This window comes from Suillus subaureus (assembly GCF_016647635.1).
Source record: "Suillus subaureus strain MN1 chromosome Unknown BJ212scaffold_111, whole genome shotgun sequence".
Lineage (NCBI taxonomy): Eukaryota > Fungi > Basidiomycota > Agaricomycetes > Boletales > Suillaceae > Suillus > Suillus subaureus.
The window spans coordinates 1-52,750 of NW_024538667.1; the positions used below are offsets into that span (position 1 = coordinate 1).

The 52,750-nt window shown below is 45.1% G+C and overlaps 22 protein-coding genes across 22 annotated transcripts; 9 read left to right on the forward strand and 13 right to left on the reverse strand.

Annotated features, from left to right (window-relative positions):
• Positions 1–140: 140 nt before the first annotated feature.
• On the forward strand, positions 141–1,051 carry BJ212DRAFT_1287220 (uncharacterized protein; the record flags this gene model as incomplete). The annotated part of the gene is made up of 4 exons (XM_041331982.1): positions 141–354; positions 423–675; positions 735–834; positions 893–1,051. Coding segments are annotated over 4 exons (726 nt in total), but the record flags the coding sequence as incomplete, so codon positions are not given.
• Positions 1,052–3,781: 2,730 nt separating this feature from the next.
• Positions 3,782–4,109, reverse strand: BJ212DRAFT_1222370 (uncharacterized protein; the record flags this gene model as incomplete). The annotated part of the gene is made up of 3 exons (XM_041329405.1): positions 3,782–3,858; positions 3,912–4,009; positions 4,069–4,109. Coding segments are annotated over 3 exons (216 nt in total), but the record flags the coding sequence as incomplete, so codon positions are not given.
• Positions 4,110–5,208: 1,099 nt separating this feature from the next.
• On the reverse strand, positions 5,209–5,807 carry BJ212DRAFT_1198703 (uncharacterized protein; the record flags this gene model as incomplete). The annotated part of the gene is made up of 3 exons (XM_041329038.1): positions 5,209–5,484; positions 5,542–5,664; positions 5,724–5,807. Coding segments are annotated over 3 exons (483 nt in total), but the record flags the coding sequence as incomplete, so codon positions are not given.
• A 1,828-nt stretch (positions 5,808–7,635) lies between these two features.
• Positions 7,636–10,466, reverse strand: BJ212DRAFT_1450149 (uncharacterized protein; the record flags this gene model as incomplete). Its single annotated transcript, XM_041338797.1, has 12 exons — positions 7,636–7,801; positions 7,832–7,884; positions 7,937–8,272; positions 8,321–8,508; positions 8,753–8,901; positions 8,974–9,045; positions 9,073–9,116; positions 9,164–9,371; positions 9,432–9,628; positions 9,680–9,859; positions 9,914–9,994; positions 10,191–10,466. The coding sequence occupies 12 exons, from the start codon at positions 10,464–10,466 to the stop codon at positions 7,636–7,638; spliced, it is 1,950 nt and encodes a 649-aa protein (XP_041185908.1).
• A 2,375-nt stretch (positions 10,467–12,841) lies between these two features.
• BJ212DRAFT_1287203 (uncharacterized protein) lies at positions 12,842–13,153 on the reverse strand (the record flags this gene model as incomplete). Its single annotated transcript, XM_041331979.1, has 1 exon — positions 12,842–13,153. A coding segment is annotated over one exon (312 nt), but the record flags the coding sequence as incomplete, so codon positions are not given.
• Positions 13,154–15,892: 2,739 nt separating this feature from the next.
• Positions 15,893–16,621, forward strand: BJ212DRAFT_1287207 (uncharacterized protein; the record flags this gene model as incomplete). Its single annotated transcript, XM_041331980.1, has 3 exons — positions 15,893–16,123; positions 16,172–16,462; positions 16,511–16,621. Coding segments are annotated over 3 exons (633 nt in total), but the record flags the coding sequence as incomplete, so codon positions are not given.
• Positions 16,622–16,752: 131 nt separating this feature from the next.
• BJ212DRAFT_1450150 (uncharacterized protein) lies at positions 16,753–17,933 on the forward strand (the record flags this gene model as incomplete). The annotated part of the gene is made up of 5 exons (XM_041338798.1): positions 16,753–16,928; positions 16,982–17,198; positions 17,284–17,414; positions 17,484–17,752; positions 17,779–17,933. 5 exons carry the CDS (start codon positions 16,753–16,755, stop codon positions 17,931–17,933), a joined length of 948 nt encoding a protein of 315 aa, XP_041185911.1.
• Positions 17,934–18,879: 946 nt separating this feature from the next.
• Positions 18,880–19,143, forward strand: BJ212DRAFT_1202300 (uncharacterized protein; the record flags this gene model as incomplete). Its single annotated transcript, XM_041329092.1, has 1 exon — positions 18,880–19,143. A coding segment is annotated over one exon (264 nt), but the record flags the coding sequence as incomplete, so codon positions are not given.
• An 874-nt stretch (positions 19,144–20,017) lies between these two features.
• Positions 20,018–20,951, forward strand: BJ212DRAFT_1487935 (uncharacterized protein; the record flags this gene model as incomplete). The annotated part of the gene is made up of 3 exons (XM_041341327.1): positions 20,018–20,325; positions 20,437–20,650; positions 20,700–20,951. The coding sequence occupies 3 exons, from the start codon at positions 20,018–20,020 to the stop codon at positions 20,949–20,951; spliced, it is 774 nt and encodes a 257-aa protein (XP_041185913.1).
• A 1,046-nt stretch (positions 20,952–21,997) lies between these two features.
• BJ212DRAFT_1487936 (uncharacterized protein) lies at positions 21,998–22,669 on the forward strand (the record flags this gene model as incomplete). The annotated part of the gene is made up of 4 exons (XM_041341328.1): positions 21,998–22,045; positions 22,095–22,202; positions 22,251–22,510; positions 22,573–22,669. 4 exons carry the CDS (start codon positions 21,998–22,000, stop codon positions 22,667–22,669), a joined length of 513 nt encoding a protein of 170 aa, XP_041185914.1.
• A 924-nt stretch (positions 22,670–23,593) lies between these two features.
• BJ212DRAFT_1487937 (kinase-like domain-containing protein) lies at positions 23,594–24,910 on the reverse strand (the record flags this gene model as incomplete). The annotated part of the gene is made up of 4 exons (XM_041341329.1): positions 23,594–24,142; positions 24,200–24,348; positions 24,403–24,709; positions 24,767–24,910. The coding sequence occupies 4 exons, from the start codon at positions 24,908–24,910 to the stop codon at positions 23,594–23,596; spliced, it is 1,149 nt and encodes a 382-aa protein (XP_041185915.1).
• A 381-nt stretch (positions 24,911–25,291) lies between these two features.
• BJ212DRAFT_1487938 (uncharacterized protein) lies at positions 25,292–25,900 on the reverse strand (the record flags this gene model as incomplete). Its single annotated transcript, XM_041341330.1, has 1 exon — positions 25,292–25,900. The coding sequence occupies one exon, from the start codon at positions 25,898–25,900 to the stop codon at positions 25,292–25,294; it is 609 nt and encodes a 202-aa protein (XP_041185916.1).
• A 2,865-nt stretch (positions 25,901–28,765) lies between these two features.
• Positions 28,766–29,183, reverse strand: BJ212DRAFT_1287221 (uncharacterized protein; the record flags this gene model as incomplete). Its single annotated transcript, XM_041331983.1, has 2 exons — positions 28,766–28,959; positions 29,033–29,183. The coding sequence occupies 2 exons, from the start codon at positions 29,181–29,183 to the stop codon at positions 28,766–28,768; spliced, it is 345 nt and encodes a 114-aa protein (XP_041185917.1).
• Positions 29,184–29,746: 563 nt separating this feature from the next.
• On the reverse strand, positions 29,747–32,513 carry BJ212DRAFT_1487940 (uncharacterized protein; the record flags this gene model as incomplete). The annotated part of the gene is made up of 7 exons (XM_041341331.1): positions 29,747–29,796; positions 29,843–30,337; positions 30,392–30,796; positions 30,864–31,116; positions 31,570–32,195; positions 32,242–32,371; positions 32,421–32,513. 7 exons carry the CDS (start codon positions 32,511–32,513, stop codon positions 29,747–29,749), a joined length of 2,052 nt encoding a protein of 683 aa, XP_041185918.1.
• Positions 32,514–35,833: 3,320 nt separating this feature from the next.
• BJ212DRAFT_1450152 (uncharacterized protein) lies at positions 35,834–37,800 on the reverse strand (the record flags this gene model as incomplete). Its single annotated transcript, XM_041338799.1, has 7 exons — positions 35,834–35,896; positions 35,990–36,264; positions 36,317–36,425; positions 36,662–36,769; positions 36,832–37,151; positions 37,181–37,286; positions 37,798–37,800. 7 exons carry the CDS (start codon positions 37,798–37,800, stop codon positions 35,834–35,836), a joined length of 984 nt encoding a protein of 327 aa, XP_041185919.1.
• An 87-nt stretch (positions 37,801–37,887) lies between these two features.
• BJ212DRAFT_1287196 (uncharacterized protein) lies at positions 37,888–38,109 on the reverse strand (the record flags this gene model as incomplete). The annotated part of the gene is made up of 1 exon (XM_041331978.1): positions 37,888–38,109. A coding segment is annotated over one exon (222 nt), but the record flags the coding sequence as incomplete, so codon positions are not given.
• Positions 38,110–39,017: 908 nt separating this feature from the next.
• Positions 39,018–39,986, forward strand: BJ212DRAFT_1400204 (EAP30/Vps36 family-domain-containing protein). Its single transcript, XM_041337308.1, has one exon. The coding sequence runs from the start codon at positions 39,027–39,029 to the stop codon at positions 39,771–39,773; it is 747 nt and encodes a 248-aa protein (XP_041185921.1). The 5' UTR covers positions 39,018–39,026; the 3' UTR covers positions 39,774–39,986.
• An 869-nt stretch (positions 39,987–40,855) lies between these two features.
• BJ212DRAFT_1497997 (isoprenoid synthase domain-containing protein) lies at positions 40,856–42,176 on the reverse strand (the record flags this gene model as incomplete). Its single annotated transcript, XM_041341556.1, has 4 exons — positions 41,934–42,176; positions 41,393–41,878; positions 41,185–41,336; positions 40,856–41,129 (listed from the first exon to the last, which is right to left on the reverse strand). Exons 1-4 carry the CDS (start codon positions 42,021–42,023, stop codon positions 40,856–40,858), a joined length of 1,002 nt encoding a protein of 333 aa, XP_041185922.1. The 5' UTR covers positions 42,024–42,176.
• A 1,010-nt stretch (positions 42,177–43,186) lies between these two features.
• On the forward strand, positions 43,187–45,504 carry BJ212DRAFT_1497999 (cytochrome P450; the record flags this gene model as incomplete). The annotated part of the gene is made up of 13 exons (XM_041341557.1): positions 43,187–43,371; positions 43,434–43,530; positions 43,586–43,722; positions 43,782–43,907; positions 43,961–44,210; positions 44,260–44,385; positions 44,436–44,538; positions 44,594–44,680; positions 44,736–44,770; positions 44,822–44,868; positions 44,919–45,041; positions 45,093–45,122; positions 45,177–45,504. The coding sequence occupies 13 exons, from the start codon at positions 43,187–43,189 to the stop codon at positions 45,358–45,360; spliced, it is 1,530 nt and encodes a 509-aa protein (XP_041185923.1). The 3' UTR covers positions 45,361–45,504.
• Positions 45,505–45,746: 242 nt separating this feature from the next.
• BJ212DRAFT_1400214 (uncharacterized protein) lies at positions 45,747–46,945 on the reverse strand (the record flags this gene model as incomplete). The annotated part of the gene is made up of 3 exons (XM_041337309.1): positions 45,747–46,343; positions 46,395–46,757; positions 46,810–46,945. The coding sequence occupies 3 exons, from the start codon at positions 46,940–46,942 to the stop codon at positions 45,772–45,774; spliced, it is 1,068 nt and encodes a 355-aa protein (XP_041185924.1). The 3' UTR covers positions 45,747–45,771.
• An 829-nt stretch (positions 46,946–47,774) lies between these two features.
• BJ212DRAFT_109749 (uncharacterized protein) lies at positions 47,775–50,090 on the forward strand. Its single transcript, XM_041329015.1, has 15 exons — positions 47,775–48,024; positions 48,080–48,237; positions 48,297–48,314; positions 48,383–48,416; positions 48,470–48,524; positions 48,574–48,631; positions 48,687–48,714; positions 48,771–48,822; positions 48,880–48,939; positions 49,011–49,022; positions 49,078–49,133; positions 49,191–49,294; positions 49,345–49,432; positions 49,480–49,662; positions 49,714–50,090. The coding sequence occupies exons 2-15, from the start codon at positions 48,119–48,121 to the stop codon at positions 49,801–49,803; spliced, it is 957 nt and encodes a 318-aa protein (XP_041185925.1). The 5' UTR covers positions 47,775–48,024; positions 48,080–48,118; the 3' UTR covers positions 49,804–50,090.
• A 746-nt stretch (positions 50,091–50,836) lies between these two features.
• On the reverse strand, positions 50,837–51,777 carry BJ212DRAFT_1287219 (uncharacterized protein; the record flags this gene model as incomplete). Its single annotated transcript, XM_041331981.1, has 3 exons — positions 50,837–51,474; positions 51,536–51,666; positions 51,719–51,777. The coding sequence occupies 3 exons, from the start codon at positions 51,775–51,777 to the stop codon at positions 50,837–50,839; spliced, it is 828 nt and encodes a 275-aa protein (XP_041185926.1).
• Positions 51,778–52,750: the final 973 nt, after the last annotated feature.

Consider the following 52,750-nt stretch of genomic DNA (forward strand, 5'->3'; position numbering starts at 1 on the left):
TGAAAAGGGCATGTGTGTAGCCAGGTATAATCTGATGTTTCTTTTGCCAGGTCTGCAAATATTCTCTGATGCACATCTTCCACAGGACTGTAGTATGAGCATACTTTGCTACTTATGAGCCTGAACTTGTCCGGGAGTGGAAAGCACAATGTTTGAAAAGGAAACATTTTTGGGCTGCAGGTGTTAACGATTTATTTGCTGTAGATCAGCATGATATGTGGCTAAGATTTGGCCTTGCTCTTCATACTGGAATTGAACCTTTCTCAGGGCACATCATGTGGATCCATGTGTGGCATTCTAATAGGAACCCACAGCTCATTCTCAGCTACTACTTGGATACAATTCAGAATCTTGGTCATAAGTTGTTCTTGATCACATTTGATGCCTATCCTTGCTCACAATTCATGGCCATTACATTTTAGATATGCCGATGGTGACACAAAGTGACCCTGGTACCAAGAACTATGGCATTGTGAATGCCCACATGATGCTACAGCAGTGGCATGATCCTGCGCTGCAAGGCACACTCCAGCATTGTTGGATGCAGTCAAAGAAGAATGTGATGCCAGAAATTACATGGTCGCAGTTATGCCACCGCTTCACTCCCAGCTTCGAATCAATATTAGACCAGGGAGTCAATGAAGGTTGGTACAACACCAACAATACTCTACAAGTGTGAGTTACCTTTCGCAATGCTGCTGATATCTCAACACTACTAATCATCACCACTTCAGAATGGTATTCCATTGGGTCTTCATTCCTTGGTTGCAATGCAAACTCAATGCATACCAGGATCGCATTAATAACACAGCAAAGAGGTGTGATCGCAACAAGGTTTGTCAGTGTACTAGACTGCAAGCAAGACAATGCTAATTTCTGGTTTCACTGTCAGGTACTTCCGCATGGTGTTCCCAATCTCATCTATGAGTTGCCTGAAGATTTCGGTGCTCTGGACTTCAAGGTATGTCATACTAATGTGTCCTTCAAGTTTCAGACACTTACTCATAATTTTCAGATCACCATAGAACAAGCCACTATTGATCATGTTTGAGCACTCTACATCAAACCTGGCCACCCCATCTTCAACCTTGTGCCTCCCAATCTGGGTAATTACATTCAGCATTGCTATGAATGAATGGGCCATCCCATCATTGACCGTGACTCAGCATGGCCTGTATATCACGATTTGCTCCATATGCTCCAGTATGGCACTGATGATCTCACACTGCTTGAAGTCTCTGGTGACAATGAAGAGGAATTAGAAGATTTGCCCCTTCTCAATAACTACCAAGACCTGCCATTTAACGAGGACAGTTACTACATGGGGGGCATTGGTGGTGGGTTGGGGCTGGGTAAGAAGTCCAATCCTTTCAAGCCTCCTTTTCAACTGACCTCTCCATATTAGATGCAGTGCACCATCAACAGTTGGATAACCTCATGGAGGAGGATGAGCCTGATGTTTCCAAGTCTGTAGACAGAGATGCCAATCTTGTTGGGCTTGATCATGACAGTCTCATTGTTTGGAGTTTCTCTGATGATGAAGATGATGTTGAGACTGATCAGTGGTAACCTACATATATGATATATTTTCTTGTGTCTTGATATAGCTTTACAATATACAGTGATGACCTCCTCTGCACTTCCCATCATGACGTGACAAACAACAATTAATAAATTTTTCTAATGGTCATACAGGGTGTTTGGAGGCCAATGGAAGCACCTGCCTTAATAGGCAGGTTCTGAGAAGTTGCAAAAGTTGAGCACGGTGGTCTGGCTTTCCATAAAACAGAGATAGTGCCAAATTTTCAAGATGACATTAACATCTTAGGCCCTCCCACTCACTATGAATCGCCCAATGGATCATATCAAACTCACTCTGAAAATCCCAGGATCTGCAGGTTTGTGTGAGAGCACTGTATAGATGCTAATCACATCCTGCATAGACTAAAGCATGCTGGTCCCACAGTTTCAGCAAAGAAACTTTTCCTTTGCATACCTGAAGTCCTTGTTGTCGGGCATTTATGTAACTATGAAGGCCACATCCCAGACTCATCCAAAGTCTCCAAGATTTCCAATTGGCCCCCCTGTTCAACAAAAACTGAAGTTCACAGTTTTCTCAGTACTGTTACAGTGCCCCACTCTTTTTCCACCATCACTGCGGACACCTAATGGCTGTACTATTAAATGCTTCCTTTTCACCTTGCTGTTTCCTCATGGTCTTCCTTATCTCTGACTCATACTTTGTTTTCCCATGAACCTTCCTTTCTTAGTACTTGTTACCCTTTGCCCAGCTTGGTCTGTGCACAATTCCTTTGCATATATAAACCATAGTTACTGCTTGTATTTTCTCTAACTTGAATCTACTTGGTTCTCTTCAATAACTTGAACTCTAGATCCTGTGGGAGTCTAGACAATTGCTCCTGAGGGAGTCATTGACTTGATAAGGCTTTGTCCTTGATCGACCCTGATCTTGATTCCTTTATTGGAATGATGCTCTATCCGAGTTCATAACAAAAATTCAAGTTACCTTTGAACCCCTCCATCTGTAGGGGCTTTACCTTTTGAACCCATGAAAACTGATTGATTGCCAAAGTGGCACCCTCTCAGAAGAGCAAGAAAGCCTTCTCTGAAAGATCCAGACTTCCCTATAGTCCCTACCCACCTAGTACTCCTATGTCACAAATTCCTAATTTGGGTTTCAGTGCCTTGTAAATCATTTCAATATTCAAAGACTGAGCACACTTTGAAAGCGCTTACAATAATAGAGTCACCATTGCAATCACACTGTAATTTCAGTTGCAATTATCATGGCAATTGCCATTGGAATGCGTGGTAATCTACCTTAGCATTGTAATGAGTTATTTGTCCAGGAAACCACAACAGTCTTGAAACCACATTGCAATGTCAAGTAGCACATTGTAAGGACTTAAAAATCAATTTTTTTATTTGTAATTTTGATATTTAAATTTGATATTCATCTATTAATAATACATATTGTAAGAATGGCGCATTCAATGTTGCTCAGCACATCCAAACACCTGTAAAAATGTGACAGTTCTGGATTGTAAAAGCAACATGGTAGAAAGTAAGAACTAACCATTACAGACGGAATGTTCGGCGATGAGCAAGGGTGTGGTTATCGATGGATATACCTGTGCAAGAACAAAGAAATAAAAATGAACTGTGCGTTCATTGTTCATTGACGATTGCATATCTCTGAATCATCCATGGGATAAAGTGGCATAGGCTCTAAGGACAGGTTTAGGCTACTGGAACTGCTCATGGAGTTGATACAAGACTTATCTCAAACACATGCAGAGCATCGTCGGACACGAGAGCAAATTAAAGTGAGTGAAGGGTCTGGAGAATGAATGTTAGTGCACATTCCCAATCCTGAAAGCAGAATGCACCTTCAGCATGGAATGAGCTTACCTGTCTTGAGCTGTCTTGCTGAACAGACCAAGGTTCACCTCAAACACGGTCTTTAGAAGACCCATATTTGCACCCTGGTATAAGTCAACTTGGTGCTCCCAGAGGTTGATGAGAAGTACTTCTGACGAAGTAAGGGAGAAAAGAGTGGATTTGTGTTCAAAGTCCTGAGAATGGTTGAATGACAAAAACCACCATTAACTGAAATTCGTTCATACCTGGTCCTCTCCATGTTCCTGTCCATCCATGCCTTCCACATCCATGACCATGACACCCATGTCTTTCCCTCGGCACATCCAGATACCTCAAGCTGAGTTAGCACAAATATGAAAGTTGAGTAGTCCAAATATTTACCTTTCATAGTCTGCTGCCATCTTGTCTCATCCATGATGTCAAAGGTAGTACCAAATAGCCTATTTAACAGTGCACCTGCCAGTCCTCAGTGGACAGCACTTCCAGACATTGGCATTTCAGCAGCTTACTCTTCCCAGTAGACTGCGACCCGAAGACAGCTACTATGTTGTAATTGAAGTCAGCATCACGTAGACCCCATTGTCCTATTTGAGATGTCAAGTGGGTCCTGTTGGAAGTAGTGTAATTGAGGACTTGAGGAAAATTCATACATGTTAGCAGACCGACATGAAGTTCTTCTCATCATTAATGACTTGCAGATGCTCAGAGGTTGACGGACTCTCATTATCTTCTAATGCATGTCCATTCATTGTTGGCTTGGTGCCATTGAGCTGTGCAGTGAGTAATGATTCAGAAGAGTCAAGAATTGAATGAGGAATTTTAACGGATTGACCATCAAGCGACATGACTGCGAAATGAAATGGAGTAGAAATGAATGTCAATCAAATAAAAAAACATGAAGTGTGAGCATGCAGTCAAACTGACATTGACAACATTTTGAGCGGAATGTTCCAACACACCTTCTGAAGGGTCATAATCCCTGGAGACTTGAATATTCTTCCAACTGAACACATGCAGAGCATTGGACACAAGAGCAAGTGAGTGAAGGTTCTGGAGAATGATTAGTGTGCATTCCCATTGATCCTCAAAGCATTGACAGAAATCAAACACACCTTCTCATAATAATCTCTGGAGAGATATGAACATTCTTCCAACTCTCGACCTCTGGAAGTGTTGTGCCAGTTCATCAGCACTGTATATCATGTTGGTGGTGTTTGTCGACAAGTTTTTAGAGGCATTAGAGTCAGAAGGTAAAGTTTTGTATGGCAACAGACGATGTGGTTGTATGATAAGGCACATGAGAACTTTGCAATTGAGTTACAGTCAATTATTATGTAAGCATCGGTCATTGACGTGCATTGTAAGTCTGTTGGACTCAGTTGGAGGCACGTTTGAAGCCCTTGTAATGATATTGAAATTTGAATTGTGTGATTTAGAACAGATCGAACAGTAAGGGTAGCTAATATATGCGACTTTAACACCAGAACATCCATGATGAGTAGGACCCTGAGTTGTGGCCTTCTTCCCCCTAGTCTTGCCCCTCCCTTGTCCCCTTAAGCCTGACACCACATCAGTTTCCTCTCCATCATTGGGTGCAGCTGCCTCAACATTTGTATTCAATTGATTGTTAGCATGAACAGCAGCATGAGATGCTGATTCTTCCATATTTGTAGGCTGAATGTCAAGATTTGGACCTTCAGGCGCTGATAAGATTGGTGGTGCTGAGAAGACTTGTGGCACTGAGGGCGCTGAGGGCACCAATAAGACCTGCACTGCTGAGGGCGTCAATGAGAGTGGTGGAGCATCTTCTTTGCTATCAGTCTCCATGTTAAGTGCCAGCATGGCACGGTTAATTTCGTCAGAAAAATCTTCTGTGCCAGCAGATTCCAGGGTGGATGGTGACTTTGCACCACCGAAAACATGGTTGTTGATATTGGTGACAATAGTCTTGATCCATTTCATGCCCCACTTCACAATGAGTAACTTCTTGTACTGAAAGAAGAGGTCCTTATAGTTGAGAGTTGATGATTTTCCAACTCCTGAACCTGGAAACTCAGTGTCTGGTGAGAGCAGAAATATAGCCTGTGTTACAGTGTATGAGTAGAATCATTTGATGCAAGATAAACAACTTATGATAACTGCAGCCCATGCAATAGACCCTGGTGTGACTTGTTGGAAGCTCCACTTACGAGCATTAGTCTTCGATCCGCTGCAAGGCTCTTGATGGAGTGAGGTGACACCATGGAGCGAGGCCTGCAGAATCTAGATACATCATAGTAAGTACATAGATGACAGCACAATCATGTGAGACAATAGCACACCTTAGCAACAAGTATCCAATTGCCAAAGACAGTCTTGAGGGTCACGTCTTCTTGCAGACCTGGGAACAAGAGAGGTGGAAATATCTTGTAAGCCTGAGTCTTGCCAGAGACTCCAAGCATCTTCTGGATGTCGGCAATGCCAGCTCAGTCATAATTGGCATTGGCAAAGTACTTCCCTGGAAGGTTGAATATATCTCCAGCGATGCCATGCAGTTTTTTGATCTCATTAGAACGAGTGTCAGTGATACACTTATTGACCTATGACAACTGGAATAGATCAGATAATAACTAACAGCACAAAAAGTGAAGTATAACATACAAGGTCTTTGAAGTACATGCTTCCCATTACTGCGTTGTGGATACATTCAGGGAAATGAGTATAGAGTTTGTCCAGGAAGGCAGATTCTTGAGTTGCTGAGGTCTTGTAACGATCAATGCTGTTGAACAGTGTACACGAATCTGGGCACTTCTTCATGAGAAGTTCACTGTCTGGAAACATTTCCACCGTCATACCATATTTATGAGCATACAATGAAATAGTTTGCTCATGAGCAACAAGTGCATCTGGAGCATCTACACATCATTTCCATTTGGGCTTCTCAGTGACGAGAACCTTGTTGTTCTCCTTGAGGGTGCAATTGTCATCATGCAGTCACTGAATCTCAAGTTGCATTGCTTTGAGTGCCTGTATTGAGGAGAGCATAAGTTTCTTTTGAACATAATGAAGTTGGTTGCTACATATGTCCATGAGATCTCCCTTGGAGGCATTGGGCCCCAGGATGATAGAGATCGGATCGGCAACATTGCCCTCATCCCAGTCATCATCTGAATCATCGCCCAACATCTGCACTGACAGGTGAGACATGTTTTAGATGATTAGTGACAAGGTAAGGAAGGGAAAAAGACGGCATGATGCACCTAGTATATAAGTCGAGCTGTATATTAATACCTCATGTACCCTAGACATAAATCAATTAGTTGAAAACTGCTGTGAGGCACATAAAAAAGAGCACAACGGACTGCCGCATGTTGATGGATGATGGGCATAACTTGCTCTAGGACAGTAAACTCTTTGGCTCGTGAAGGGTGTGGTGGACGGTAAACTCTTCAGCTTGTGGAGGATCCTGGGTCTGGTAGGTGGTAAACTCTTTGGCTCATGGAATGTCTGGTTGATGACATTCCATGAACCATTTCGCAGTTGCTGCAGTAGGTTGAGAATAAAATCAGTGTGCCACATGCATTCTGGCATCCTGGACTTACCAATTTGGTGGAGGGCCTGGTGTGTGGTAAACTCTTTGGCTCATGGAATGTCTGGTTGATGACATTCCATGAACTGTTTCGTGGTTGCTGTAGTAGGTTGAGAATAAAATCAGTGCGCCGCATGCATTCTGGCGTCCTGGACTTACCAATTTGGTGGAGGGCCTGGTGTGTGGTGAACTCTTCAGCTCATGGAGGGTTTGGTGGGTGGTAAACTCTTCGGCTCATGGAGGGTGTGGCAGACGGTAAACTCTTCAGCTCATGGAATGTCTGGTTGATGACATTCCATGAACTGTTTCACGATTGCTGTCAGTGTCACCAGCAGCAAAGAATGATGGTGGTTGGGAATAGTGCTTCTAGTAGACCATTAACGAGACCAAGATGCCACAAGTGAAGAAAATGAGCAGGCATACCAGGTACAGTGGAAGAAAGACGACTTGAAGGTGTGTGATCAAACATGTATTGGATGTCCTGCCTTAAGATGTAGTTCCTTCACATGGAGGAACATATCGGTGTTGACAGTGTCGACAACAAGGTGATCAGTACTACCATCTGGCATGAGGAGGGCTCCACAAATGATTGATCATACCGAAAAAAACTCGGCTTGTGCCCAAGGTCTTGCTCAAACGCGATAGAAGTTAAGGTGTTTGTCCTTTCAGAGCTGCACACCCATGGGAGCATTGAACGGATGAATGAGAGCTAATGAGAGAGTGATATCTCCCACTACACATTCAAATAGAAAGAGCAAGTGACCGAATATCACTTTGTCAGTCATCTGAATGAACACACAATCAAAATGCGGATGACCATAGAACTTGGGACTGCATCGAAGATAGTCTGTATGTTGTCACCAATCCACCATAGACTTGTAGTTGACCTTCAAAAAATGGCACTTGGTAATAACCTGTTTGACCATATCAGTGTAGCAAAGCAGAGTCAGACTGAATATAACCAACCTTGTCACTTGCTTGGAGTTGGATGCGGTTTCCACCTGGTAAAGGGAGTTGAATAGCGAGTAGAAAGTTAGTCAGGAATTCATTGAGCTTGGTCCGAAAATTAGTGAATGCAATGTCCTCCTTGTGAGCATCCTCAATTGATTCAAAGGACTCCTCAACCTGCCTTGATCCAAGCTTTATGTGAGGCAAATCTGTATCATTTGATGGGACCAAGTCGTTGTCTGCATTGTCTGGATCCTCCAAGTCTTCACTGTCTTGGGACTTGTACTCATCAAGGTCTGATATGTGGCACCAAATGCTCTCAGCTGCCACTTGCCAGTGGTTTATGTGCAGTATCTGAAATGAAATCAATGCCAAATGATAGTTAAAGTAAAGAAATGTCACCTGTGGCGCCACATCCCTGAAATTCATGCGAAGTAAGTACGAGTCTTTCAGCAGCCCATGCATCTTCTCATTAGGCTTTGTATTGTAGTTGTGGGTTGCACCTTTCACTTCAACATTATCGAAGATGTGCAAGCTCATGTGCAGTTTGGGGAAATTCCAATTCTTATTGCTCTCATCGGCACTCTTGTCTATGTATTGCTATTGTAGGTTCAATGAATGAATGATTATATTTTGAGTGAATGCGAGAAGACGTACTTGTAGATAGGTCGAGAAAGCTTGTATTGTATGCTGGCTGGCACTGATGGTCTCAGTTGTGTGAACTTGCAGTGCTGCATACATGTTGAGTTTGAGAAAGAGGCGGATGCAATGAAGTAGAAGATAGCCAAGTGGACACTCATCCTCTGTTAAGATTGCATGTGTAGCATGTATCACCATCTGAAAAAGAGTCAGTGACAATCAAGGAGGATGTGAACCAAAAACAAACCTTAGAGATGTCTTTGTACATGCTGCCATCAGTGAATGAAATGCTCATTACCTGAGCGAGGTGCTTCAAGTTCCGCCAGCGAGGAAAGGCTTCATAACTAGTTTAACGAGTTAGTTCAAGATATATATTTACAATGCTCAAGCTGCAGACATACTTTTTGTCCACTTACACTACTTTTGTTCGTCCCAAACTGCCAATGATTTTCTGTAGTTCGACCCAGAGATGGTTGTGGTATAGACCACTGTTGAAGTGAAGTCAATCCCATGACAATGCATCGTGTACATCAGTACACATCACAGCCGCAAAGGCATTCTGTAGTTTTGTTTAATTAGAAATAGATTTACAAAATAAAATCTTACTATGAGATCACAAAGGACGTACTCTTTCAGTTTCTCCTCCTTCTCCTCAGCAGTTTGCTTGGACCGTGCGGCCTGCAAGACTTCCTGCGACTGAGCAGATGTTTGATAAGGATAACACTTCAATGTGTTCATAAGTTCGTCATGGGGCACAAGGCAGACTGGACATGGACAAAGGCATTTGATGCCTTGGATCAGCGACATAATGCATCTTAAGTATATTATTCATTAGCAATTCAGATTAAAATCGAAGCAGTCAGACATTACTCACTGTTCCTCATAATCAGCCGACAAAATGAGGATGAAAGGAAAAAACCAGTGTTGAACATTATCGAGGCACTCAAACCATTGTCCTGTGCGAGATTTTGATGTGAGTGAAGACAGGATCTTTATGAATGACTCATGCCAAATGGCATTCTTGAAGTTGACCCAGCTTGGCTTGCTGGCGTGGTCTCTGTCTTCCTTCACCTGTGGTAGAATATGAATCCTAACTATATTGAAAATATTGCCATGACATACAATCAGAAGCCATCCAACTACATAACTGCCACCTACACCCTGTCCATTACGAATGTCTGTAGGTAGATTTGCTAGATGTGCAATGACAGGATATCCTCTTGCAGTGCCGAATGACGACAACTGAGTTTTGTCAGCATACAAGATGAAAGCCAAGGGCTTGCCGCCTGGTGGGAGCTGAGACTACGAGGCAAAAAGAATGCGATCAAAATCGCCAAAGGTGATAGTAGTACATACTTGAACATTCCAAAAGGTGTTGGCAGTGAAAGGCTCATCTACAAAATGTACGAAAGTCTCGCCATTGAACTTTGAGAGGTGCTGTGCATCAAAAACTATATGTGGGAACAGTCAAGGATTGTGAAGGAGATCGGCTGCCCACTCCCAGAGATCCTGATAGTATAAATCGAATTGTCAAATTGTGTCATTGTACGATACAGAAATTATGTCCTGAGTAAACTAACAAAACCCAGGAGTTGTCAGACATTGAGTTTCAGAATGAATGAAAGAAAACAACCCCAGTGACGCGATGGGAGACAGCATCCCACATGTTGCAGATGTCTTTGTGATTCTGGAATGTGAATTTTTCCTGCCAGGAAGTGCACTGGTTACAGAACTTGATCAGACGATCAGTCTGTTTGTTATTCAGGCATGCCTCCAGAGCAAGCTCAGTGATCTCAAACTCCAGTCGCGATTTGAATGGAGCCCAAGGTTGTTTGTTGGGAGGTGTGGAAGATGTCGAGGGTGTTGGATGGCGTTTAAAATCGTTGAAAGCATGAACTTCTGATGCCATCCTGCTGCTGGGATGATATTCACGCTTGATATCGTCAACTTGGAATATGGGATCTATGCGTTCAGAGATGTCAGCATCAAGCAACAAGGGGTGTTCTAGCAAAGTGTTAAATGTGAATATAACAAACAAAATGGACGATATTCTGAGCTTACCATTGTACCCCATGTTGTCTAAATCATCCCAAGCGCCTGGAGAGATATCACATTGTCCTGTTGCAAATTGAATACAATCAGAAAACACACTAAAAGGACACTCACCTCTCTGTCCTAACACTGCATCAGCGCAATCTCCCCTCATTTGTTGCGGATTTGAGGGACCTGTGATTATTAGTATAATTAAATATTGTCAATAATGAGAGATTGCATTTACCTGCAGTTACAGCCTGAATGGAATCCACAAAGTGTTGATTTTGCTGTTGTTTTTCAGCTTTCTTCTCACAAGCCTTGCGGTGAGTAGTGTAACTGCATGGTTTAATGTCTTGGTGACACAAGTCACAGTATTTTGACCTCTCAGGGCCCATTTTGTTGACAGGGATGTACAAGTTATGTACTGGTATCAATATGTATGGAAAGAAGGGGGAGAAGGCTCAAGAACGCTGTAAATGGGAATTCAAGCAAGTCAGACACATCAATCACATTGCATACACATTGCAAGTGATTGAAACCCTGCCATCAATCTTACAGCATCGTTGTAAACATGATTGTAATGTGATGTAAATCGTTCCTGATTACAATTGTTTTAGGAAATTTGCAACATAGACAAACCTCTTCATCATGAGGATCCTTTGACATTCCCTGCACTCCTGTCCTCCCTATTCTTGCTGTCCCAGGCCCTTCATCCATCACACACTGCACAATTGTTTCTCACTTTGAAACAAGTGCACCAGCACCTGTAGAAGACAGAGATGAAGAAATCCCTGACACTCCACCCATTGAACCGGTAGCACCACCAAGATTCCCCTCCCCTGAACCAGAACCATCAGACACTGACTTGGACTCAGACTCCAACAATGACATGCCAAAACCTATTGAAAGAAAGATCTGTCAACCACCTGACTTTAGTGGTAACCGAGATGAAACCACAAGGTTTCTTCGTCTCATCACACTCTATCTACACTGCTAATCAGGATAAACCTGAACATAACATGCATAATCATACCTTTTGTTAAGAACCATGCTCAAAGGAGAGAGAGACTGACTCAGAGGGGCTTGGCCTCAGCTTGTACGCTGTGCCCCTTACCCGAGTATGTGCCCTTCATTTCAGAGGAAGTCTGATGATGGTCCAATGAAGTCCGGAGGACTTCCAGAGGCTGGCTACTCTGGTGGAGAGTGCGGGAGGACTTCCGGAGGAGCGTGGGAAACGTCCGGAAGAGCGCGGGAGAGTTCCGGAGGAATGCAGGAAATGCTCAGGAGAGTTCCCACTGCAAGGTAATACTTCTACAGGAAAACAGGATGGAAGGGTAGGAGGTCTGGAGGGCGGAACATCCAAAGGACAGGATACCCGGAGGTATGAGGGACAGGACGTCCAGAGGTCTGGAAGGAATAGGGGTATACTAGAGGCTATCTGAGAGGATCAGTAAGCAAAGGAGTAAGGCTATGTACGAGCATGTGGAAACACATTGGTAAGTAAGACAGAACATAAGTAAATGAACTCAGAGATGAAACTAGTAGAAGGATCAATCAGCAAGACGGAAACAGAGATAACCGAGAACCGGAAAGGTAGAGATGTCTAAATAGGGATAGGTGCAGGATCTCGGACAGAGGGTGGGAATAGGTCCAGAGATCTGGGGATCCAGAAGGCAGGGCAGAAACAGGACTGAGATATGTGAGGTGGTGGATGTAGTCCAGAATCTGAGAGGAGGTAAAGTCCAGATGTCTTGCTGGACAGAATGTGTGTAGGGTGGACAGGATAGGGGATCCAGGAATGAGTTGGATATGGGGTCCGGAAACAGGTCCGGAAAGCGTGGGAATATGATGGGATCTATGTCTGGCATACGGGATATGACACCTTTATGGGATCTGTGAGAACCCCAGTACTATCAATATATATATATTTACCAAAGGATTTCTGTCAATGTTGTAATGATGACATGAAGCAAACCATAATAGGATATTGGTTGCAAAGGTCAAGCAGAGATTGGGATCCTCTCTGATGAGCATGGTGTCAGGGATGGCACACTATCATATACTAACATTGTGATGGGGTCAAATGCTAAGTGCTGAGTGCTGAGGTCTGGTACTTACATTGTGCATTTGCAATAGATATTACTATATCTACTCAGAAGGTGCTTCACAATGTGATGAGGGCAGCTCAAGCATACATGTTGATTGACATAATTTACAAACAACAAGTATAATTTATATAAGAACAAAATGCTACAAGTACGAGGGGAAAGGAAAAATAAGCTGAAAATCATCCCATATACTTATGTGAATCTCATCTAGGATGTGCTGGCTGAGAGAGCTATCAGCTGGTATAGTCAGATTGTCCACCATCCAAGACTCAATAAATTTCCCTTCCAAACTGATCTTAGGGTTCCAGTTAGGCCAGGACCCCCAAGGAAAGTCTGGATTGGCAGCAATGAATGCCATCCAGAATGTGTCACAGCCCCAGGCCCACTCAGGTGCTCTAACATCTTGAATGGTGTCAACTAGCCAACTTTCCACCTGTCTGGTGAGCACAGACCAGTTGGCCTCACACAAGGGATTGAAAGATGGTGGAAGTGGCAAGAAGGGTATCTACAATGTAAGGTTCAATGCATGTCAGTGCTGTGCACCCTTTGAGACTCACCATGCACTGTAAGACAGACTGTGACTCAACATTTAAAACCAATTCTGTCCAGGAAATATGGTGGATTACAGGCACCACCTGCCCTTCAAATTCTCATGGTAGTTGAATTGTGACCTGTAGTGGCTAGTAGACAAGGTGAAGGGTGTCAAGGAATCTGAATAAAGAGTACTTACAATGGTACCAAGTTTCAACAGTGCTGACCATGCCATACTTCCCTGTAAAGATATGGAGAGAGAAATGGGCGTGAAGCTGACACCTTCATTAGCCAGGAGAGGCAAGGTGTGGATGATGCTGGTGACAACAGACATGGGTCTGTGCAGTAAGAGTTGTTCTATTGACTGTCAATATTCTTCAAAGTTGTGTTGATCAAAGACAAGGAAATATTCCCACAGATGATGGTTGTTGAAACTGTGGCATTGAAGCTTGAATGTTCAGAAGCTTCTAAGTTCTGAAGGTCCCCTGTGAATCGTGATCAATATTCAAGTGTGTTTGCAGCGTGTTGCCTGATTTTTTGACTCTGACCTTTACTTTGAGCACTCTGAAACATACCATGGCCAGGACAGGTTGTCAGTGGTCAATTCCCCTTGATCCCCAAGGTATGAATTCTTTTTATGCCAGTAACAGACTTACAATGATATTCTTCAGTATTTTCATTGCCGAAACTCGGTGGATGTGTGATATGCAAGGTCTGCCTGCAGCACAATGGGAGACTGTGAGCTATGTAGGCCTGCCATGTTGCTGACCACTGTGCTACAAAACTTCATAAAGACAGCTTTATTCTTAGTTTGTGCACTCAGGAGAAGAAAAATTGACCACTGCCTGCCCAGTCACTGTCACCTCACCTCACTCCCACTGCTCATTCCCATCTGGCCTATGATATACCACCACCAGAAGATCCAGAGAGACCAATAACACCTTCCCCCCCTTCAGTGATGAACATGGAGGATGACGACAATGACTGTGATCATGAACAATTACTGCAACTGTGGGATACTGTCATATCCCATATGCCAGACATAGATCCCATCATATTCCCACGCTTTCCGGACCTGTTTCCGGACCCCATATCCAACTCATTCCTGGATCCCCTATCCTGTCCACCCTATGCACATTCTGTCCAGCAAGACATCCAGACTTTACCTCCTCTCAGATTCCGGACTACATCCACCACCTCACATATCTCAGTCCTGTTTCCGCCCTGCCTTCCGGATCCCCAGATCTCTGGACCTCCGGATATTAACTGTTACTATCTCCAGACCTATTCCCACCCTCTGTCCGAGATCCTGCACCTATCCCCATTTAGGCATCTCCGCCTTTCTGGTTCTTGGTTATCTCTGTTTCCATCTTGCTGATTGATCCTTGTATGAGTCTTCATCTCCAAGTTCATTTAGTTATGTTCCATCTTACTTACTAATGTGTTTCCACATGCTCATACATAGCCTTACTCTGTTGCTTACTGATCCCCTCAGATATTCTCCAGTATATAACCCCTGTAGATACTCCTGTAGTTTCCTTAGTCTGAATATCATCTTAGATCCTGTTCATCACCTTAGATCTGCCCAATCATCTTCTGGACTTCAGTCTGTCTGAGTCTCATCCTTTTCCATAAGGCCTAGGGGAGGATTCCTTAGGCCAGAATCCTGGACCTTCGGATTTGTCCCCTATGTCTCTGTCCCAAGTCTAGGGATTGCTTCCCAGCTGGAGTCTTGCCTTTCCAGCACTTACCCTCTCTCCAGACTTTGGTCCACTTCCTGTCTCTCCAACTCTACCTAAGGGTAGTCTACCTCTGTTTGCTTCTACATCAGACTTCGTCTGATGTAGCCCCTATTCCTTCTAGACCTCTGGATGTCCTGTCCTTCAGATGTTCCATCCTCCTAACCCTCAGACATCCTGTCCTCCATACCTCCATGTCCTATCCTGTGTACCTCTGGACCTTCAGTCCTCCTGTCCTCCATACTTCTGGACATCCTGTCCTCCTGTCCCCCTGTCCTCTGGACCTCCTACCCTTCCATCCCATTTCCTGTAGAAGTATTACCTTGCAGTGGGAACTCTCCTGAGCACTTCCTGCATTCCTCCGGAACTCTCCCATGCTCCTCCAGAAGTCCTCTAGCACTCCACCAGAGTAGCCAGCCTCTGGAAGTCCTCTGGACTTCATCAGACCATCATCAGACTTCCTCTGAAATGAAGGGCACATACTTGGGTAAGGGGCACAGTGTACGAGCTGAGGCCAAGCCCCTCTGAGTCAGTCTCTCTCTCCCTTGAGCATGGTTCTTAACAGATACATCAACACAAATATTTGTGATTGAGGAACCTGACCTTTACAGTGAACTTATTGCTGCTCGAAAATGGGGAGATACACTCTTTACATGCTCTCTTCAGCCGCTTGCAGATGAACTTGGACTCGACGACGATGACATGCTGGACCCTCCTCCCGATGATAACGAATTTGGGTCGTCCTTGGAAGACGAAGGTATGTAGATACTGCATATATCATGCGAGAAATGACTCATTGTGCTGCAGAGGATCGCATCAACAATCAACTGTGCATGGATGATTCCACATATCCATGGCCTTCAAAAGCGGTATGTCTCATTTCATTTTGATCTATCAATGAATTTACAGAACCCTGCCAGACCTTTATCACAGACCTCCTCTTTGGTTCAACACACCTGCAATTTTCAGAGGCACAGAAAAAAGCTGTGCTTAGTTGGGCACATGAAATGGGCGCTCAAAATGTGCCTACCTTGTATGCGCTTCGCAAAGCTCAAGATCACATTTGTAGCTGCATTGGAAATCCAACTTGCAAGGTTACAGCATCTTCCGGTAACATTTTTTATATAAACTCAATCAGCTCTGCAATTGCTAAGGTACATCCATCTGCTTTGGTGTCAACACTGATTGATCTCCCTCACCAGGACTATTCCAATCCTCTCACTTGCTTCTGCATGCATGACTATCCTGAAGATGGGAGAGGGAATATGTCGCAAATGCACCATGGATTGAAGATGCTCCATGAGCTTCCCAAAGAACTACTTGTCCCATCCATTCGTGTCAATAACAATATCTACTTCCGGAATGAGCTGCTCCAGTTGACAACTGGATTTTTTATACCTACACATTTCTTTCAAGGCAAAATCTCCAGTCGCAATGCTGAGCAACCATCACTGCAGGTCCTTGCATTGGGACATCCAGTTGTATGGACAGAGGTACAATCACCATCCAAGTCTAAATTGCAATGTCTTACCCCTTTCCAGGCAGGTTTTGCAGTAGATCCTGAGTGCATCATATTGGAAGTTTCATTGTTTCAGCAGACCTACATAGACTTGCAGACTGATGTGCATTTGTGTGGCTTTACATGTGAGTAACTTCTACTTTCATTTAGGTGACTACTCATAGGCTTCTAGTGACATCACAGTCCTTTGCTGCAAAAATGCCTAACCCCTTGCATGGAAAGTCAAATGGTTGACTTGTCCTCACTGTTCCCCTCATAATCTTCATGGACGATGTCTCTGGGAATATGTCAAAGCAGTGGAACAAACACCACACAGTGTACATGTCTAATGCCTCCATGCCATGTGAGATGCTTGAAAAGGAATTCTGTGATCATTTTGTGTCATCCTTGCCACATGCTTCACCCATGGAGATCATCAAAGCTGTCAAAAAGTCAATCAGGTTTGTCTCTTTCAATTTCTTGAGTCAATTTGTCATGTTGATGTGTCCGTCAGGGCTGCTGCAGATGAGGGCACTGTTGCATATGACTGCAAATACAGAGATGAGGTTATGCTCATCCCTTATGGCCTATTCGAAGCAGGAGATAACCCCATGCAGGTGGAAGAGTGCAGCCATGGCAGTTTGCACTGCAATTACTTCTGTCACACATGCAAAGTAGGAGAGACAATATCTATGAAACAGTCTGATGAAGGATATCTTAAACTATTCGAAGTAAGCCTTTGTATTTGCTGGTGATCAATTTTCTGAAGTGCTGCATCAGATTGGAGAGCTTCATCGACCAGAAGAAATGATTCAGCAGATTCTTGAGCAGATTGAGCTTTTGAAGTTGTCTGGTGGAACTACAAAAGTCCAGAATGCTGTCTTGTCAACTGGCACCCATGACACTACCTCTGCATCAATTGTGAACCGCCTCCTGGAACTCGGGAAGTGTCTGCGAAAATGAGAACCTGGGAAACCAGCAATCAATGAATGAGAAGTCCAACAGACATTGGAGAGGGAGTTCGAGGAAATGCTGGGCGGTCTCTCTGTGGAAGATCATATTAACCCTTTGCTTAGCATGACAGGGCTCAACGTCCATCAAGACATGCCAACAGAGATTCTCCATACCATCCTCCTTGGTGTCATGAAGTACTTTTGGGGTCAGACTATCTGGATCCTCAACAAAGCACACCTCGTCAAGATATTTCAAACCAGATTGGACAATATCAACAAAGACAGCCTTAATTCACCCACTCTTGGCACAGAGTATATCTGTCAGTACAGTGGTAGCCTGATCAGCAAACACTTCAAGAGTCTTGCTCAGCTCATGCCTTTTCTATATACAATCTTGTTCCATCTACTGTCCTGAATGGATGGACCATCATTGGACAGCTGGTGGTCTTGCTGTGGCATATGAGAATTGATGATGTTGAGGAATATCTGGTATGCTACCTTCCCCAACCCTGATTCACGAATACAAACTAATTTCAAGTCTACAATACCAGGCTTGTCTCACATGCACTATTGACGATTTCCTTAATATCTCGGTTCAGTGTGTGCCTAGCATTATCCTCACCAAATCAAAATTTCATTTTTTACTCCATATTCTGGCCTATATCCAAAGGTGTGGGCCACCTATCTTGTTCTTGACTGAACACTTTGAGTCCTTCAACCATGTCTTCTGACTCAGCTGTGTTCATAGCAACCATCAAGCTCTGAGTCATGGCTCATGCAATGTGTTTGCGTATAATGATATTCTTAAGCATGTTGCTACTGGGGGTTTTTGGATGGAGTTGAAAAGCAAGCAGTGGGTGCATGCTGCTCCAGGTGTCCTCAACTATATCACCAATCACCCAGAGCAGTGGCACCTCTTGGGTGTTCCCACAGTGCACAAGAATCATCCAGGTGAGTTCATTGCAACATGTCCATTCTTAATTCTCATGTATATAATTTTTGAGGCATGGCAACAGTTCCAACTTCATCAAAGACCTCGCCTGTGCCATGGACATCAACACACTCGAGCATGCTCCAGCCAACTATGAAGTCAAACAATGCCGTATTTCAAGTGTCTTTGGTCATTGCTGTGAATGGGGACAAGGTCACCATTGAAAAATATGCCATTTTGTGTGGCAATGGACAGCTGCCTACTGAAGTGAGGATTTTACTTTTGCCATGCTGCTGTTATCTTATGCAATTTCAGGTGTCTATTGGAAAGATCATTGAAATTATTGTTTCAGAATCTAGCCCTTGTCTTGCAAGTCACATTATCGTCTGGCCTCTTCATTTTCTACCTGATATCCACCCCCAGTTGCAATTACCTCAGTTGCAACTTGCTGATGAAGAGCACTTGCTATTGCCCTCAGTAAGAGTGGCCCATTCTTCATTCTTTGCAAATAGCTAATTTAGACTTCAGAACATCTTATCTGCTGTAAACGTACAGCATAACTGTGTGTCATTGAGCTGTGGTGAGTTTGTATCTGTCAACATACAACAAGAATGCACTGAGATGACAAAGACCAAGACATTGCTTATGCATGAAAACACCAGCTGTTTTGTTTTAAATGCCCATTCACTGCACAATTACGCCCTCATATCCCAGGTCATCCCCCACCCCCTTCACATGGCAATGAGCCTCCCTTATTTGCCAAACTCACAGGAAGTACAATTAAAAGTGGCAAGGGCTGTCACAGCAAAGAAGGCTGGAACCACAGACCCAGCTGAATGTGCTGGTAGTGCCCCCCCAGTATTTGAACGTGAACGCACTACCCGTAAGCCCAAGCAAGGTGGGAAGAGTAAGAAGGCACAGCAAGTAGCTGCAGGTCCCTCCTCTCAACCACCTATGCATTCATCCTCAGCACCACAACCAGCACTCCACCCACTCGCACATCTGACATTCTCTATCCCCATGATACCAGTACATTTAACTGCTTCCCATCCTCCTCCAATGCCAGCATATGCAGGCGCCTACCATTACCCAATGTACCCATCACCATATGTATTCCCCTCAGGCCTCTTTATGTACCCACTTCCTTCCCCTGCAAACACTCACTTGCATGTGGGACCTTGAATATGATGGGGTCTACAGTACATACTTCTATAATACACCTGTTACATGTAGCCTCAGTCTAACAAAAATATTATTCATTGAAATGCACGATACAACTGATAAAACTGATACAACCTATTTATAGTATAGACAGTGGAAACAGACAATATCAGTTGGGTTGAGACCAGTGAACTTTGCCACCACTCACAACAGATTCACAAACCAAGATCAATTCCATTGCAACATGACTGCCAATATCAATATCCATGCATTCCATGTTGAAAAGGCTACTGCTGCCTCTTATCAGATTGGAGATTCAATAACCAATGTCGGCCAGCTGAAAGCCTGTCTCCAGTGCCACGCTGCACTCAAGTTTGACAGAGAATGGTTACAAGCTCCTGACATTCATCCTTGGATTCAATTCTGTCCTTCTAGCTACAAGTAAGCATGTTGCTGTTAGCATGAATATTCATTCATACCACCTCCAGATATACATGGTACCTCCATGCTTGAAGATAACTTGATCACCCTCGAGAGCGTGTATGGTTTGGCGGACCATATTCTCGCTAGCATTCCCTCCCAGCAGCTACAGCTCTCTGATTCTCCCTCACTCGCAGCAACCATGACCCAAACCTTGGCGAGTCCTGCCCATTTAAAGAATCAAGAGTTGATCAACCTGGTGCTATCAATGAACAATGCCCTCAAATTTAAGGACCAAGTGAGGGAAGAACAGCAGGCTGACTTTCACACAACACTGGAGAAGTTTCAACATGATCAGCTGTGGAGGGAGGAGGATGTGAAACAAGATTTCCAGTGATACACCAAGGATGTGGAGCGACAGTTGAAGGACACTGGGCATCAAAACAACATCCTCAAGCAAGAACACAACCTTGACCAATCATGAATCAAATTCTTAGAGGACAGGCAACAAGAGGACAGACTGTGGATTAAGGACCTGGAGGATAGCCAACAACAGAACAACTCACGGATTAAGGACCTGGAGGGATCACTTCTTGAGGAGAAGAAGATCTGGGTGGAGGAGAGGGAAGCTAGGGAGAAGGAGAAGACATCCATGCTAATGAGGATCCAGGAGATTGAAGATGAGCACATTGAAACCACTTGGTGGGTCAGCAGTGCAGTAAGTATCAAATATTTAATGCAATAATGATGCTTGAACCATTGGTTAGGATACCAAACTCTTGGATCGTGTTTTACTCCACCACTTACTCAATCTCGCACAAGTGAAGCTAGCCACCATGTCTGGACTTCCCAAGTGCGAGAATGCCTTTTGTATCATGCAGTCATTCCTCTGGAGGGAGGCACTGGCTTCCTCCCAGACAACCGCTGAGTGCTTGCAAACCACCCATACACTGTTGAATGTACCAGGGACATCCCTTGATGCTGCCACAAAAGATTCATCTCATCCACCACCGGGATGACTCTTGTGGTCCAAAAACCATCAGAGATCTGTGAAATGGGAGACAGTGTAGTGCACCCTAAGTATGTATCAAAGGACGCATATAAAAAATAATCGCGTGACACACTGTCACTGATAATCACTCCGGACTTCATGCTATCTTAGAGTATGTCAATCCTGTATCCTGGTCCAGCTGATTTCATATCATGTATACATTCACAACATCATATTTTTAGATTTTTTTCCTTCAGCACAAGTTAGGGGTACGAGTAGGCAGATTTTACCAATGTATGCATATGCCAATGGATTTTCAGTCACATGTCAATGCATCACATTTGGGCTGACTCAGGAGTTTCTTTGTTGTGTTCATTGCACAGTGCTTGCCTGGTGATTATGAGCTATCTCAGTCAATTCCAGCTCCAACAGGCACCTGTGCCTGTGTTACCTCAAGCTGCTACATCTAGCCCACTGTCATCCCCACTTACAGCTTGAACACCACTTCAGCCTGTAACCCAAGGCAAGGTCAGATGATGGATTGAATCCACAGAGTCACTGGAGGCTGAAATTAAGTGTCTCAAAACTTGTGCTACAGATGTTTGCAGGACTAATGGATTACCTGATGATACATTAGATCAATTTACTACAGTAAGTCATCAGGATGTACAGTATAAGCAGTTCTTAACTTCAATCATGCAGAAATCTGAAAAGGAGATGCTACCAAACATTATGGGACATCTCATTGCCCTAGACAAATGAAAGGCAAGAGATGATGCTCGTGAGCTTGTTAACTCGGTGGAATTCAAGGTACAGGTCTGACTCCTATGTTTACTATACTCTTACATTGCTTCAAGCAATCACTCACCAACAGGCTTTGTGCCTGCTTATTATCTCCAAATCTCTCAGGATATGTGACGCACTTGTCTCAGAACCTCTTCATGAGTTTTTTTATTCTTATCTGATGAATAAAAATGAACAATCTTTCAGGAATTTGTAAAGAAACACCCTTCTGTATTCAAGTTACCCCTTGTCACCCTGCAGGATCTCGAGCTCATGAATAAGTTGGACTCAATGATTAAGGAACTGCTTATGCAGCAGCATGGAAGCATGAAACAAAAGGTTTGTCAATTCCTGAGCTGCCATTATATTTTTAATGCTTCAAACACAGATTGTTACTTCCGCCAATAGAGGATCAAATATTCATGCACTTTGTCGGTCATTATTGTGTAACTGCACCAAGATTACTTCAGCACACTGGTCTCATGTGGCCTTTCTGGTAAGTCAATTCATGACTCCACCATGTTTTACACTCACACCAATCTAGTGTTCTTTGCTGATTCAATTCCAGACTGTTGTTGCAGAGAGTGCAAAGCTTCAAGAGGAAGTCACTTCAAACAGTGACCATGCACATGTGCCAGCAGATGCAGAAGGCAACGATGTTGATCCCAGTCCTCTGGCAACCACACAGTGCACTTGGACATTTAATCAATATTGGAGCTATATCAACATTCTTCTAGATGAGCTCAGGGACAATGCTAGGAAGAATACATCTACAACTCAGGCAGCCAGAGAATTCACTAAAAAGTGTGTTTCACTGCTTCTCCATTAATTTGATCTCATCATTGATTTGTATAGATTTTTCACAGAGGTCCTCCGAGTGGACTTATGAAAATACCCAAGTACAATGTCCCTTGCACCATCCCTCAACTCTGTGACTGTGGACTGGCAAAAGATGATTCATAGCAAACTTATTTGGTGATTGTTCTGTCATGTCCTACTATACTTTAGATACACTGTGATAATAACAATGAATTGCTCCCATATTTTGCGCCATCACTGCAAGTCTATCTACAACATATATAAGCATGAGATACTACCAGCGATGGTGTCCACCATGTCATGCTGATATTAGTTGAATTTTGTTGTCACCATGGTATACATGCAATGGTGATGAAGTGTCAATGGGAGCTGATGTTAACATTGCATACATGTTATGGCACTAATATTGTGGTATCATTTCACTTCCTTGGTTGCTTGTCCCTTGCACAGACCTTGTGTGAAGGTTGGCTCAGCTGTCAGCAGTACCCAGGAAGGTCAGCATCAAGGTTATATTTGGTTCATTGTCTACACAACATTTCTGGAAATCCTTCTGTTAACCATAACCCTATGTAGATGTGTCACAATCCTATTTTCGGGTCGTGACAACGTTTGTGATGATTTTTGGTGTACTCACTTGCAGGTCCACCCTTGGCACCACTTTTGTGGTCTTAGAGACCTGGTTTCTTTGTAGAGCACAACTAGTCTGTGAGACGTACCCTCCCATGTGAGTATGAGACCTCTCACCTCCTGTGGAGCTCTTGGTGCTCCTGTTACTCCTCTTGTCTCTGTGGTGCTCTTTTGTGCTCTACAAAGAAATGAGGTCTCTAAGATTGTGGGAATGGGAGAAAAGTGGTGCCTGCCTATGTACCTAGGACCTCTCCAGTGAAGGCACGGGTATCAAACATTCTGTCATTGATATTTGGATCAGGAAGGTATCTATCATATAACACATGGCATACTACACTGTATCATACTAAAATGCATTGCAATGAAAAACATACACAGAAAAGACATGCGAGAAGAGGGTTGTCTCATTTGGATGTGGGAAGAACAAGGAGGGTTTGTGGGCTATGACACTCTCTGTTGGATGCATGTAGAATGATGAGCACCCACAGATGATTGGACATCATCGTGTGGAGGATGTCCCAATCTTGATGATGATGCCATGGGCACCATAATTTCTGTGGGAGCATCCACAGGGAGCTGAGAGATCCATTTTTTCAGGAGTGCCATGAGCACTGCATGAGTTACGCCAACAGAGGGGTCGCTCAGGTCGCTGGCTGCTGCTAGAATTAGATGATGCCACTCCTGTATGATTTGACTGAATGGTGTGAAGAATGAAGTAGTTTTTTCCATCAATGATGAGTCATTGTGAGGTGCAAGCACATATCCCTGCTTTGCCAACCAGGGATCAGCACCTGAGGTCTCAAATTTATCAACCCACAAGGGCCTCCTGCCCTCATCTTTCATGAAGCTGCGTGGCCCATCAAAGGTGGTCACAAATTCAACAAAGATAAAAAACAATGACTCCAGGTCATCACTTGCTGTGTGTTGGATTGTTGCACCCTTTGCAATACCCTCCCGGAGAAGACAAATTGACATATAGGGCCTAGTACCCTTCAGATAACATGCTCAGCCATGTGCCATGCCGTGAAAATTGTAAGTATCACTCACCGTGCCCTCTGAAGGAACACTAACAGCGCCTTCTGCAATAATGCGAGCATGATCAAAGTCAATAAAATAACCTTGTCCATCATGGATGATAAAATTATTTGGACTCAAGTCTCCATGGAGGACGTGACTTGCGAGCATTAAACTATGAGCTAAACACTGATGGGTCAGTCTCAGGATTCAATTTCAACACACTTGAGACTCACCCGAGACAAAGTCATGGAAGGCTCTCAACAGCTCAAGCTTTGAGGAGTAGTACACAAGTGGTTCTCCACAGGGGGTCAACAGAAGGCACCAGTGGAATCTGCGAATAAACCCAGAGGTACAAACACCATGGGAAGCTCGAATATGATACATGCAGTCCGGCTCCCCATCGTAGAGGACATCCCAATGGGCCACGAGCTTGACTACATTCGGGATTCCTTCAACCATCTTGAGAATTGTCACCTCATGGTTTTTCTTGTCCTCAGCGATCCAACAGTCTTTGAGTGCATACTCCATCCCATCCGAGGTCTGAATGCGATAACAAATCATGCCACGAGAAAAGAAACCTTGGCTTCACCAAAGCACGCTCATGATTGATAGATGGGATTTATCATGGTTTTCTATCCAGCCTATGGCATTCTCCTGCAGATCAGCATGCAAGCCCTTGCAGGCAGGATTGCACATATGCATTGTGGGATCATACCCGAGGTTGTTGGTGTGTGCGAGCATTAAGGTGTTTAAAACCTTGAGAAGACACAGGATTTTCAAGGATATTGACAGGGCATGAAATGATCAGACCTGAGCGGTCAAAGTAGTGAAGGCGAAGCAGGTTATTGGTGATAGTAAAGATCAAGATGAACCGGCGCCAAGGTTGTTCTTGCATCACCAGGTACCCTTTAGTGCCGCTACCATAATACAAAGGTATGGAAGAGTCGAGTTCGCTTTCTGTGTGCTCCACACATGTGATAATATTGGACCATCACAATGAGAGGTTGCATAGATTGCAATCCACCAGAATAACATCTGGCTTCTGCGCATTGGTGTTGTCCAGGACAGGAGTATTACAGAATTGGGAGGACCAAATACACTTCAGTGGGCCACCAATAACGTTCATGGCACTAAAGGGGAATGCAGCAGAGGGATTGGGGAAAATTTTTTGTACATTGCATGCATGGCAGCTTGCACGACATTGAAGAGGAGGGTCCACTTGCCCTCTGTCATTGCTGATGCCCAAGGCCACTTCTTGCTGGGGTGCTTGTCATCGTATCCTTTGGCACTGAAGCTCTTGTCGGTTTCAGGTGTTGTGAAAGATGAATCCGGTATCCCCACTTCTGTATCGGTCAATGTGGCCGACACCATGCTCATCTGTGCGTGTGGTTGTGTCTTTTGTGCCCTGCCTGCATTTCGTCCCTGTCCCTTCTGTACCTGTGCCTTCTTCTTCTGTTTTCTGGAGTCTACCAACAACTTCAGCTGGACATTCCTGTTATCGAACAGCCATTCTGCTTTTGCGCCATGGCATGCAGCAGGTTGAAAGATAGACCCACTCTTAACCCTCTTCCCTCCTGGCCCAGACTTGAAATAGTAAATTTTGTTGAGAGATGCTGGAGTGAAATTAGTCTGTAAGATAAGGGTATCCATAACAGACTTGGCATCTTTGGGGAGTGATTTTTCTTCCCATAAGATGGTGCCGATGAATTCTTCCTCCAAGAGCTTATCCATAGCAATCTTGTTCCAAGGTTCAGGGAGTGCATTGCAGGTACTGACCAATCCATAGAGGCATTTATGATAAGAAGTTGTGCTCACTGGTTGTGGCAGTGGCATCATGGGAATGGTTGGTAGTCAAGTGGAGTAGTTGAACAGTTGAGAACATCTCACTAATTATGGAAACACTTCTGTGTGCCATGTATGGGTAGCATCATGTTATGAGTGACCTGGTTGAACACATCAACTAACCATACGTCATCTTGTATTCATATGCCAAAATGTAATTTTGCATGATTTTTTTCGATGATTATCCCACACACCAAATCGGACATGAATCATGGTGTATTTTCTACACACAGCAAGTGATCAGAACATTGTACAAAAGCATAGTATCAAGACAACAGACACCTTGGATTTACCTTGGAATGGCCCCTCCTTCAGATGATCCTGGCACTGCATTGGCAATGGGACTCCTGCTCCCGCGATGTCCATCTGTCCAAGCCTCGTGCTGATATGCATGCTAGTAGCCAACTTGACCTTCATGACCGGCTGGATGCATGTGTTCTCCATGGATGTCTGATGGGGGAGGTCCACATGAATGGTCATCCAGAAGTTCATGGTCTGTGTACCGCACATCACAATAATATGACTGTCTATTCCCACTGGCATCATGATAACCTGGGTTCTCATGGTAAGGAGCATAAGCATATCCTGGGTAAGGTTCACCACAGTCACCATAATACAAATATTCCCTCTGATAAGGGTACTCTCCTCCAGGTTGTGGTTGCCTGGCATATGCATGCCGGCCCAAGTCTTCATGGTACATGTATGCACCATGTGGTGCATCACTGGGGTGATAATCATCATCTGGGAGTGCGGGAGAGCTGTCTCGATGAGTGTGCAGGTCACCATGAAGGTATTGAGTGTCGTGAGGCTCACAGGAGTGATTGTTGTGTGCCCCACAAGGGTCAACATGGTGAGGTTCTGGTGCATCAAGGTTAGAAATGATGGGGCTAGGACAAATATCCTCAGATGGGGCACATGGTAGATTTTGTGGTAGTGGGGGAGGCACATCTTGGACATGGCCAGACTGTCCATTACCACCTGTGTGTTCAGCAGGAAGTTCAGTTTTACATGGGGAAGATGGTGCTGCTGGAAGAATGGGTGCTTCAGTGACTTGCACAGAGGTCGAATGATCAACTGATGTCTCAGGCTGCACAGCTCTGCTATTACTCTGCGAGTCTTCATCTTCTTGCAAGAGATGCATGGTCTTAGTGAGAGCAGATTGGCCCCCTTTAGTCACCAGGCGTGCATGTTGCACTGGGCTTATCTTAGTAAATCTTCGGACATTTATGTAGAGCATTTCGCAATGTCAGGACATCCATCATGCAGGCGCATTGCTGTGTTGTCTGTTTAATTATCAGTCAGGATCACTACTGAACTGAGATAACTGTCAAGACTTACCTATAGCAGGTTGTGGTTGCTGTTCTTCGTCTCCTGAGAACCCTACTGTGAGAGGAGACAAGCGCCCTCCTTTGGCATGAGCCTTGCCTGTGGCTTTTGCACCTGGCTTGTTCTCAATGGCCATCTCCTCCTCTAACCCAATTGGTCATACACGCTTCTTCATAGCTCATACAACTCCTGTATCAAGCTTCCATGAACGTGAACATGAAAAATCACCATAGTTGGCATTATCCTCACTATGGATTTCACCATTGGATGAGTCAAGAGGCTCCTCATCAGGCTTCTCGACACCATCTGTACTGGACAGAATTTCTATGGGAGCTGGCACTGGTTTAGTAGGGAGTCACTTTGCAAGCTTAAATGGATGTGATGGAGGAGGTATGAGTACCTCAGGATGCAAGTTGGTTTTCTGGATGGTTGTTGTGGTGTCTTTGGCCGCAATACCTGTAATATCATCCTGAGTGTGCACTGACACGGGGACCTTTGGTTTCTTCTTCCTGGTAATGGCAGAGCTGGCTTGAAGGCATGGAGGGCCACCATAATCAAATGTTCCGTTAACAAACATCTGCCTCACATTTGGGAAAATAGAGTCTGCTGGAGGGGCCTCGCCAATGATGACAGGCTCCTTGGAGGCTATCACTGTGCCTGTCAAATTATTATGAGCTAAAGTGGTCTAATAAGTGTATCAGCACATACCTCCTATGGTTTTGGTTACCTTAATAATGCACATCATCTTTGCCTTCAACAAATGAGCAAGCACATTGACTTCACGTTGTGTCAGTCCCGCGACACCTTTACTCTGTGAATTGATGTTATGAGATTCTCCTGGCTTCAAACTCAAGTGTGCAGGATACCCCTCAATGTGTAGATGGTTGTTAGCGAGGGAACTAGGCATCAGGATCCACAGGAAAGGTCTGTTGGCAAACTTCCCACCAAGGTCCACTGAGGAAAAAATGTCAGGACCTCATAAAACCACGGGACATGATGTGCTACATACCAACTTGCTTGATGAGACCAGCCTTCAGTGATTTCAACACATCCTTCTCCTTCTCTGACTCAGATGAGCTCACATCCAGGATCTCTATCAGCACCTGCTCTTGATCTCCTTCCATGCCCTTGAAAGCCTGCTCCACAGCAGACAGTGAGATGGTGTTGTACACATGTGCTTTGATATGCCCGATGATGGCATCATCACTAGCTTGGCAGTGCTTTTCGAAAAACTACAGAGGTGTTAATACATAAAATACTTTCAAGGAGGGTAACACTTACACTGCCAGTGCTGGGCATCATGTGAACATGGCCTAGTGATGCATCTTCATTGACAATGTTACCACACATGATGATGGTGGCCTCGAACCCTTGCCTAGTAGCAGCTCCATCAAGCTACAGGTAAGGTACTCAACTTATCAGAAAATATTACAGAATTGGAATGAGATTACTCACAATACTTCCTACCCTCTTATAAAGTTTCTGGAATGATTGAGTGCATTGCGCAATGGTTTGATTATCTGTCAGCATGTTGAGTGATCCGTAGATATTGAGGATGTCCTGATAAGTGTCTGGGTAGCTTCTCTTGAAGAGCTCATAGCACTGACAGCGAACACCAGTGCCTGTAAGATCAATATGTGGCACTGAGCAAAAAGCACACAGTATAAATGAATCACTTACTTGGTGTCATCAAACCATCCTGAGGAGGAGTGCCATCACCAAGCCTTACAAGTTCCTGGCACATCCGGTCCTTGAAGTACCCTGCATAAAGATTCCAGTAGTTGGTGCTATTGATCACTCGACCTTGACTCTTCATCCACAGGTTGATTACCTGGTAGGATGGCATATTCATTGTAGAGACTCGCGCCTCTGTATGCCTGTAGAGCCCGATATTGCGATGTATCTGCATGCAGTTCACAGCACAAACTCGTGGCATCATTCCCTATATCATTCCTTCACTCAGCCTATACATGTGTGATCTTCCCGCACATCACGCAACGCGCATGCTACTCTCCCACGATGCATTCCCGGGCGCGTCCCACACGCTTTCCCACGCCTCATCACCCATCATCCAGGAGCATCCATCCATTGTCCAGCAAGTCCTACTGGTACGTTTTTCGCATTTATTCTTATCATGACACCATATTCCACCATGGACCCTTACTTACATATACCTTCTTCATTCCCGTGCCTTACTTGTGTTGGCTCCGCATCATGGGAATGCGCTTAGTTGCCTTTTGCATGATAGTATTCACATTTTTTATGGGGGAGTTAGCTACCACTTAGTTTCCAGTTAGTATCCCTTAGCATCCCTCAGCATAGTGCATGCATTTTTGAGCCATAGTCAGTAGCATTTTTGACAATCACACTCTATCATCATTGCATTTGTCGTCCTCACACCCATCAGTATCAGTCATCATCTTCCTCTAGTTCCCATTGCATTCCTAGCCCTTTGCGCACTTTCACCTATTAGTGCGTGACTTTCCCATGCTTTGTGCATCCTACCACTCTCTGCGTGCACCTTCACCTTCGCACGCATGACTTTCCCACGCTTCGTGCGACCTGTGGATGTGTTGCACTTGCTTCCCCTTGGGTCAAATGCACTTGCCTTTGCAAAGTATAGCAGCCATAGGCAGAGCTGAGATGACCACACATATACTCTGACTTGGCATCCCTTGTAGTGCCATAGCTTAGTAGTTGATACCTTCATTGTATTCTTTGCAGTATCATTGACAATGGCATCCAAAGCAGCACACCCTTCTTCGAGTGCAGAGTTTGTCTCTGATGAACATTGACCAGCAATGGGAGCATTATCATCATCCATCATAACATCAGACCCAACTTGAGATATTCCAGTGGCTGATGGACTGAATGTGACTGCACGGTGACGTGGCACACCAGCAGAAGGCAGAGCCAAAAGCTCAAAAGGCTTGAGGGGAGTTGGTGGGATGATATGCATCATCAGAACAGCTCCTTGAGGTGGCAAAGAGTTTGCCGACACTACAGATGAAAAATTTCAGGGCCCATCTGACCCATGCATATCGGGCTGCAAACCTCCCTGAGAGCTTGGGCCTGCAACTGTAGGCATGAGAAGTGGTGAGGTCGGTAACTGCAAATACGAAGCAAGTGGGCTAGGGGAGAGTCTGGGAGCCTCGTGTTCCATCAGAGGTGATGGCATGGGCCACAATGGCCAAACTCCAGATGGTATGGTGAGAAGGTTATAAGGAACCATGGAGTTTTGATCAAGAGCACCGTACTGGGGCTGCTGGGTGAATACGTCCAAATTTTGAGGCATGACTGGCTGCAGCTGCTGGCTAGTGGGTGCCAATGTGCTAGAAAATAGATCTTGAGTCTGTGCAGGGCATTGAGCAGGTATGGCCTCAACGAAAGGAGAGTTGTGATGGCTGGGGTGCATCAACTCTAGCAGCAAGGACAAAGTCAGAAATCTGGAGAAAAGATCTTTGATAAGAATTGCCAGATGCAAAGGTATTAGTGGTATAGTCGCTGGGAGCGCAGGCTGCTTGACATTGGATAGCAGCATCCCTTGCGATACCAACATTGCGTGATGTGGGCTTGATTTTGCTGTGTAGTCTTGATGGAGTGAGTTCTGTTGGTGGATCCTTGTATTGACCACCTCCAAACTGTTCCTGCACATATCCTCCCTGCATGTATTCGGAATCCATAGCAGCAGGTGATAACGCAGGAAGGTATGCAGGAGGTGAGGATGCCTGGTCATTGGTAGGGTCAGAATAGTAGTCTGATAGATTAAGCTTCATGCCCTTTGCGCAAGATCAGAAAAAATGGCATGTAGCAACGAAAATACTCACTGGAATTGCAGATCCAAAAGGTGGGTAAAAAAAAAAGGAGAGCACAACACCTCATACTTATATCAAAATTTAAGTGTGTGTGAAGGAAGTCCTTAATTTTGAGACTAAACAAGTTAGAAAAACAGAGGTCTAGAAGCAAACAACATACCAGACATCATGGAGGTCCACTGAGGAGAGTGTAGACAGTGAATTGGTGAACCTCTGGAGGCTCCAGAGGCTCCAAAGGGGGCTTGGTATCAAATGGCTTCATGACTAAAGATTTCATTAATCCATGGCTGAAAATCTACTTTGTGCCCAAGACAACACAATGTCAGAATTAGGTTAGTCCCAAAGTATGACCTATGTACATCTGCTATCTACGTTTGATGATAGGACGGACTTTAATCAACATCTAAGGCGCTTCACAGGGTGACTTTCACTGTCACTAAATTGCAACTCTGACTCGTCCTCATCATTTGCACTGCCAGTCATGTCATCATCCTTGGAACTGGATGGTCTCCCCTTGACAGAAGCGATGTGTGGGATAGGATCGCTGATATGCACAGCAAATGGTTTTGGAACTGCTTGAGAAGCTGGACGAGGAGGTGGTCGTGTGATTTCCACAATAACTTGGGTGTGACGACAAGAAGTAGGTAAAGAAGAAGGTAAACTAAGACGAGGAAGACCCTTTCTGTCAATTTGACCATCAGCAAATGCATGCTGCCCATGGGAGTGCAAAGAGCAAGCTGAGGGGGCTTCTCTGATTATAATGGGGTCCTTTGAGGTAGTGAGATGTGTACGAGCAGCATCACTCTTCACTGCTTGGATGGTGAGGGTGCCTGCCTTGAGGTGGTTGACGAGATTGACGCGATGGTGGTGGCTCAGATCGTGGATGCCTTTGGTGCGAGAGAGAGAGGGGTGCAGCTCACCGGGTATCAAGGTATCATCAGGGTAATTGGTAAGGACATACCCAAGGTGAGCTAGTTCCTTTGGGAGAGTTTTCCAAGGGAAGTCAGCACTTGTGCACCCATGGAGCATTCCACCAAGTGATGCTGAAATGATTTTTAGATAGGATGAATGTGTCATGATTAATCTTACCAGTAAGTGCCCTCATCCCACCCATAATACAAGGTATCCCATTGAGGTTCTTCCATTCTTCACTGAGGCAGGAGCCTCCAGAGACTTCAGTGGGTAGGGTGTCCTCTGTTGACACAGCTACATCGACAAGCTAGAAGCAGGTCAGTAATGTTTGAACATCCAATTAGACAACTACTCACAATCTGAGAAATAGAAAAAGATTGTGAATCCATGAGCATGGCAGAATCAATGAGGCCACAGGGTGAATTTGATGTGCTGTTGGTCATGGCCATCTTGCAGGAGGTAGTGCTTAGACAGTGTTTGAAAGTAGCACCAGCTCTAGATAACAATCAATTGATAATGTGCAGACCATGTGCAAGAGAAACCTTTGGAATGAGGAAAATTCTAGTAAGTTCAAGGAAGCTCAAAAATTTGAACTTTGAAGTTTGAAGGTATGCCACCACACTGGCAGCAGAGCTTTCCAGAAATGGTAATATGTAGTGCCTCCCGACTTAATGAAAAGGCAGGTGCCTTCTACATTCAGACATTTTCACTTCAGTTTGATGTGCATCAAGTCTCCGGGACATGTGCCTACAGTAGTAATGAGTTAACATTTCTGTTTAAAATGTGCAGTTTTTTTGAAATGCTCATTTTCTCAGTTATCAGAGCCTCCAGAGGCTGTCAGACTACAAGGGTGACATTAAAATAAAAATTACCCAGAACAAAGTCATTGCTTAACTACTACATTCATTAAATAATTCCCATCTCCAGTGTGTTGAGATTGAGAATGAGGCAATATAATGAATGTTGGAAGCTCTCCATATCATCCTCTTGCAATCCTGTAAGATGAAAACCTTGTAAGACTGCCATAATCTCAGCTAGCACCCAAACTCTGCAGTCATAACTGTTCATCTGCCGAGGTTCAAGCTGGAAAAATGTAGTTAGTAAGGACTGAGACTTCACAACAAATAAATTTACAATAAGTGGATGAGCTACCCATTCTCCAAGATCAAGTGATACCACAGGGTGGTGTCGACAAGCAATAGATAGTAGATGAGACACAAGTGTCATGATAGCCTATGTGGATAACATCAGTATTCCTGCATATACTATAATAATGCACTCGCCTTGATGTCATGTTGCCAAGGGTGCTCCTCAGCTAAACTGTCAAAAAGATAGAATTTCCCGGAGGAACAATGGATAATACAGAGTACCCAATGACCAACAGGAACTGGCCGATGAATGGGCAATATCCATACTTCCTTCTCCCAATAAAGCATCCATGAAGTTTGACACCAGAGGATCTTATCAGGTGCATTGTATTGAATACATGGGAGGTCGTGAGTAGAGATAATGGCAGTGCGCTGCACAGCATGTGTGGACATGTAGGCATCATGCAGCAAGATTGCACATCCGTTGACACACACATCATTGAGGCATGCAGTAGGGGAACCAAGGAAGGAGATATCCCTTGGATCGAATACTTGTTCTGGGAAGCCATGCCAAGAGGGCCATATCTTAGCTGTACCTGACCCTTGCACAGCAAAACTCAGATCCTTGTAGGGCACAGGTGATTCATCAACTTGAAGTATCTATCCATGGTTTCAAAAGAGCAAAGAAGATGGAAGATGGTGGCATACCTCTGGAATTGCCCAACAAATGGTAATGCTGGCTTTTCCCACATCGCCAATATCTTCTGTATCTTCATTAGCAGTGGTGTCCTCTTCAAGGAAGTCAGCAAATGCAATTTGATGTGCATCGACATCTGATGGCCCTGCTTCAAAGTCTGGGATGTCATCGTCTTGGTGATCAATTTCCAGTGTTAATGCATCATTAATCAAACTGAGGTTGGCTTCGCTGGTTGCACATCCTGTAAGTGTCTTCATGACATCTGAAGCTTCTCTAGCACAACTAGAAAAGCAAGCTACAGAAGCAAATGGATTTACCCAGCATGATTGTAGCTAAAGAGAGTGGTCTTGGCAGGTTTGGAGCAAGAATATCAACAGTTGGTCTATTGAGATTGTCAGAAAATGGCAGAATGAAGCACTGGAATCACTTACTTGCATCAGAAGAAAGTGCGAGCTCTAAAGCAGAGAGCTCATCTCCAAAATAAGAGCACAGGTTGTCAGCTTCAATACTGAGACACTGCTGTTCCTCTTGACATTGATCATGTTTGAGGAGGGCGCAGATTCCATCTCTCACGTCTGAATCATTCAACCAGCATGGTATGTCTCCTGCAGAGGGCATAATCCAGACATCCTCCATTAGGGTCTGGTCATTGCACAAATCTGCAAGTTTGGTCAGAAGTGCCATTGGAAGTGGTATCCCCCATGAAGGGTTGTAGAGGCTGTCTAGGCACTCACAATAAGAGTTGAACTTATGAATAGCAGTCATCAGTGCTGGTTGTCTCTTTGCTATTGCTTTATGAGTTTGTTGATGAAGCTTCATGCCTGATATGTTGGAATTAGTTTGAAAGTAAAATGATTGATTTGATTAGGTCTTACCCAAAGCTTGCTGAGCCCCACCGACCGCCCTGTCCAGTTTATCCCACTCGAAAAGACTACCAATTGCACATTTGCATATATTGATCTTGAGGTCATGTGCTGTTAAGAACCATGCTCAAAGGAGAGATAGACTGACTCAGAGGGGCTTGGCCTCAGCTCATACGCTGTGCCCCTTACCCGAGTATGTGCCCTTCATTTCATATGAGGTCCGATGATGGTCCAACAAAGTCCAGAGGAGCACGGGAAACATCTGGAGGAATGCAGGAAGTGTTCAGGAGAGTTCCCACTGCAAGGTAATACTTCTACAGGAAACAGGATGGAAGGATAGGAGGTCCGAAGGTCTGGAGGACAGAAGGACAGGATGTCTGAAGGTATGGAGGGCAGAACATCCGAAGGACAGGACATCCAGAGGTCCAGAAGGAATAGGGGCTACATTGGACAAAGTCTGATGTAGAAGCAAACAGAGGTAGACTACCCTAAGGTAGAGTTGGAGAGAACAGGGATTGGACCTAAGTCCGGAAAGAGGGTAAGTGCTGGAAAGGCAAAGCTCTGGCCTAGGTAATCAATCCCTAGGCCTGATGAGTAGGACAGACTGAGGTGGACCAAAGTCCAAGAGAGAATTGGGCAAGTCTAAGTTGATATTCAAACTAAGGAAACTACAGGAGTATCTACAGGGGTTATATACTGGAGACTATCTGAGGGGATCAGTAAGCAAAGGAGCAAGGCTATGTATGAGCATGTGGAAACACATTAGTAAGTAAGACGGAACATAAGTAAATGAACTCAGAGATGAAGACTCATACAAGGATCAATAAGCAAGACGGAAGAAGAGGTAACCAAAAGCCAGAAAGGCAGAGATGTCTAAATGGGGATAGGTGCAGGATATCGGACAGAGGGTGGGAATAGGTCCGGAGTTAATATCCAGAGGTCCAGAGATCTGGGGATCCGGAAGACAAGGTGGATACAGGACCAGGATATCAGAAGGTGGATAGAGTCTGGAATCCGAGACGAGGTGAAGTCCAGATGTCTTGCTGGATGGAGTGTACATAGGGTGGATGGGACAGGGGGTTATGGTTCAGGCTAGCAGTGGAGATCCGATGGTCCGGAGCTCAGGGGTAAATCTGGAGTGTAGTCAATCCTGCTGAGGTGTGGAGCACACAGCGGAAGGGGATCTGGGAATGAGTTGGATATGAAGTGGGGTCCAGACATAGGCTCGGAAGGCGTGGGAATATGATGCAATGTGGGTCCGGATTGTGGGATATGACATGTGCCATCAGAAGGGTATGGATGAAATCCAGATTGACACCTTGAAGCTCTGGAAACCTGTCCTGAATGTTGAGTGAAGCATAGAGTGCTTTGACCTTCTCCAGTAAATGTTGGTGGCCCCTCTCTAAACCATCAAGAGCGACCATGGTGTTATCCGATGCTGCCTCCCTTTCGAGCATGGTACGGGTGGTCTGCAAGGCCTGATCTGAAGTGGCCATATCAGCCTGTAAAGCAAGAACTATATCCAGTTCTTTTTTGAGATGTGCAGGAGCATCTGATAAGAAGCCAGTCAGCAAATAACGAAAGCGCAAATATGTATGACTTACGAGCACAAATAGATAGTTGTGAATGTTGTTGGTCAGCCCACAACAACCATAGATCTTTGATAGAGACACCACAGGTAGTGAGGATGTCCTGCATGGCATTTGTTTGAGTCTTAATGCCACGAATTCATCACTTGAACCAATCACTGAGGTCTGCACACATTTCAGCTCTGATGGCGGCTGCCTGGCAGTCTATAAGCCATAGATGTCACTGACGCTAAAGCATGCCAGAATGAATACATGAAGTTGTGTGAAAAGGAGATGTACTGACTGATGATGAACACTGAATACCAATCAGACACACAAGTCATGACCAAAGTCGCTCGGTGCCTTCTCCATCTGATAAACCGAGTCCACTGCACATATGGGGATTGTAGATAAGCTGGCATCCCCACTTGTGTCCATAGGCATGCATAGCTGTCGTTGCAAAGTGGAGGCATGAAGTAATAGAAGTGTCTAGAATGTCATACTGCAAGTTGTTACTAGGCGAATACACAATGAATGATTGAAAAGCATACCTGTGAAAGCGAACGAGATAGTACACAGCCAACATCATACAAAGTAATGACTGTTGTGTTGGTAGGAAGAAGCAAGAACAGATGTTCTAATAAGGCGACAGCATATTTCTGCTGCTCACCGGGTGTATCAATGTTTGCAAAGAATAGGGGGATGTCATGGCAGCAAATGAGTGCCATCAAACCAGTGTCATCGAAACTATCCATAGCAGCCTTCTGCTTTTTGCCATCAGCAGCTTCATATGAGTTCTTGCACTGGTCGATGACCTCATTAGGTATGAGATTGGGTGCCCATGTCATAGCAGGGTGCTTCCATCTCTTGACTATTCAAGAGCCAACTAAATCGACATACATCTTTGGTAAGAAGTATGATGGTTTGTAGAAGCGAGGACAGTCACCAGCTGAGCACCAGTGATGATGATGAAAGTTTCCATCTGTAGTGACATGAATATTGCCTCCTCAATCAAGTGCTTGGCCATACATCACTCCTGCAAAACAAGCAGGACAGTGCTCAACAAGAATTGATGTGCAACACTCCCTGTGTAAGAGAGATGCTTGAGGGTCGTGAGAGGTCATTGGAGGGCTATGAGAGGTTGTTGACAGATAGGGAGGTGAGGGCTCATAAGCAGCATGGATCTTGTCACAAGCTTGCTGAATTGCGCCTTCAATCTTTTGCTCCACCTTGATCTGGAGGGTGTCATACCACTGAACTGCACTTCCAAGACTCTTTCTGAAGGGTTCCTGGATGGCATATCCCTGAAACTCACGGTGAGCATTATCACAAGCATCAGAAGCATATGCTTACATGCGAGTCTGTTAATTGGAACCCTCAGTGAGCATAATGAGTTTTCAATACAGCTGCGAGTGCATTTACTGCATCACATGAACGTTCAAACAGTGCTCGATAAAAGGAAAGCAATTCTATAGACACTGCCATCCTTGGCTGCATGGGTGCAGTGGGGAATAAACCATGGCGAATAAGGACTTGTGGGAGTGTGGAGCAATTGCAGCTCAGGACGTTGGTTGAGACAAATCCTAAAGTTAAGTCAAGCTAGGCCCTCAATGACAAGAAGCCTGGATACACTTATGGTCAAAGAAGAGGCAAACAATGGTTGTGCACTTTTGAGCACATGAACTAGTAATGCATGCAGATATGATAGGATGCAACTTCTCAAGTGGTTGTCTGAAAGTTCTTGCAAGATAAGTTAAGAGAGGTTTGATTAAGGTGGGGATAACTCCTGTCCAATTTCCATAGAGCTTGTGTGATGTCTTGTCAGGAAGGATACAGCATTGGGACTCAATTGGTCATGTCTTGTCGCACTGATTCAGAAACAGTGGATGTTGAAGTTCTGGTTTAGCATGATCTGATTGATACACCCATTTGTCACCATCGTTTAATTGGTCTATAGTCATGTCAATGTTAGAACTGGTCAAATTGAGTGCAGGGGTAGTGGTTGGCTCTGTTGAACTTGCATTGACAAGTGCTTCCATGCGTAGGGCAAGTTCGCGACGTTTGATATCTGTGCCAGGGATAATGATGAAGGTTTGAGTTTTTCTCTTGTCTCGAGACTTGTGGGGACTGACAGAATGCCTCCCAAGCCCCCAGCTGGAGGCTAGCGCTGACACTTGGTCTGCACAACACATTATTGCTGGGGAGTGGTGAATGGGCGAATGTCAGAATGCTAGTACATAGACTCAAACTGTATTTAACATTATGCACATACTGGGACCATGTGGAATTGTTGTGGATGCAGCATGGTGCCTCATGGTACTTAGCCTATCACAACACAAAGTGGGTGGGTAGGGAGGTGCCCGGAAATGCGAGAGCATTAAATGGTGGATTGAGTAGTACTAGGATATTGAGAGGGCTACAGTAGAGGGGTGCAGGGAGGTGCTGGAGGCCCGTGAAGGAATACAAGAGCATGAACTATAATTAGATGGTGGGAGGGTGGGTCTCGGAGACTAGTTTCCCACAACATAGAAACCAGGTCTCTTAGACCCTTTATAGGTCCCGAAAAGTACTGCCTGAGGTGCGCAGGTCGCCCCTCCACACTCGAACAAGCGGTGGGAAGGAGCCTGGGAAAAACCCACTACTGCCGCGGCGGGAATTTCCGTCATCATGTGATCATGAGGACATTCTTGGCCCCATGGGACGGACTGAAGGAAGTCAACTTTCATAGTGAAGCAACCAACTGAACATGCATCGCGGCGTTGGTCTCGCTGCTTTTGACAAAGAACAACTATCACAGCGCTTTGCAGAACTATCTTCAGAGCTCTCGAAGACCCAGGTCGATAATCTACAGTCGCAACTAACGCAATTCCGAACTGCCCTTTCACACTTCGCAACGACACACAGAGATTCGATTCGTAGGGATCCAGCGTTTCGCCATGCATTCCAGCAAATGTGCTCGTCAATCGGCGTAGACCCGCTCGCTGGACCAAGGAAGGGCGGCTGGTGGGCAGAAATGCTTGGGATGGGTGATTGGCAGTATGAACTAGGAGTTCAGATAGTAGACGTGTGCGTGAGCACGAGGGAGAGGAACGGAGGAGTGATAGAAATGGGGGAGCTTGTACGTATGGTCAGCAAGTTGCGTGGCGTTGAGAGTGGTGTCGTTACAGAGGAAGATGTCACAAGAAGCATCAAGACACTCCAACCACTCGGGGCTGGATACGAGGTGCTTGACGTTGGTGGCGGAAAGAAGATGGTAAGAAGCGTGGTCAAGGAACTAGATGCGGATCAGGCTGTAATTCTTGCGGAAGCACAAGTAGAAGGTGGGCGGATTGTTGAAGCAACCCTGGAGAACCGTCGAGGATGGACAAGAGAACGCGCTCGAGCTGCTTTGGAGAATATGCTTCTTCGAGACGGCCTTTGCTGGCTTGATTCTCAAGATGAGCACTACGGGCGAGCCTATTGGGTTCCGTCCGCCATGCGTTGGGACGAGTAATTATGTCACTCATCAAGGTGTGTGCTATGATTATCTAGTTAACATTGACACTTAGATCGACCTGAGGGGACAGGAAGTCCAATTGCAATTGAGTCGGGTAAACTCCCAGGCTTAACTGCCAACATCCGTACTACCGCCTCCTACATTTCCATCCGTGGGATGCGGAGTATCTACGACGGTGTAGAAACACCCACTCATGACTTTGAAGTGTTTTGCATAGTGTTGGGTGACCATCAGTGCACCGCCAATCCCAGTCAGCACAGACCTCGTCTCCATTTTAGCGCCTCGTCATTGCCGACCCTCAGCTCCCTGTTCTCGTCACTGTCAGTTCGCCGCTTCCGAATGTGTCAAAACTGCTATACGACTTTCGTTAGTCTGTCAAATACAATACCCATGCTCACTCGCCTTTTTGTACCCTCTTTCCCTCCATACTACCCTACCCTACTTGGTTCTCACAACTATACAACAGTCGAAACGAAGACAAGACAGGGAGCATATATGTCATATTCTTCGCAATGATATGCTGCGCTCAATGTTTCGTCAGCTTGAGTTCCGAGTGGCTTTGTGACTGATTCCGAAACTTTCTCACATAGCGTTTTCGTTTTTCGATCACCATCCATGGGTACTGACTCTCCTGCAACTCTGATTATGTGGCGTTGTTCAGCGTATATGGGGTTTGGTGGGACTCTTCTGAGCAACGAATATCTTGCTGCTCATACATAACTTACCTTGGCTATGATATATAATGCAGGGATGTTGGGGCAGACCCTATTATGGTAGCCTCGAGATTAGAACTAACTCAGCCTGTACCGATGCACTTACCCTTGCTAATATGAAAGCAACAGCTCCTGGACTGATCTTGATATCATCTCCGGTGTCAGCAAATCAGAAAAGACGTCTTCGTGTTTCATTGTGTTTCAAGTATTTACTACTGTAGACCTTGCATTGAGCCATCGAGATATTACTTCTAGAGGGTCATCCTCATCTTCATTTACACATTGCAAGCAAGATAATTGAAGTTCAACTAGTAAACATATTGCACTATCAGTGTAATAATTTAACTCAGTGCAGATAACATAACCTTACAGACCGGACCCCTCGGACAAAATATCCTTCAGCTTGTACCTTCTCAACGCAGTATGGAAATTAATGTATCCATGGCAGCATTTGGCATAAGCCTCATAGGCCTCGGGATGCGGTTCTAGGCATTTGAGGATATTGTGATGGGCCTGCACGGTTTTCGAGATGGCTTCATAAAGAGCATCCTGTTTGGTGGAACCGCGAGAGGCTGCCACGAGTGACAGGTAGTTTGTAGTGTCGCCTTCAATTTCCTCTTTGTAGTATGATAATATGTCGCTGAATCAAGTCACAATAAATAGGAAGTTTCATATAAAATCATGAATGCGCTTACTTCGTGTGGTTTAGGAAAAACATTAGGTCCGGCATACACTGAATATATTCCTGAAGCGGGACTGTGGAGGGGAAGACAAAAAACCCAAAACCATGTGCCAAGCCCGATAGAAGCCTAGAATACTCGGGATACAAGGGAGCCTCCTTCGAGACCTATAAACGAGAAGGGTTAGAGATTCGAGCCTCAATCTCATGATTCTGGAGCATACCCCCATATCCTTGGTCTCGTATTCAAGCAGGAGCCCAGAAACGAAGTCTAGTGCAGACGTGATGATCAAGTTCGACACTAGTAGGGAGTAGTGGCGGGGGGCCTCCCGCAAAAGCACATCCCAGGCATTCAGGACTGGATCGCCCTGTGCCTGGCAATTTGAAAAACGCTCATTGAAACGGTACACATCATCCATCTTTTGTCCTCTGTTCAGAGTGTCGTCGATACAGATGCCGACGGCAGTGAAGAGGCAGATCCACATCTTAGTTGTACAGTCAGTTAGGTGGCCATAAGCGATGGTGGACATGGCCACACCAATGTGCATGTACGGGCGGATGGAATAATCTCCGTCAGACATCGGAAAGCCACGATTGATGGCCTCCTGGCAGCATTTTGTGTGCAATGTTTGGTCGATCATGACGGGAGTATATTGCAGGCCGCAACGCTGAAGAAATTTGACGATGGTCTGACGGATGTTTGCAATAACCTATATTCGAAATTAAACTCGGAATGTAGAAGCACAACAAAATAAATGCCCGTACATCGTTGTCGACATTACATGTGGGTAGATTGTCTTTTGTCGGCATTCTAGTGGACAAGAAATTTGTGAGGGAAATGGTTAGAAGTTTCATGTAGGGCCCTGATACTTATACTCCAGTACTTATAAACACTCGTAACGAAATGTGCAGCTTGCTCTGAGATATTTCTATTTCGGCAACAAATTGGTGCCACCACTTGAAAAGCCGATGGAGCTACAATTACGAAGGGAGAAGGATATAATAAGCCCTGTATCAGCGCTCAGCATCGGCAATCAAGCGGTGGTCCAGTCAGGGCCTCGCAGTATGAGATTCCGATATCTTACGTAAATGCAAGAGTTCGTGTCGCCACTTCACATGCACTGCGTGTTGGCCAAAAGTTTCAGTGGCGGAAAAGTGGCTGCCAAACTGATCAGACTACTTACCGCAGCCTTTTATTAGATCAAGTATCGGCCAAGTAGCCTGATATCAAAGGCGAAAGATGATCTTGATTCTTCAGGAGCTTCAACTTGAAGTTGCGTAGCCCACAAGAGCCAGCGCTGAGTATGTGCACAACGAGGGTACTAGTTGTGATCGCCGCAGCTTGTATATCGTAAATATTTGTTGGAACTGCCGGACTTTAGTTAAGTACATAACATGGGTGGCAGCGACGCTTAACGATCTATCGCTCGAACAAAGGCTAGTCGCCAAATGCATGTGGTCTGGATGTTGGGAACGATGAAATTACTAGCGTGTGCAACAGTCTGAAATGATTCATGAAGCTGAGTCGAATCATTTGATGAAGCTAGGACCTGTGTTGTGTAAGATGCAAGGCTAACGTTACTAACCTCCGATCCGAGTCGTGAGGGAAACTAGTGGCGGGAACAAGAGGACAGATAGAAGGTTGATATTAGATAAGTTGAAGCTCTACCGCATCGGCTCAAGTAATAATGTTTATTTTATTCAATTATTCTTTACTATATAATTTATGCTACACTAGTAGGTGTATCATTTGATACGATCCAATAACCCATCACCTCTATAATTAGAGGCACCTGCGGACCTGATAATCTTATGTCATACTTCAATTTCAAATTTTCACCAGATCTGAACCACCATCTGATCGATCTCTGATTTCCAAAGCAAGCCCGAGGTTTTATCCACATTTGTCCCTCAAACTAGTAGTACTAATAATATAATATACATAGAGTATACTATTTATTAACTAATGATCATATATAGAGCACTACTAGGCCAGTTCTCTGATCCTCCCATCAGTCATGCCACAGTTGCCTGACATACGTCTTTCTGACAATGCACAGCTCGTCCTCGGTGCTGCAGTTTGTCTCGGAGCAGTATTAGCAGTGATTGCTCGCGTTCGCCTTCCTACATCAGAAAGTGGCCTCCCTCTCCCGCCTTCCCCTCCCACTTGGAGAATAAGGGGACACTTCTTACCCCATCGCAAGTAAAGTTTTACACGTGACTTGTGCTCTTGAACTAGTGTTGATCGTGTCCATTTTTGCTCAGTCCATTTCTCACTGTAGCAGGATGGATCGACGAGTATGGTCCTCTGGTCACCATTCGCGCAGGAACTGAGAAAGTTATCGTCATCGGCCGTCACAAGGTCAGTCCACCCAAGCCGAGTTATCGTATCATGGTTCACCATCCTGTGCCAGCAGGCCGTGATGGATATCATGGAGAAACAAGGTGGATTGTTAGCTGATCGTCCTCACCTCATTGCCGCTGGGGAAATGCTCAACGGTGGACTGGCTATTGCCTTAACCCCTGCCGGGGAAAGGTGGCGTCGGATGCGTAGGTTCGTTGTACGCAACACTTCAGAGATAGCCCTAAATTCTTACTTGCTACGTGACGCAGAGCACTTCATACACATTTCCAGCCTAAAGCAGCCGAGGAATATCAGCCCCTGCAGGTGTTACACGCGAAGAAGATGGTCCTCGACATTCTTGAAGATTCATCCAATTTCCAGAACCATGCGGCAACGTGGGTGTTGGTCTAGTTTGGTGTTATGATATTACTGAAGGGTATTTTTGTAGTTACTCTGCTGCAACAATTATGAAAGTTGCATATGGGAAGACCACGCCTACATCTGCGACCGATCCCGAAGTTATAGAGGCCCTGCAGCACATCCAGAGACTTCGTACAGCCTTGCGCCCTGGTGCTTACCTGGTAGACTCGATTCCTTGGCTCAAATACCTTCCTTGGTATGGCCAGGAATTAAAACAGCAGCATGAGAGGTGCAAGCAACTCTACACCGATGAGTTGAACCGTGTGAAACTGCAAATTGTATGTATTTCCTTGCCTATCTTCACACGACGCCTGAATTGTTTCACAGCAGAGCGCCGTGGATATCGGCCCTTCGTTCGGGAAATATATGCTAGAAAACGTCCATGCCCATGGCTTGACGGTGATGGAGATGGCTTTTCTTGCTGGCTCCTTATTCGCAGCAGGATCTGATACGGTAAGTTGTCCTTTTTTTCCCGAAGATATGTGATTACAAGCGAGTGTCAGACTACTGCCGCGATATGCACCGTGCTCATGGCAGCCGCATGTTTCCCCGAGGAACAAGCCAAGGTCCAGGCCGAGCTTGATGCGGTCATAGGAAGGCGACGAGGTAGCTAATTACCTTCTCCAGCTTTATCGGGTCTTAAAGGATGGCTCCACAAAAGCACCGACCTTTTCTGATGAACAAGCTCTTCCTCGTCTTCACTCCTTCATCTCCGAGGCTTTGAGATGGAGACCTTTGGTTCCCAGCGGCAAGTTTCTTCACTGTTGGTCTTGTATTTGAAGTTTACAATGTCTACGCTATAGGGTTAGCTCACCGAACGACCAAGGAGGTGGTTTGGGCAAGTACTTTTGGAACAAGTTATCGCGCGAATGATGATTTGGCCCTTCAGGAGAACTATTGTATCCCAGCTGGAACTACGGTATTCGGCCATCATTGGTAAGCCATTAGCCTTCAAGATACAAAGGACCCGACGCTTACCGTTTTAGGTCCATCTCTCGAGACCCAGACGTCTTCCCCGAGCCTCATGCGTTCAAGCCTCAGCGCTGGATTAATGACCAAGGTGCCCTGAGGGACGATCTCAAATTTTTTGTCTTCGGGTTTGGTCGGCGGTAAGCAAGTGTCCATTCTGGCATTCCCCCTTTGACTTTCCGAGTTTCAAGCGTATGCCCAGGTCAGCACCTTGCGAATAGGTAAAGATCTCCTTCCACGAACACGATCTTATAAACTCATTTCGAGTGGCACAGATCAGTATTCATCAACTCGCTCCTGATTCTTTGGGCTTTCCATCTGGTTCTGGATTCTACAAAGCCACTGGATGACATGGGGTTCATGAGCGGGGTGTTGGAAAATGCCCGGCCGTGCACTATCGAGTTCAAAACAAGGCTTCCCGAAATGGAGCTCAAGCGTATGATGCAAGATATTGCATGAGACCTTAATGCATTGATTGGTTCGTCGCTAGTTATCCCTCTAGCACTATCACTTCGCAATATTTGCCGTGTATACTTAGGTCGTGCATTGATATTTTATCGTGATTCCCGCCGCAGACGGCCCACCTGAGAACTTATACTACACCAAAGAAAATAGACATTCATCAACTGTCTCACAATGTCAATTTTCAGACCGTCTTACAAAACCGATGGTAAACCGCCTTGGATCTTTGACCGTCCCAGAAATGTATCGATCAAGTTGATGAGAACTTACAGGTAAAGTACCTTGCGCACTGCTGACGTTAGGGCGACGTATTCGGCCTTGATGAAACGCACTGAACTACACATTACGACAGATCATGTTGAAGTTCAAGAACAATTGAATATGTGGAACTAAGTGCAGCTGCTATTTCTAAAGATTGATGGTAGCAATGTAATGATCAAGGGCTACCTCTGGTTCGTCCCAAAAAACGAAGTGGTTTCCTTCAGTCTGAAAATTGAACTTCACATCTCGTGCCTCTTCGGCATCAGGCCCGTACATTGGCTTTGGGTCAGCCAAACACTTCCTTAGTTCTTGTGAGGCCCACACTAAGATACCAGGACTCGCCCCACCACACATGTATCTGACACGTAGGTTGGGGAGGAATTTCTCCGCCAAAGCCGTGTCGAATATCGTACGTCTTACCATGATCTTGAATACGTCTAGTTGAATATAGAGAAGGAGCGTGTCTGAAGCACCGAAAGTCTTAGCAGACGTGAGCTCTGCGAGCTCCTCTGAAGACAGCTCGTGCATGGAGTGAGTTTGGTTCGAGAATTTGTTGAACTCGAGGTCAGCAATGTTTCCTGAAGTGACGTTCTTGTGTGGGAAGTACGCGGTCGCCCATTCGTAGAAAAGATTGAATCTCTTCTCAACATCGGGTTCGAACCAGAGGGCTCTATCGTAGATTGGGGGATTGGGTATACCAATGTTAATCGCAGCCACATCTGCGGCACCGTTCAACATCCCGGATATGATGGAAGATGGAGTGCGCCTACCGTGAGAAACCATGGTATGGAGATACTTTCCAAGGTCAGAAAGAATACTAGATGGCAAGGCATCGAGATAGGCTACAACTGCATGAACTGGCACAGACCCTAAAGACCATCCTATGAGCACAATTCCACCACTGGCACCTTGCGCTGGGGGAATACGTTGCTCGCGGGCAAACGTAACAAGGAAAGTAGCGATATCGACCGCTTGGCTGCGAAGGAACTCCTCTTGTCCCTCCATCGTACCGGAGGCGAGACCAGCCAAGTCCACATCACGGAAGCTAGTGGTGGGATTGTAATCACGCCTGTGTAGGCTGACTATGCGGAGACGGCGTACAGTAGCTAGAGGGAAAAGCTTCCTGAAAACACCTGCGTAAGGAATAAGTCAGCAGGACTTTATGGAGTACTAATGTAATCGCACCTCCGTTGAAACCCATGCCATGGACGAAGACCAGGGTTGTATACGTATTTCCAGGGACTTCGCCACTATCAAAGTAAGAGTAGGACACGTCATCACTGGTGGTCAGAGTTTCGAGCTGAGTTGAAGTGGGCATCTTCGAGCGGAGTGTGCATACTGATTTGAACCCCTCTTTATGAACGAAAATAGCTCGAACGTATTTGCACAGTCATGCACATGATGCATCAATCACGGCGATCAGATCCCCGGAGACACCTGGTAGCACAGCAAGTTCCTTGAAGTGCCCACTTGCGCCGTCCCGGTGAGTACGTGTCCGACTCATGCAAGCGCAACAATACCATACGATTCACCTACATACGAAGAAGACAAGATGCAAATGACGAACCATGTCCAACATAGGGTCTACGACCCCAAAGAACTCTATATGATGCAAAAAAAAAGCTCCTTGAAACAGTATCGTTAACATGCCATGAAACGTTTGCTATATATGGCGAGCTGGTTTGACTTCCTTATTGAGAGAACCGACCAGAGTGTCCACATGAGGAAATGATGCGCTCATGTCCTCGTGTTTCTCTCCTTATCGTATCTAATTTGTCGACAAACATTCGTAGATTTATGGAAGCTATCTGATGCCAGATCTTTGAAGATCATACGGTACGCCTACCATGTAGTAACGTAGGACTTTGCGCAGATGTTTCAGATCAGCGATCAGCGCTGCCACACTAGTGTAAGGCTGATAATGAGTTCGAAGGGGAAAGTGAACGAAACGTTGACAACATAAGACGTATAGTTAGAATGCGCGAGGATAATGAGACGAGACGTTTGTGCGAGACAGAGACTTTCGGTGAGTGAAATCAACCGTTCACAGAAGAGTCACCGCTGCTGATCTGATACCTGAGCTACTGTAGAGTTACGGCCATAACTCCCACCCTCACACCCCAAAGGGTGCGAAGTTATGATCGTAACTCTATAGTACGGCACAGGCATTCAAGTCCACGAGGTCTGGTATCGAAATATCTGATATGATCACTGCACCCACAAGCTTGGTGATATATCGATAAGCAACGTGTCATGCCTGAAATCAACCGGTCTCAGGAGAGTCATGGACTCATCGCCGATCTGATATTTGAGTTACGGCATAGGCATCCAAGTTCACAAGGTCCGGTATCAAACCATCTGATATGATCACTGTGCCCAGGCAGTGCTCCTCACGCAACGGTAAGTGCAGAAAGATGTTTTTGGTACAGGACAGCTTACTGTATTTGATATAAAGTTACCAGCCACGTAGAACACTTCCAGCAAAGACTTCATCATGTCTGACTCCCCAATACCTTGTGTTCCCATCGCCACCAATCTAGATACCAGTTATGGACCACTGCTTGGGAGCATATGGCTTGCCTGTATGTTTTACGGTGCAAATTGTTTGCAGATGTAGGTTTCTGTCATGCTCATGCATACGAAGACTCAGAATGGCGCATGTTTTACTTCAGCTTTGTATATTTCATCAAGTATGATCGCGTTTTAAAAGATGTATTGCTAACAGCATCTCATTGATATCATAATACGATTCGTCCAGTTATCCAAAGGACCGGATGGCACTTAAAATTATGGTAAAGGGCACGTTAGGACTTTCGTTAACACTGGCTCACATGGAATCGTGCAGGTCATCTCCATCTGGCTTTTTGACACTGTGCACCTGATCTTAGGCTGCATCGGAAGTGAGTACTCATTGCAATCAAACTGTACATCGGTTGACGGGTCGCACAGTATGGCAGTATTTAATCTCAAAATATGGGAATTATGTTTTTCTCTCAGGGACTCATCCGTATGCAAGATGTTTCATCGGTGAAGTATGTGCTAACAGCCATTCATTGTAATAGGCCTCTGTTCATCGCATTTGTTTTTTCGGTATGTAAAAACCTGGTTACCTGCTATCTCTTGTCCGGTAAAGAAATTTCACACAGGGCATGGTATCCACAATTTCCCAGCTATTCTTCACGTTCAGAATCTGGCACCGTAAGCAACCAATCCTGCATTAGTTCCACCCTTGATTCAGATGGCTTGGGCTTATAGTGAGCAGCGGACATTGGGTTTTTCCTGCTTTTTTGATCCCAGCGGCCCTTTCCCAACTAGGCAAGTTGAAAAGTACTACGCAACACCATGGAGCAACTTGATCTAATGACATTATGACATCTGTCTTACAGTGCTATGCTGCTGTATGTATCTTCAATCCGCTATACATATCCATGCTGATTGGGCTTTCAAATAAAGTTTATACTTTCAAGGGACTGGCAAACAGCACCGTCCAAAATCTTGATGATCTCACCGTGAGACTAACGGTTTGATTTATGTCTTCAAATCAATGTTCATGCAAATGTTTATAGAAATACGCCACTGCTGTGAACGCACTAGCAGCTGGCACAGACACAATCATTGCAATTATTATGTGCACGTTGCTTGTACGAAGCAGAGCGGGCTTCAACAAGAGGTTGGCTGTCTTTTCTGCGTCCTGAAAGGTTCTCATATTTCCATCACTAGGACGGATGCAATGTTGGCACGGCTTATCATCTTGTCTGTCAACTGCGGCCTATGGACTGGTACGTTTGCATTAGCAATTTCAATCATGGTGAGACAGTCTTTTTACAACGAGAATGGAATGTTGACGGGAAGTAGAATACAGCTATGCCAGACAATTTGGTTTACACCTGGCTGCAGTTTTCTCTGTCTCCGTTGTATTGCAACACCGTTCTTGGTTGTTTGAATGCCCGAGGCTTCGTCCGTAACGGCATACAGACAGACCAAATGTATACAAGCTTTCATTTGGGTTCTGCTTTTGGTCGCAAGCCTCAGCATCCAGTACGTTCTAATCAAGATTGCGCCACTTACATCTCATGTCGATAATTGCAGCTCAATGTTACAGTAGAAACCAGACGAACCGTCGACAACGAGAGCATAGACAGTCAGGTTCGTTATTCTAGCGCATACCTTATACTCTAACTTTCAGTATGCACCCAGGCTCTGCAAGCGTCGTCCACAGACAAACAAACTTCTCACTCAACAGAAGTCTCACTACGTCCACTTGGTGAACGTTATTGCTGAGACACACACATGTAGTATGAGGCATTACGGGGCACCAGACGTGGTTTCCGAGGCTATATTTATTAGTCAGGCACTGAGTATTGTAACAAAGCATCTGTGCATACTTGGGAGGAAATTTACTTTTCTTGCTTACTTGTTCAAATCAAACCCGCTCACGCCTAGTCAATCAGAACACTCTTCTACTGGAGCAACTCACTGAGAGCGAACTCGAAAATTCATCCAGGGAAGCCTAAAAATGTATACAGATGAGAGGCCCCCGGCTGCCGCTCCCTATAATGTTCGGCCGTCAGGACCTCCAACTGATGGGCCTCAAAGTAAGTGCATTCTACTGCTTCTCCGCATCAGGAGATAACTTGCATGCTTCACCACGGTCGCCTGTGAGCGCTTTCTTCCTGAAGTTGAAAATGAGATCGTTTATTAAGGCGTGAGTGTGGGGTTGAATTTGCACTGCTGACATGTGAAACGCAGCGCTACAGCTTTGGAATCTCGTGTCATATTTTTTTGGTCGAATCCTAAGTCGAAGGCTTTGGTTTTTAGCACGAAGATCATTGAGTTACTAGCAGGGCTAATATTCACGGTTTGCATTGAAAGATAGACATGGAAGGAGAGACTGGATAATCCTGGTATGCTGGGAGTAGCAGCCGGTGACCCATGATATCGGTGAATGCAGTCCTTGATAAGATTGATCATGGGTCGTTGTTAGTGCTCAGGCAGCTTTCTCATGCGAAAGGAGGATCTCTTTTGTCTCACATGACGAAAAACTGTGCTGGACCGTCAATTTGCTAGTGATCAGTCCTAGAACCTTCGGCCGCAGGCGGGTGAATGGTCAAAAAAGTCGACAAGCAATTCATCGAAGGTACAAATCTTTATACTCTGTACATCATAATATGATATAGCTAGATGTGGCAGGAGTGGGATGGATTAATCACTATCATTTGTCGTTATAAGTAGCTAGTGGTTTCTGGCCAAGGAAAATGTAAAAAATCATCTTTGACTGAGCCTCGCTCTCCCATTCCTTTTCTAGATCTTCTACCATTTCCTTGTATTCTTCCTCCGTCCGAATCCCCAGTGTCACTACCGTACTTAACATTCTCTTGTTGGCGCCAATAAAGCTCTCGCGAGCCCCGGCGTTTATCCCGCCTGAATCGGGTGGACCCCCAATACTGACTTCGCAACGTTGCGCCTTGACTTGGTCAAACCCTGCATCTTTGAGGAATTTCGGAATGTGGTCAGCGCAGTCATTTAATACGCCCCTTTTGGAAAATAGATCCCGAAACATCGCGTAGTACTCTCGTGATCTCTCTCCAGAGATGCATTGACTGATTTCGACGAGCTGCACCCAGCCTCCTGGCGCAAGTACACGGTAAATTTGCTCCAAAGCCGTGTCCCAGTTCTCTTTTGAAAACGCTGTCATAAGGAGCCGCTGATTCACCAACTGAAAGTTGTCGGTCCAAGTGCTCGGTAGCTGTAAAACACTCCCCGCATCCAGGTGGATCCGCCGCTTCTGTTCATCGTCGAGCCTTGGAAAAATGTCTGTCTTCGGGTCAATTCCATAAAAGTAGCATCTTTCTTGGCATTATAGCAGTCGAGGAGCCAAGATGCTGACAATTAAATAGTCAGACGAATAGACGAATCACAGACGACCACAAACCTGAGCCAGTCCCACTATCAAGTACCTTGTCTCCCGCGTGAAGTTCGATGGGAGCAAATACAATACGGTTCCCTAAAGCCTTTCTAAAGACCTCGTTTTGAAGATCAAGTCTATGAAATCAGAGGCTTCAATTTCAATTCAGGTCAAGAGCTATGGTCTGACCTCTTGCGCTCCGATTCGTCGGTTGGGAGAAAGTAGAGCGACTCTGTGGCGGAATGCATCTCGCTACCAACAGTGAGAATAATCCTCTAGTGTCTGGTGAGTGATCGTCAGCTCAAACATTTTGGTGGACAATAGAGCTTACATTGGGACCTTGTACTGAACCGAGTGTTGTCGGAAAGATTGCACGATGAACTTTTAAGCACTGGCAAGACCAATTCTATTTCACCTGCAGTGCATAAATAGACTACCATTGACCAATTACCGGCTGCTAGAATGATGCCCTTGATCAGGCTCATCAATCTGCTTCGAGAAAGATCTGATACAGCACTTCGGATTTGTACTAGCCTGTTAGCTAATTCAGTATAAGTATGGCCGTTTGAACGAATAATAATAAATGCGCAGACTCCAGTACAACCATGGATCTTGATTGATTGATCTTAGAAATTGTCCACGGCATCACAAAAAGTCCCAGGTTCCTTCCCAGCCGCCGTGTCGAGAGAAGTGGAGGCGGCATCCGAGTACTATTGTATGATAGAGCGCGTGCAAAACCATGTACCGACTCAACTGTCCTCTTTCTCGCAAACACGTGATAAATTTTAGGGTTACCTTGACAAGCAAGGTAATATTACGTAATGTTGAGACTCCAATGATAGAACAAGCTTGGCATCAAGATGGGCGGATGCATTACGAGTCGACTACCCTTTCTTTTAATATGAAGTGTTTCATGTATTGATATCGATGATCGCAGGTACCTCTAGATCACCCTCTTAGCCCCCGGACTCTCATGGACAGCCTCAATGATACAATTGTGGTTTCTTGGGATTCTTCCTCAGGGATCGGAATTATATATTCTTGTCAAACTCACAAGTCACTGGTTTTCCTAATCCCACTCACTCGATCACAAGGCTGACCATAAGTGGCAAGCATGGAGAACATACCCTTGGACAAAACTATGCTCTTATCTTTATTTCTCGAGACCTTACTTTATGGTGCGTTGCCAAGTGTGGAAGAGTGGTGTCGGAATTGATGATC

Coding starts and splice junctions, on each gene's coding strand:
- BJ212DRAFT_1400204 (XM_041337308.1), top strand. CDS start 39,027: ATGCATCGCGGCGTTGGTCTCGCTGCTTTTGACAAAGAACAACTATCA.
- BJ212DRAFT_109749 (XM_041329015.1), top strand. CDS start 48,119: ATGTCTGACTCCCCAATACCTTGTGTTCCCATCGCCACCAATCTAGAT. Junction 48,525..48,573: donor GATCTTAGGCTGCATCGGAA/GTGAGTACTCAT, acceptor CGGGTCGCACAG/TATGGCAGTATTTAATCTCA. Junction 49,433..49,479: donor CATTAGCAATTTCAATCATG/GTGAGACAGTCT, acceptor GACGGGAAGTAG/AATACAGCTATGCCAGACAA.